This window comes from Mustela nigripes, chromosome 6 (assembly GCF_022355385.1).
Source record: "Mustela nigripes isolate SB6536 chromosome 6, MUSNIG.SB6536, whole genome shotgun sequence".
Taxonomy (NCBI): Eukaryota; Metazoa; Chordata; class Mammalia; order Carnivora; family Mustelidae; genus Mustela; species Mustela nigripes.
Genome location: NC_081562.1, coordinates 118,429,075 through 118,498,275, shown reverse-complemented (window position 1 = coordinate 118,498,275; position 69,201 = coordinate 118,429,075). Strand labels below are relative to the sequence as shown.

The 69,201-nt window shown below is 49.7% G+C and overlaps 1 protein-coding gene and 1 long non-coding RNA gene across 3 annotated transcripts in view; both read left to right on the top strand.

Annotated features, from left to right (window-relative positions):
* The first annotated feature begins 8,934 nt into the window (after nucleotides 1-8,934).
* On the top strand, nucleotides 8,935-47,259 carry JCAD (junctional cadherin 5 associated). 2 transcript variants are annotated; one of them, XM_059404091.1, is made up of 4 exons: nucleotides 8,935-9,019; nucleotides 21,361-21,699; nucleotides 35,896-39,662; nucleotides 44,597-47,259. In XM_059404091.1, exons 2-4 carry the CDS (start codon nucleotides 21,419-21,421, stop codon nucleotides 44,629-44,631), a joined length of 4,083 nt encoding a protein of 1,360 aa, XP_059260074.1. In that variant the 5' UTR covers nucleotides 8,935-9,019; nucleotides 21,361-21,418; the 3' UTR covers nucleotides 44,632-47,259. The 2 variants fall into 2 exon arrangements, with proteins under 2 accessions (XP_059260074.1, XP_059260075.1); XM_059404092.1 differs by lacking the exon at nucleotides 21,361-21,699 and having other exon boundaries at nucleotides 8,958-9,019.
* An 18,807-nt stretch (nucleotides 47,260-66,066) lies between these two features.
* LOC132020055 (uncharacterized) overlaps nucleotides 66,067-69,201 on the top strand; it is a 6,962-nt gene continuing 3,827 nt past the window's right edge. The window contains exons 1-2 of the long non-coding RNA XR_009404908.1: nucleotides 66,067-66,234; nucleotides 68,099-68,192. This is a non-coding gene — a long non-coding RNA (uncharacterized LOC132020055). The remainder of the gene's footprint in view (nucleotides 66,235-68,098; nucleotides 68,193-69,201) is intronic.

Below are 69,201 nucleotides of genomic sequence, written 5' to 3'. Positions count from 1 at the left end.
CTAGCTGAAGCAGTCTCAGCTTGCTACTTCTCCGCCATCTTGACTCCTATCGAGTCCTTTTATTTTTTTATTTGATTTTTTTATGGAGCCCAATATGGGACTTGAACTCATGACCCTGTAATCAAGACTTGAGCTGAGATCAAGAGTTGGACAGTCAACCAACTGAGCCACCCAGGCGCCCCAACAAGAGTCCCCTTATTAAGATGTTCTCTTGGAATCTTGTGATACCTGGGATCCCTGGAAAAATGAAGCTATTTCTAAATATCCTGCTTCATATAGTATCTGGACTAAACTCTTTATTTCAGTACTTTTAAGGAGTTCTAACACTTTGTTTTAACCTGAGAATGCACATGGTCTCTGCGATACAGTTCCCTTGTCTGGAAGGAAGCAAGGAGGGAAAGAAATGCCAATCTTGCTTTCCATCTAAAAGGCTAAGTGGAACAGTCTTTCTTAAAATTTGTTAATCGTCTAGTATCTCTGTAACATTTTTTCCTATAAAAATCAAATGAATATAGAAATAGTTTCCTCCCTTGGTTCTCAACAAATGAAGGCACTGTGCTCATAAGTTATATTTAGTTGCTCGAAACTGAAGATACTAATAGCTCGTGTTTGCAGAGGGCTATGACGTGCCAGGTGCCCTGCATTTCCCTCATTCATTCTCACATGAACCCGATGAAGAGGGCAGCGAAAGAACAGCCTACATTTATGGAATGCTGACTCCGTGCTGAAGACGTCCACAAAATATCTCATTTAATGGATTGTGGTTTGTCATCGCATAAACTGAAGCTCAGAGAACTCAAGACGCCCAATTCTTAAACAGCACCACAGAGCTCCAAACCAAATCTGCCTGACCCCGGAGCCTAAGTATTTCTTCCTTCAGGTTATGTCACCTCCTGACAAGCAGGGGAATTGGGAGGCACGTTACTGTCAACTCACTGAGCTCCCCCAGCGGGGCAGCTGGTTGCCTGGCGGCTGGTTGCCTGGCGGTTAACCAGACCTGCAGAGCCGGATGAGAGGGGGGACCAGGACAACCTGCCGGTAGGGGCAAGTTAATATTAGGATAGGTCACAAGCCGCCCCTCTCAACCTTCGGGGCTCATTAGAATCCTGGAACTTGCTTAAAAGGCAGGTTCCCGGGCCCCACCCCTAGGTTCTTGGCCAATGACAGCACACCACTCATCTTTCTGCAAATGGCCCACAGCTCTGCGGGTTCATACTGCAATAGATTCAGACCGTGATGCTTCTCGTCTTCATGGTTTCTGCTGTGAACGGCAGCTGTCCTCAGCTCTCTTGCCCCGAAGGAACTCCCCATCTAGCGGGATGAAGGAGGCCTTTGGGCACATAGCCATGCAGCAGGAAGGCAGGCGCTTATTTTGAGATATAAGTAGACTAATAAGTGGGAATGTTCAATAAATAGACTTACCTCAGCAGTGAGAGTTGTGTGGGAACTAAAGATGGTTCATGGCACCTGCCTTTATGAAGGAGGGGAGAGGATTTGGTCTTCCTCAAGCGTTGGTGTCTGTGGGGGTTCTTCTTGCTATCTTTATATTGGCATTTCAAATACACCTCAGAGAAAATCTTTTAGCTTTTAAAGATTTTATTTATTTGTTTGTTTATTTATTTAGAGAGCATGAGTGGGGGGAAGGGCAGAGGGAGAGGGAGAGAGAGAGTCTCAAGCAGACTCTGTGCAGAGGCTGACCCTTGGCTAGATCTGATCTCAGGACCCTGAGATCATGACCTGAGCCGAAATCAAGAGTCAGTTGCTTAACTGACTGAGCCACCCAGAATCCCCTGCCTTTTTAACTTTTAAATATATTCCTTTAAACATAGTTATTAAGACCTTAAAATTTTACATCAAATGGCTGAAAATCAGATTTGCCATCCTGCAAATGGTCCCCACATTCCTAACTTTGGTCCCCTTGTTCCTAACTGTCAGGATTTCCCTTCCCCATGTGCTGGTGCCCTGTTCACACTACAGTTCATTAGGAAATCTGGGAAAAGTTAATAATAATAATAATAATGGAACAATTTGTTATGAGGTAGCAGCAAAGAATTTATAACTATGAAACACTTTTTAAAAAAAATTTATTTGAGAATGTGCATGTGTGTGCACATACACAGACGTTCATGTGTGTGTGTGTGTGTGTGTGTGTGTGTGTGCACGTGCACACCAGCAGGGATGAGGGGCAGAAGAAGAGAGACAAGCAGGCTCCCTGATGCGGGCAGGACTCAATCCCAGGACCCCAGGATTATGACCTGAGTCAAAGGCAGATGCTTAACCAACTGAGCCACCCAGGCACCCTAGGAAATATTCTTCTACATTTTAAATTAATCCTTCAACATATAAAATCCACTATTACCTTATATAAAGGTTTGCCTACTGGTGAACAGGTGGCCCTTGACCACGAAGAAGGCAGGTTCTCTGGAAAGGATATTAGATGTGTACATGAGTATCATCTGTTCCAAGAATGCATAATACCGTAGCTCCAGTGTATGCTGTAGAGAGAGGGGGAAGCAGAGCGGGTTTCGTACTCATTCTGTGACTAGTTAGTCATGGTAAACTTCAGGTATTTGGTGGTTTGAGCAAAAGGACTGATGCACATTCCCGGCATCCAGAACTGTAGGGAAGATGGTAAAAATGTTTAGACAAAGAACGAACACATTCACTCGTTTGACAAAACCCAAAAGTACGTGCAGTTCCAGCAGACTTCAGAACTGTGCTTTGTTCAGCCTCCGACGGCAGAAATTCACTTTAGGTTCCCAGGCAGGACGGAGGCTCTAGTGATGGCACTTGTTGGAATGCGGAGTCTTGCTGGGTCTTATCGGCAAAGCCCGGGGACGAATGAACCAAGTTATCAGGGGAGGGTGGGTGACCAAAGAAACACGGCAGCCGCTATCGAACTTACCCACCAGCTTTCTAGCTGAATGAGACACTGGGTTCAGACTTTTATTGTTACTTTTTAACCATTGCTGATGAAAAGCTGACTTTCAGTAATGATTTGTTTTCTTTTCTCTGAATTATGTTTCGTGTCCATTGGTTGCCTTCCTGCAAACTACTAATTCCTCCCTTGTCCTCTCTTTTTTGCATGTTTCATACATATTGCTTTTAGAAAATTTAATTTCTGGTGGATTAAATCAAAGAGACAACTAGCATGCCTTCTGGTTGGTATATCCCACAGTTACTTAAGAGGTCAATAAACAGAGTTTGAGGACAGTAAACTTTTTTAAGGCAGAACATGGAAAAAACAAAAGTAACACTCAAAAAACAGATTCACAACAAGCAAATAAATAATTCAAGGAAACTAGTCATTTTCTTAGAAGTGCTGGCCAGTTTTCCTTTGGTAAACTCTGACCCTCAGCTGAACGTTTTGGCCCCATTTGCATGGTGAGGATTTATTGCTCGGGACTTGTACGGTGTGAGTTTCCTGATCATTTTCCGCTTCAGAGATAGTCACCAGTTCAGTTCAATGGACAGCTGTTTCATCCAGCTGCCAAGGATATGGGGCTAGGTTGGCGCAAACAGAGGGACTGATTTGTACCTGGGTCTTGATTTAACAAAGGTGACTGAGTGACAGCGTGGAGAGGTCGGTGCCACTGAAAGCCAAATGTAAAGTAACTCACAGTTCCCCTAGAAACACAAGGTGTGGCACACCATGCAGGGGCCACAGGCAGGGTGGGGGCCACCAGTGTCCACCAGGAGATAGAAAGGAGCATGGGGAAAGCACAGACCACGGCCTTTATTGGGGTCTCTGTGTAAAAGGCAAGGCAGGGTTAGGGGAAAGCTGAGGATCGTCTGGACTGAAGAATTCTAGTAGGCTTTGGGGTGGTAGGGGCGGTCCCAAGCCAGGGCACATACTGGCTTGGAATGTGACAGTTTGGTACCAAGGTGGTCTAGAGAATGGGCTCTGCATCACTGGGGGGCTGGAAACAGCTGTGGCTGGCAGGTGGGCCCTGCACTGTAATTCCTGGATCCAAACAGACAAATGCAGAACAGAGGAAAACACGTTTGGGGGTGGGGGGTGACCGAGCCTTTCCCCTGGGAACTCAGAATCTAGGAGCTGAAATGCAGGATAGGCCATGATCTATCCTCGCAGCTTGAGCAGAATGCTGTAGGGGTCTCACGGAGGCAAACATGCCAAGTCATAGAACGCTTTCTTGCGTGGGAGATTCCCATTCTCTTCAACGCTCACCTGGCCTCACTTCCTCAAAGTCCTCCCACTCCGGTAATGGATGTTGCCCTTATAGACATGGAAGGATGCAGATCAAGGCCTAGTCAGCCTTCTGGCATAGAAGAAACATTAGATAAAAGGTCGTTCCCACTTGTCTGGCACAATGTGGTGTCATTTCTGTGTGGCTAGCCATCACCATCTTACTAAAAGGCCAATAGGTCATTCTCGCCCCAAACGGAAGCTTTCTTTTCTTCTTGCAATTAATGTTGGTAAACAACTTGTTTTGTTGTTGTTCACATAGTTCCCTTTTTTTAAAATGAGAAGTCAGAAGGGGTTAAAGAAAATGCTAGAGTTCTTTTTGTTGGTTCCTGATGAGCCCGTGTGTGATGAAAAGAGAGGCAGCTCGGGGGTGCCCGTGTCTGGACGACACGGTGCCAGCCACACCATTGTCTTCTTGAGGCCACATGTGTGTCTCCCTTGTACCAGTGGGATCCCAGCCAGCCACTGTCATTCCCGGGAGGATAGCAAAACAGGATTTTCCTAATGAATCTGGCCAAGAATCGCAGCCTACAAGCAGGCGGATGCTTGGAATGTTCTGTCAACCACGAGTAAATAACCACCCTTTGCTAGGGTGGTGACAGGGCTTGGGAGAGAGGCAGAGAGGCTGTTTCCCATCAGTGCGTAGCCTCAGAGAGGAAAAAGCTGACAAAGAGGTAGCAAATAATAAAAAATGATTTTTCCCATGCAATAACTCTGCAGATTCACTTTCCTTAGAATGAAGGTATAGGGTTAAAAAATATTTGTTATTCTTCTCTTAATTCCCAGGATTAGAAGCTTTCTGTCTGGGCTGGTGCCCTGACAGCCCTGACCATTGCTGTCTAAGTCAATGGTTAACAGACACCTCCTGAATTTTATTCCCAAGGACATTGCTCTGGTCTTTCTTGAATGTTTATCATGGGCCAATCATTCTGTTAGGCTTTTGACATGCGATTTCTATTTCTTGTGCTCTATCCCTGCTTCTCAAACTTTCCTGTGTGTAAGAATCATCTGGACACTTACTGGACATTTAAGTAAAGTGTAGATTGCTGGGTCTCAACTGTAGTAATTAGAAATTCTGATTGTGCCCAACATGGATCAGGCCCAGGCACCTGGCTCTCCATCAAACCCCCGGTTAATCCTAAAGGAGGTGGTCCATGGAACGCACTTTGAGAAACCAGAGTTCTAGTTCATGGTTAAAAGTAATTATGCAGACTACTCTCTGAATTAATATATAGCATGGCACTACCTAAAACATTAGGCTTATTGGGACCTGTTCCAGTGTTGGTATAATTATTATTGTCTGACTGTTAAAACAAGCCAACAAGAAGGACTTCAAGGTTTTATCAAGGACATTAATCTTTTAAAAAAATGAGGACTGGTAGTGTTCTTCAGACAAAGAAAAACATCAAAGAATATCTAAGTCAACTAAAGGAAACCTTATAGTAGGTCATCACAAAACAGCCCCAAAGCAAGGAGGGAGGAGGGTTATTTAAGGTCCTTGAAAAGGCAGGGAATTAAAGAAACATCGGTTTTGTCTTTTTTTTTTTTTTTTTTTTCCTTTTTTCTTAAGCGGCCGTTAAGCATTCTTTCTCTGGTCATCGCACATCTGCCCTGATGACTCAATAATCCGAGTTCCTTCCTGAGTCTGTGAAATCCCTTCTCTGGGACTCAGAGGAAGGCGGGGACATTCAGGCACCCAGGGCTGGTCCTGACACACGTTCCTTGGACCAGTGCTGGGTTTCTAAGGGCGTCATGCTCAACGTTGGTTTAAATCATGATTTAGATCACATATCACAGAAGCAGCAGATAGATATTCTCCCCTGTGCTTAAACCTCCCCCAATCAAGTAGGTAGGAGGAAGGGCCTGAAGTTGCAGGAAAGTGGGGTTGGCGGTGAGGAGAGGGACTGTGATTCTTCCCACGGTCAAAATGAAACGGGCGCAGGGGTTTCTGAGTCACAGAGTCCTGACTTACGAAAGAAAAATCCTTTTTTTCCTAAAAATATAACAACCAACAAACGCATAGGTGCACGTATAGATGACATGAGACTACACGCGGCTGTGGAGCTGGTTTCTCATGTGCCATGTCCAGGGTCTCGTAACTGCGTACCGCTCACCAGGGAGGCCAATTGGCCCGGTGGACAGACCTGACCCACTTTTATCCTCCTCTGGGGAAGCACCGCCCTCCCCTGCGCCTCTGTCTTCTTACATTGGGATTCAGACAACCCAACCCTCCGATACTCATGTATCTTTTCAACCTTAACCTTCATTATTCTATTCTCAAATCTTCAGGAAAAAATCTCCCACCTTCCTCCCCAGCTCCTCTACCACGTTCTGTCCTGTTTTCATTTTGCTTGTTCATCTCAAGTGGCCTTAGTCATGGCTGGGAATCAGCAGAGCAGGGCTAGGGCTGTATCAGTGCTGGAAAAAGGGGGAAGCCAAACAGTCTGAACCGAGGTTGTCGTGATAAAGAACCAGGGCTCAGCGACCACAGAAATCTTTAAAATCGCAGAGTCATCTTCAGAACCCACAGCGGTTCAATCTCATTAGCTTCTTCTAATTAAATCTGCCCTTACCAAACTTGCCACTGAAACACAATTTCTCATTAAACTTTATTTGGGTGGGTTTAACTTAGTTTCTAGTATCGCTTCAATTTTTTTTTTTTTTCCTACTGCAACCATACAGCATTTCAGTTACATTGTACAACTTCTGCAAGGCTGACCCAGAAAACCCAACAATATCATATTGTTCTAATCAGTTTGCTGGCTGATAAATGATCTCGCAGGAACATTTGGCTCCATATGGGTCTGCAGAGGGCTGGACACGTACAGGTGTGACACACAAGGAGGAAAAGTTGTTTCACCGAGTTGACAAATTGAGGACAAATGGGAATTGTATGTCATTGAAACACTCTGTCCCTGAAAGACATGTTCATGGCAAGAAGTAATAGCACCACCGCCTAGGACTATGATTTTCCACAAAAGCCTCTGCAATTCATTTTCTCTTTTTCTCATCTTACTCCCGCAGTCTGGAGAGGATACCCTTCGCCTCTGCTTAGACACAATGCAGCTGTCCTTCCAGGCTCTCCACAAAGCCTTCCCCAGTGGCTCCAGCCCACAGAACACTGTTAGTACAAGCACCCATGGTAGGAGCTGTCAGTTTCTGCACGTTCACTCTGTGGCAGTACTTCGGCTTTCCCAGGACGTGAGCACTATATCCTTATCCCCATTTTGTCTGAGAGGAGTTTGAGAAGGACAGAAGTCAAGTAACACGTCTAGAAAGAGACAGAAGCACCCCAAATTGGGATCTGTGCCTTCCTCAAGCACCTGATCATGCTGTCCTGTCTGCCCCATCTCCCCGATGGGATTTACTCAGAAGCCCTGTAGATAATGTCACACACAGCACTGGATCATATTGTTTTTCTTCTCCAGCACTAGTGTTTTTGGCTTTTTTTCTTTGCTCTCTTTGCTTATATGCTCCTTGTGGCTCGTGTTCAGAGCAAAGGTCTTTGGCCAGATTCTGCAACTTCTGTGTGCCTCCCGGAGCCCCAGTGTCCCATGCACCCTTCCCCCTCCCACAATAGGACTGTGGTGAGGATTACCAGAAAATAATGCATATGAAGGGCTCAGAGTGGGGTCATCTGCAGTGAGAGGCCAAACAACTTTATGTATTACTGGTGTTACAATGAGCACAACCCTAACTCTGAGAGGTTTTCTAAAAATTCGTTCTGCAGGGGTTCCTGTCTGCTCTGCCATCCATGTTCAGCCCTGGGGACTCGACTTAGCCGACACCCTCTCCCTCTCCCCAACTCATCAGCAAAATTGAACACTTTATGTCTTTTTTCCACCCTCCAGAGTACACAGCTTTTGCCCTTGAATGGACCTAGCAGCAGTCTAATCACTGCTGCCACGGAAACATAGAGTGGGCTCGGAGGTAACTGGTCACTCCAGCCTGAACTCTCCCACTGACCTCCTCCTACTCTTGCCTTTAGGCAGATCCCACTCCCAGCCTTAGTTTCCTCATCTGTCCCAGGAGAGGATAGACTGACCTCTAAAGTGTCCTGGAGCCCAACAGCTAAGACTCTTAGAGGTCTTTTTTTAAACAAGGAAATCCCAAGCACTAAGCTGTTGTCACCGGCACTGTTTTCTGCTCTTCACGACTTCCGTGATTGTGTTTTTGTGAAACGGTGTGTACGGCTGTTTGTGTGTTTTATGCGAGGGTGTGTGTGTGCGTGTGTGTGTGTCTATGCGAGTTTGTATGTGACTGCATGTGGGTGTGTTGGTGCGCAACTGTGTGATTATACATGAATGTGGGTGCATCTGTATGTGAATATTTTTGGTGTGTGTGTGTGTGTGTGTCTGTGTGTGTGTACATTAGCCCAGGGGCGAAGCCATCTGAACCCAAGTGACAGGAAGAGAGAAAGCTGTCCCGCTCACCTGTGCCTTTGGGACGACCCACCCAGGCAGGGCCCGCACGAGGCGGGGGAGCTAGGCTCCGCACCCAGGTGCCGCCCCCTCCCCCGCCCCCGCCGCGGAGAGAGTCGGAGCCTGGAGACCGCCTAGCGGGCGGGGCGGGGCGGAGGGCGGGGCGGGGCGGAGGGCGGGGCGGGCGGTGGGCGGGCTTCCGGGCGGGGCGAGGCCCAGGGTGGGCGGGGCGAGGCCCAGGGTGGGCGGGGCGAGGCCCAGGGTGGGTGGGGCGGGCGGCGGCGGCTCCGGGCATGCTCGGCGGTGGCGGCAGCGAGCGGGCCGGGTCGCGCTGGTCCCCGGCCGGCCGGAGCAGCGGCGGCGGCGCGGGGCAGCATGAGGGAGCCGCTCGGTAAGTCCCGGCGTCTCTCGCCCCTCCTGACTCCCGCCGTCCATTTGGCCCGCAGCCACGGCGCTACGCGGGCCTCGCCCCCAGCCTCCCGCGCTCTCCCCCAACTTCTCCAGCCCGGACGTTGCTCGGGTCTGAGCCTCCCCCAGCTTTAGGGGATGTCCGCACCCCCGCCCCGGGCGTCCCGCACGGTGCCCTGCCCGGCCGTCGCGAGCCCCCTGCCCGCAGCCTCGGGGTGAGGGAGCGCCCGCTTTGCGGGGAGGGGGCGGCCCCGTCCCTCAGGTGCCAGCCGGGGTGCGGGACTCCAGGGTCCGGCGCCGAGGGCCGCGGCCGGCGTTAGCGCTCGCTTGGCCCCCTGCGCAGGGAGGGCCCGGGACGGCGGGGGTCGCGGGCTTCCCTCTCGGCGTCCTCCCCGCCAGCCCGGCTCCAACCAATCCCCTCTTTCGCTTGCGCGCCCCGACTTCGCGGACATCACCCCAGGAACTGACAGCCACTGTTCAGAGTCCCAGCGGTCCCCGGTTCCCACAGTGGCCACCTCCCCCGCTTCCCCCCTCACCCCGCGCGCCGTCCGGACCAGCCCGCGGGACGTTGAGAGCTCGTCGCCGCGCCCCACGCTCGCTGCTTGGGTCTCTGCCGGGCCTTGCGCGCCCCTCTCTGCGGGGTCAGGACCGGGGATTAGGGCGCTAATCGCCGCCGCTTCCTAGCAAGTGCCTGGGGCGGCCCGGCCCCGGGCAGCTGGTGGTTAAGCCCCCCCCACCCCCCCCCCCCAAAAAAAAAAAAAAAAAAAAGAAGAAGAAGAAGAAAAAGAAAGAAAAGAGAGAGAGAGAAAGGGGTGGGAGAAAGGAAAGAGCCCCGCCTGAGAGTGCTGTAAATCTCCTTAATCAGCTCGTTTATGGGATCTGGAGCCTGCCTGCCTGTCTGCCTGCCGGGCTGCCTGCCGGGCTGCCCGGCTGCCCGCCCAGGTCTCCGCACACCGATTTCCCGAGCACCCTCGTCACCCCCCACCCCCCCAATCGCCATCAGATCACCCTAGAATGCCAGGTTTTGCCTAGATGCCCTAGCCACAGTGGGGTTCAGCACCTACAGCTGAAAGCTCTCCCTCCTTGCTCCCTGTCACTGGAGGTAGTGCCCAGCGCCTCGGATTCTTCTGGGGGTTTGAAAAAGAAGCTGTGATTTCACTACTGGAGAAAAACATTTTAAAAAACGAGAACTCTACGCCAGCGCAGCCTGGTCCTGCCCTGTTCCTTGCTCATCCGTACTCTGTAGGGGCAGAGGGCTTTGGGCAATTAGCTTAGGCAAAACACCTTCCCCTCCACCCCCATCCTCTGCCTCTCCTCCCCCTACCCCCGTGCTCGCTGTCCCTCCCTCAGTCTATTTGCCTGGTCTGTCTTGGGGAGAGGGATGAAGTCGTGTGGACCATACAGCTGCTAGGTTTTCTCTACATCTTCATGTCCTTAGTCTCTTGCTTGTTTTTTCAGGTCTGCAAAGAAATTTGATTTGAGATGAAGGTTGGAAGGTGGGTGTGGGGGTGGGGGGAGCAGAGGATTCCTGGGAGTAGAGGGACATAGGATTCAGACAGCCAGAAATACTTAGACAAAAATGGCAGACTCAGTATTCAAACCTGAGTGCTCACAGGCTAAACTTCAGGAAAACAGTGTCTGATGCCAGGAAGTTTTAGAATTTAAGATGACTGGATTAAGACCATGTAGCAAGGCAAGTATGTATCGTTGTTTTAGAAATCCCATGCAAATTCTAGTTCAGGGGAGTTGTGATGGTTTGCCTGTGAAATTGAAAATTCAGTAAATTCATTTGGTTTCTACTGTTGTGTGGCTTTTTTTACCTTGATATTAAGTGTCTTAATCTTGGCTACCAGCTGACCAGCGGTCCTGAAGGTCCCTAACTATTACTCTGGGCAGACAGCATGTAGCAGTTTCACTTCTCCAAGAGTGGGTGAGCAAATATTTGTTGAACGAGGCCTTAATCTGCTGGGCCTTCCTCCTGGCAAACTTTACTCCTGTGCTACAGAGAATGGAAGGTCAGGCCCTTGGCAGGCCCAAGAGATTTAAGGGGATTGGGTGGATGGAGAAAGTCTGTGCCAGAAAAAAAAGAGAGAATTTTGTCTCTCTACCTCCCTGGACTATAACTTAAAAGTGCCTGAGTGTTCACATGCTCTGGAGGCTTGACAATTTAATCAGAGTTATCTAATGACCCATCTGAGTAGTCATAGATTCTAGAAGCTTATGGCCTATCGATCAATAGCTATAAAATGCAACTAGAGATTGGAGGTACATAAAGAGAATAAATAAGGACCAGTTTTTCAGTTTAAAAACCAAACAAACAAATCTGAAAAGATCCTTGGAGTATAATTTTTTTTAAGTGCAGTTTAAAAATAAACTAGAAATGCTATCAGTAAAGAAAGCCCAGAAGTCTGTGGTTCCGCCAAGTTCTCATTGTCCTGGCTGGAGAGTCCTCTAGTCTAGGAGGACAGTAAACACCAGCCCTGCTGCAGGAGTTTCGAGTTTCTCTTTTAATGAGCTTGGCAGGATTTCACGCTAATTAATCTAGGGAGAGTTTAGAACACAGAGCGTTGGATTTGAAACAATTGTTCTGTTGTGGTTTTGATTTTGATAAGGGAAGACTATCTCCCTGAAATCCTATTTCAGGCCTATGCTGAACCCATTACTGTGCTTTATTTGGTTTTTTAACAGATGTTGTTTTTCACCTTTTGGATGGCAGGGGTTATCTCGCTCATTAAAACCTTGCTATTGTGCTTTGTTTCAAGAGCCTATGGAGTTAAGGAATGCTGAGGGACAATCACTTGCTGGGGCCAGTGCGCAGGGGAGGCGAGGTCGGTCTCCAGTACTTGGATATAGCCTTTAAAATGCTAAAAGTCATTGAAAAACTGTTGGAACCACCCTGATACTAAAATCTCAATTATCTTGATTTAAATTGATGATATCTTGTTTAAAATTTGGATTGTAGGGCGCCTGGGTGGCTCAGTGGGTTAAGCCTCTGCCTTCTGCTCAGGTCATGATCTCAGGGTCCTGGGATCGAGCCCCGCATCAGGCTCTATGCTCAGCAGGGAGGCTGCTCCCCCCGCCACCCCTCTGTCTGCCTCTCTGTCTGCTTATGATCTTGTCTGTCAAATAAAATTTGGATTGTTACCTTTGCTTTCTTTAAATATATTTTTCCAAAAACTTTCTGTAGGTAATATAGTTGGGAACAGTCAGGCCAAGCTGGTAAAGATGAATTATCAGACCCCAAAATATCCTTGTAATTTGCTGCTTCTTGGTGATCTTTCTATAGCTTACCTCTAAGCTTGTTTCTTTTGTACATAAATGAAATAGTTTATTATGAAGAGACACCAAGATATATTTCAAAGGAGAAAAAAAAAGGGGGGAAGAGGCAGAAAGCAACTGTAGGTATATACAAAGAGTAGTAGGAGAAATGGAAACCAGACTGTTGCTTGGCAGAGTGGGGTTACTGGGAACTTTTACTTTTTATTGAAACACTGAATTTTGCATTGTTTACCCCTAGTATAACTTTACATGACTTCTGCAATTAGAAAATAATGTACAAGTTATATGAAATCATTTAAACTTTAACATTATAATAAGACCTTGGTTCTTTTATCCAAAAGATATTTTAAAAGAAAACTAGTGTGTTTTAAGTTAAATAGACCATATCAGGAATCTTAACACATGGAGTTTGATTTACATCATGGTAGTGGGATTACATTCTAATCTAAGTTTTATAGTTATTTTTACAAATAGTCAAAAATTCCAGAAGATTTGAAAAATCTTATCCAATTTCACTCCTTTTCGTAATGACTGCTAATCTTCCAGAAATGTTACTGAGGCACTTAGGGTCTCATAAGAAGAGGGTGAGGTCGCCAAAGCAATAATGGCAGAATTTAGAGGTGAAAAAGATGACAGGAGTGCATGGGTGTATGTGCGCTTCTGGGTGTGTTCACACAAGTCTTGGGAGAAAAGGCAAAAAATCAGAAGAGATAATATTTATGAAAAAAAATAAAGTGCATAACATTTGGTACTTCCCTTCTCTTTCTCTGTGTTTTGGAATCAATGCCTTCATACTGACCCAACCCAGCAAGACTAGCATTCCAGGATCCTTTTGATCTCAGAACCAAGTTTTCCACCTCCCTTTTTTTTTTTTTTTTTTTTGTCACCTTAAAGAAACTTAACTCAGTGATGTTTGCTCTACTAAAATTATCACTTCACAGATTAAATACGCTTTTTTTTGTTTAGGAGACTTTAACAACTTGAGGGCTCTGGCAACAGCTGGCCATCACACTGTTGTGCGATGGTAACAGTGGTGTGTGAGTACTTACTGGCCCAGCACTTCAGCTGGGCCTCTGGAGTTCTCGACTGAATTAAGACTGAGAAGAGAAATGGCAATCCTGTTACTCATAATAAAATACATAGTTCTACGATTCAAAAAAGAAACCCACAGAAAGCATTAATGTCCATGTATCAGTTAGCAATGAGTCCTATTCTGCTTTGGTTTGGGTCTTAGCTATTTACCTCTTGTTTAAAGAAAGTACTTTGTTATATATTAATCATAACATTAGACTGAGAAGTTGTCAGTTGAAGAAGTATTTACAGTGAACTGCCAACAATTTGAGGGACTAATTACATCTTAAATGTGGAATGTCGGTGAATATAACGGAGAAGTTTTAGGTTTTCAAGAAGAGTAACAATGTCTAATCAAGACCCTTAGAATGCTGTTTGTAATCTTGTATTAGATTTTATTAGCAGAACATGTAACTTTTGGCTCACTGGAAACAGGTTAAGAATTTCTGTAGCAGATATGACACATGTACTATATACTAGACACATAGAACCTTACACAATTCAAAGTTCATTTATTCTTCAGTGTTTCTTTTATTTTCATGAAGTCTTCCAATTTTCAAACATACATTTTCTTAATCCTACTTAAGAAACAGTTCTTAATTTTTTTTTAATATTTATTTTTAAAGTAAACCCAACCCCCAGTGTAGGGCTCAAACTCCCAACCCCAAGATCAAGAGTTGCCTGTTCTACTGACTGAGCCAGCCGGGTGCCCCTAAATTTTCTTCTGATGGTGAAATCATATCAGGTTAAAGTACATGAAAATGCCAATTATCTGACCATTTTTTTCCTGCAACATGGCAACTTCATACGGTTCTACCAAATATATTTCATGACAGGACATCATAAAATATAGTGAAGTATAAATAAGGCCATAGAAAAAAAGAAACAACCAGAATGCAGTACCACCTTTGATAATTTGATATGTTTTCTTTGGTGTTTTTTTTCTCCCGTGTGTGTGTGTGAAATTACTATTGTATTTAACATAAGGTTATGTAGCCTGTCTTTACCATTTAATATGGTACTGTGAGCATTTCCCTGTGCCATTGTATATCCAGAAACATAATTTTATACATACATATTACATATCCAAGTCTACCATATGGATGTATTAGGATTTTTAAATCATATCTAAAATGGACATTTATTTGGTCTAATTTTTTATTTATCATAATTAAGACGAGTAAATATGTTTATAGATGACTTTGTGGGTATTTCTGATTATTTCTGTAGGATGGATTCCAAGATAAAAGATTATTAGCCCGCAGAGTCTCAGATTTTTAAAGATTTTACAGCATATCAATCACTTTTAAGAAAGGAAATACCCATTTACAACAGACCCCCCCCAACACAGTCATACACCCACAAATAGGAGAACCCATCATGCCCTCACCTACAACAAATACTGCCTTCTAAAAGCTTCAGTAATATGGGGGCACCTGGGTGGCACAGTGGTTTAAAGCCTCTGCCTTCAGCTCGGGTCATGATCCCAGGAGTCCCACATAGGCTCTCTGCTCAGCAGGGAGCCTGCTTCCTCCTCTTTCTCTCTGCCTGCCTTTCTGCCTACTTGTGATCTCAGTCAAATAAATAAATAAATCTTTAAAAAAAAAAAAGCTTCAGTAATATGATCGGTGAGTAATAGCATTTTGGTTTAATTTACATATCTTTGATTACTAGTGAGAGTAAACATCTGTTTTACATTTTTAATTGGGTATTTTTCTCTTTCCTTTATTAATTTTCAGTTCATGTTTTAGGCAATTTTTAAAAAGGAAGGAAAGGGGCGCCTGGGTGGCTCAGGGGGTTAAGCCGCTGCCTTCGGCTCAGGTCGTGATCTCAGGGTCCTGGGATCGAGTTCCGTGTCGGGCTCTCTGCTCAGCGGGGAGCCTGCTTCCTTCTCTCTCTCTGCCTGCTTCTCTGACTACTTGTGATCTCTCTCTGTCAAATAAATAAATAAAATATTTTAAAAGGAAGGAAAGTTTTGGTTGATCTAATGCGCTTTTTAATAGTTTTATTTCACTGCCTTGGGGAGCCTTATGCCTGTAAATATGAGAATAAAAACTATTTTTATGTTTATAAATGTAAAGGGAGGAGGAAACGGTACACGTTACAAAGTAACATTCATTTGCCCATCTCCACCTCTGATGACGAGCGTGTGCTAATGGACACACCACAACGTAGACCACAGCGTCTGCAGGGGAGGGTGTGGATGGGGCTGGTCTTTCTGATCTCCAGCCCAGAGCCCCGTGCCTCGCGCGGTCAGTGTAAAGCAAGTGTCCTGAGTAACATAAGTTGGAAGACGTGTCCAGTACTGTGCTCTGGGACCTCTGGATGGAGACTTTCTGGCTGCTGTACCCTGCGGCCTCCGCACCCACCCCCGCTGCTACCTCTTCTCCCCGTGTGGCCATCTAGCTTAGCTCTCTTGGTTGGCCTTTCCGGGTGGTGATGGGGCCAAGGTCAGAGGTTCTTTCTTCACATGACCTCCTTAGCTTTGTTCTCTGTCATGGCCACAAGCTGTATCCTTGTTCCTGTGGCCAGCTGACTTAGAAAGGCATGCTGCTTGTCACAGGGGTAAACAGGCTCAGGAGAGGGACAGATGGCTAGAGCTAGAAGGACCCCGAAGAACCTCTAGTTCAACTTTATTTTACTTCTTCTGGGGAAGACGGAAGCCCAAGGAGCTTCCCTCTTTGGGGCAGTGTCTCAGGCTCAGTTCGCTAGAACAGACAGTACCGAGCCACAAGGAGTGGCAGAATCTACCCCCACAGCGAAGGGGCGGGCAACCCTGCGCCTAAACACTCCGGGCTGATATTTAAAGAACGTAGAAATCTTCCACAAAATAAGATTACTGGAAGTGATCTCATTCTCATTTTTTGGATGAGACAAATAATCGGATGAAAATCCACTTGAAAGTGATTTGGGAAAAAGAAAATTTTATGGGACTGGGTTGGTTAAATTAAAATCAAATTACCTGTCATCTCCTCCAACCAACAGCTATTGGTTATTTGTGATTTATTTCTCCTCAATGAAATGACCATTAGCTTAGTCACCAAAGACTAGAATAAATGTACTTGAACTCCTTTTCAATAGATTAAAAAGACTAGAATCCACGTACTTGAACTCCTTTTCCCCATCCCCTGTTACCACCTGTGCACGTTCAGGAAAGAGACTTGTAACTACTTGTCCCCACGTCTGTCCTTGCTCTCACCACTTTCATCCTCCACCTCCCCACCATACTGACGGTCAGGCAGTCTTTCCCGTTTGCCCACTCCTGTGGTTTCCCAGTGCCTGCTCTCACGAGATGCAAATTCTATCCGTGTTATGCGTAGAGTGACTGTTTCTATATCGATCATTTTTCTTTTAGAATTTAATTGTTTGTTGTTGTTGTGTTTTTTTTTTTTTCTTTCTAAAAGTTACTCGCTCCTTTCCCATCCATTTATCACGGATGTAGTTTGTCTGCTTCTCAGAGTCACCCAACAAGTTTTTCGATAGCTCTGTAGGACCCTGAAACCAAAAATGATCTGAGGTTCGCTGAAGGTCATGAAGCGAGGACATGGTCTATTTGTGAATGAATTCTATTACTGAGCATTTAAAATTAATACAAGCCCTGCCATCAAAATACCACAGTCAAGGGGCGCCTGCGTGGCTCAGTGGGTTAAGCCGCTGCCTTCAGCTCAGGTCATGATCTCAGGGTCCTGGGATCGAGCCCCGCATCGGGTTCTGTGCTCAGCAGGGAGCCTGCTTCCCTTCCTCTCTCTCTGCCCGCTTCTCTGCCTACTTGTGATCTCTCTCTCTCTCTGTCAAATAAATAAATAAATAAATAATCTTTAATTAAAAAAAAAAACCACAGTCAAGTGAGGCAACGGGCCCTGTGCATGTGTACACGTATGTGCATACAGGTGTGCATGTATGTACGTACATGTGTGTGCCTGGTGTGCATAAGGAAGGAATCCTGTAGAAGAGCCATCCTAACCCAGTGGAACAAAGGAGTTTTTTTTTTTCTTTTTAAATATAGTTTCCATTTTAATGCCGCCATGACTTCATCTTTTCTTGTTTATTTTTATGCATTATTTAGTAAATTAAGAAACTTCTATTGTTTGATAGGAAGGAACTTTAGATGGGTGAGCCTAAAATAGTAGCAAGTAGCAAGGGCTTTGAAGCTAAACAGACCTTGGTTTGAACCTCAGATTTGTGCTTCCAAGCTCAGGCCTTCAGCCTCAATTTTCTTGTCTGTAAAGTGGAGACATTCATGGCTACCTTTGAAGTTTGCTGAGGGCATATAATGAAATAAAGTTGTTTTTTCTTGGGTTAAATGTTTTCTCTGTATAAATGGTATTTAGATATTCATGGAATGAAAAAGATATTTAAAGTGGGTTCATTCGTCTCTTGTTGTGTTTGGGTCCAGCCCATGCTAGAAGCTCCCCCGTAGCTGAGATTGGTAGCTGAGATTGTATGTGAACACCTGCACTGTTGTAACCACTCTCCCGAGATGTTCCACTGTGAGTATTTGCTACAAGGAAACAGAAGTAATGAAGGAAAAGTTTTCTTAAATGAGCCACCTGGAAAATCATACTTATAGTGTGGGTGTGCCTTGATGTGGAGAATTAGTTTGGCTTAGAAGCGATCTTCCAGAAGCTTCCTTGATCCCTTGAGATCAGGTTAGGGTCCCTTCTGCCTATCTTCCTGCAGTCTGTATAGCAAGACAATAAGATTCTCAAGGACAAAAAATATGTCTTATTCATTATTATCGTTGCAGAGCCTCGTGCATTATAGGTGCTCAGGAAGTGTGTCTTAGTGTTTCAGACTGTATAAGATAACACTGTTCTAAGTGACTTGGAAGGAGGTCGAAGTGTCCATTCACAAGAGACAAGAAATATGGGTGATATAAAGAAGGTATGACCTTGGAAATAAAAAGTTACATCCTAAGTGATACAAGAGGAATTGGGAAATGGTCTGAATTTCAAAGTGAAAATTAATAACGAATGTGAAGTCTTTTCATAAGGCAAGTAGCTCTTCAGAGACAAACTAAGGCCACTGTAGCATGCTAAATCCACCGTCTTGTGTCTGCGTGGTGACTTACACTGTCACAAGATCTTATTCGGTCCTCAGAACAGCCTGGTGGGATGGAAGAGAGTAGCAGTGCCATTCTGCAGGTCAGAATACTGCGGTCTGGTGCGGTTAGCCACTGCCTGCAGGGGTCCCAGCTGGGGCGGGTATAGCATCACACGTGATACTGCACGCTTTAACTGTGCGTCTACATGTCTACATTTCCAAGTTGTTAAATCTTTTGTTACAGTAACTGACATTTATGTCGGGTTTTGCTTTGTGTTTGTCTTTACAGCAATGCCTTGAGTTGGTGGGTGGGCGATCAGACCAAATACTGTTGATTTAGAATGCTGGTGTCTCAGGGTCAGAGAGAAACTCTAAAAGGGACAGCGTTTTGCCCAGCAGTTCACTGGAGGCCCGTCTCCTCAGCACGTCACTGTCTTCTCCTGGTGGCCGCTGGGACCGATGTGTCCGTGATGGGGCTCTTGCTGCCTCTCGAGGCAGCCCGTTAAGTGTTCAGTAGATGAGGATGCTGAAGGGAGTAAGCCAAGTCCAATCGGGATCAGGAAGAACCACGTAGCTGTTCAGAAATCGGCTCCAGGGGAGTGGCGATGCTGAGCAGGGGTGTGGAAATGAGGAGAAACCCCAGCTCGGAGTTGGGATCAGAAGGTGCAGAGAGTCGGCCCAAGGGAGAGAAGTCCTTGTGGACTGGGAACATTCGTTTGGGTCATGGGGCTCGCGGGTCATCCCCTCTCGTCTCGGCCCACCCATGTGGCTCCGGGTGCGCCCACACTGTTGTGCTTTGTACTCCTGCTCCCCATGGGCTGCGGGCCTCTGTGAGACAGAACAAGTTGCACGTTTCCAGCAATCGGTACACTTTTGACCTTAGACCTGTAAGGTCAGGTTATGGCTCTTCGACTTTGAGTATTTTTCGGAAGATGGCTCTGCTGGGTTGTCATGCCCCTCGAGAGCTTGGGAACAGAGCAAGCGTGCTGATGTGGCCAGTCTAGACCGAGTAGACTGACTCCTGCCTCAGGAGGACGATGCACACATGCGTGCTTTGTGCGGCCTTTGCTCCTTACCCCCCAGCAGCGGACCGCGGCCCCGCAGGCTCTGCGGTGGACGCCATCCACTCCTCTGAGCGCGGCGCGGCCACTTGGAGGACAGCACCACTGGCTTTGAAAGAGCCTGACCTAGTATGAGAGAGAGAAGCTGAGTATAGTGAGGCCCAACTTCCCCTGTTAACTCTGGTGCCACCTGGACGTGTGACATTGAGCCAGTCAGTGTGGGGACCCTCCCTGGTGTAGGCCACCAGGATTTTGCTGGCATGTCTTTTCTTTACTTCTGAGATCATCGTTCCCCAAGTCTATAATCCCTCTCATACACCCAAGCACGCAGTTGATAGAGTGAGCTCCTTGTCACTCTCCAAAACCTAGCTGGGATGTCCCTTTCTCGTATCTGTGCGTTCTCGCATCTGAGAGAGCCTACCCTGTGCTGGATGCCGGGGAGGGGGGTAGCCCTGAACCAAACGAGGACCCTGGCCTCACGGCCTGGCCTCGGTGCTCCCCTAGCCCTGTGTTCGTCGTGGGATCACGTTCTCCTGCAGACTCTAGTCCAGTGACGTGCTCGGTTGAATCAGAGAGCAAATGCTCGCCTCTCTGGTCCTTCCATTTCTGTGTGAACGACCCAAGTGCCCCAACTCCTGCGAGGCCTGTAGCAGGAGCGTCAGGAGGGCAGGACTGTGCAGTAACCGCCCGGGCTCATCAGCCTTCCATGAAATGGGGCGACCTAATGGGAAATCGGCCACTTCCAAAGTCCGATGCTCCCCGTGCTGACGGCCGGGGCTTCTGGGCCCCGGTCATCCAGCATGTGATGAGGAGCGAGGACGTGCCTGGTCAGCAGAATGGCGGTGGGCCCCAGTCAGAATGTGCAGCGGCAGGAAGCACATGTGTCTGCCATTCACCTGCACCCAGGCCAGCAGGCGTTTCCTGGCCATTGTTCGCGGGGGCTGCCCCCGCGCGCTTTCCGCCCACCGGCGGCCTGGGGCTGGCGCGGGGCCCGCTCGGGCAGCTCTTCCAGGCCGGGCCTCTGAGTGCTCCCCGCCCGGCCCCGCAGCCCATCCCCAGAGCCACCGGAAGACACAGGAAAGAAGATTCCCTCATGTAAAAATAAACATGGCAGCCCCACCTGTTTTTGCTTGGAGCTCCCAAGTTCCTTGTTCCTTTAGTTCTCAGCAGCGCTGGGGTCTTTGGACGGTGGCCCCAGGGAAGGAGGCGCAGTGGAATTCGTGTACCCTGCGGGGAGCTGGGATGTGGCCACCCCGGGCTCAGAGAGGCGGGAAAGCTGCCCCAAGACTTCTTGGGGGAGAAATGTGATTCTTGCAGATTTCCCGGGTGAAGGGAGACATGTGGGGCCCCGCTGTGGTGCCATCCAGAGGCTTCCCCAGCTGCCCTTCCTGGCTCGGGGCTCACCCCGGGAAGCCAGAGGTAGGGCTCGGGATGGTAGGGCGAAGTGTCAGGGGGTGAAGCCAGCACTGGTCCCCGCTCTTTTTAGAAACTCCCGGTCGAAACTGCAGCTTCCGAACCCGTGTTTATTTTGTCTTGGCTGCTTATGCCCAGTGTTTTCAGAGAACGGGGGCGAGGGAGTGGTGGACACTGTTAATCATCTCGTTGCTTAAACACTGGTCCAGATTCTGCTCCAACAGGCCCCGGCAGCAGGTGGGACCTGCAGGTCTCCGGCCATGTCCGCCCTCTCCGGCTCCGTGGGATAGAGACCGACTTCAGGTGGAGCCTCTGCGCTTCCTGGCCGGGGCGGCCACTGTGCTGTGTGCATAACCGGGCTCTGGTTTTGGTCGGAGTAAAGGGAGCGGGAGGTGTCAGGCGCGTTCCGGGGACCCTCGGCGACTCCTCACAAACACTTTCTCTGTCGTCCCTCCAGTGTGGGTCCTGCCAGCGCGACTGTCCCAGGGGCTGGGCTTTGATGAAGCAGGTGCATTATGTACAGCGTAGAAGACCTCCTGATTTCTCACGGGTACAAGGTGTCACGGAGCATCCCTGCGCCCCCCGGGGATGAGCGCAAGGGCCGCCGGCAAGCCAGGAGCCACACCAGAGCTGGCCAGGACCTGCCCAACGGGTGCGACGCCGGCCGGGCCGCCCTCCCACGCAGCAAGCCGTCCCAGGGGAAGGGCCACACGAGCACCTCAGAGAACAGCCACCGCACTCCCAGAGCCCATGGAGAGCCCCAGAGCGCTTCGGCTCCCAGAGCTTCTGAGCTGGGGTAAGAGTCAGTGCGACCCCACCATGTCCTTTTGTCTCGGGGATCTGGCAGTGGGTGCAGAAGTCAGGTCCCCGAATGCTGTGTGTTTGGCAGGAGCCAGGGAAGGAGAGGGGTGAGAGACAAAACACCTCCTTCCGCTGGGGTACGTGGGCTGTTCCAGCAGCACGGAGCGCGGGGCCTGGCCACAGGCCAGTAAATGAATTCTATGAATTCTATCACATGAGACATACAGCATTCTAATCGCCCCTCCGTTTGCCCTTAGAAGCCCCTCGGATTGCCTTAGCTACGAATTATGTCAAAACTCCATAAAAACTAGTTCCTGTCGGGCGCACATTCCCAATCCATTAGGCTTCCTTATAAATAGGTTTCAATCCTGCGTACGTCGCAGAGATGAAAGAGTTGTGTCTTCCCCTCTGTGTGTGAAGAAGAAAACCTTTCTTCTTGTATATTCATATAATTCCACTGGCTTCTGACCCGTCTTTCCCTCGCGTACACTGGCCCCACTGTGGGTGTCCCGTCTGAACACAGCTGTATCTGTGGGTGTTTCTTACGACCAAAAAGAAGGCGGGTTGGCTGGGGAAGGGGGGCTCAAAGAGAGGGACTCCGGGCAGCTGGCCGCAGAGCCAGCATGGGAGAGGAGCCCTGCGACCCCCACGCACACAGTTTCAACCGAGAGGAAACCCGTGTCATCACTGCATAAAAGTGTGTTTGTCTTCAGTGCTGTTTTGGGACCAGGCTCAGCCTGGGGGAGGAGGGCTCTGTAGGGGCAGAGCGTGTCATGTAATTGTGCATAACCAACGACACAAATGAAAGCAGAGGCTGGTCTTCAAGGGAAACAAATAAACAAAACACCAAGCAAACAAAAAAATGGAGTGAATTCAGTCTCAAGACCATGAACCTGCCTTCCATGGTTCAAAGTCACCTTTTCACAGAAGGGACTGTGAAAATGGGAGGGATTTTATTCTTAAAATATAGAGCATTCCAGGGGTGCCTGGGTGGCTCAGTGGGTTGAGCCTCTGCCTTCGGCTCAGGTCATGATCTCAGGGTCCTGGGATCAAGCCCTGCATTGGGCTCTCTGCTCAGCAGGGACCCTGCTTCCTCCTCTCTCTCTCTCTGCCTGCTTCTCTGAGATCTCTCTCTCTGTGTGTCAAATAAATAAATAAAATCTTAAAAAAAAAAAAATGTAGAGCATCTGGCACCTTGGTTCTCGAGTGAAAGCAAAGGCGATCGGTTGCCCTCCTAGTGCCCAGGCTGGTCCTAGCAGTGATGCTGCCACGTAAGCGCTGTGTCTCCAAATTCGAGGAATTCGGATTCGGATTCGGATTCGGATTCGAATTCAGGAGGAAACCGGGATGGAAAGGGACCTGAAGATGTTTCCTTTAACCTTGCCCTTCAGACTCACACTCGTGTCCACTACTGTCTTGGGCTTCCGTCTCCTTTCAGCCTCATGCCCAGAAAACCCTGCCCGCCCTGGGTTTGGGGAGACGCTGCTTACGGATGAGTTGGCAGAGACAGGGCAGCCTTAGTTACCACTACGCAGACTTGTGCCAGAGTCTGTCCTGCTTTCAGTCTTCTAGCTTTGATGCTGAGTGTGTCTGTACCTTCTACCTGGGATCCCAGGGCACTGATGCTCTCCACCTTGTCTGCCCCTTCCTGTGTGTCTGCCAGAGAGCTTGTTGCAGTCCTGCATACGCACTGTGTGTAATGTGTGCTCAGGGATTCAGTTCTTTCTGCCACCATTGTAACAGCTGTAACAATTCTAGGCGGCGGAATCCCTGCAGAGGGGCCTGGTTGGCTGTGCGGGTCTCCCTCCGACTAGGAGATCAGAGTAGGGGTCAGTAAAATCCCCTCTCGAATTCTGGGTGGGCTGTGTGTCTCCCAGCCTCGTCCACAGCCTCCTCAGGACTTTGTCGTCCCTCTGTGCTGACAGGCTGCTGAGGACTACCAGTGCTCACAGCCCAGCCTCCAGGCCGGCCGGCATAATGGGACCCACAGGTAGCCTTTCCTTCTGTCCTGAGTAAAGTGCTCAGACGGGTAGCTTTTGGTGGCACTGGATGTCTTGACACCCAGTTCTCGACAGATCTGGCCATTTGTGCCCATTTCTGAGGTTGGCTGATTAACTTATGACATGTAGGGTAGCTTTCAGATGGAAGCTTGCCTTATCGGGTAAAAAGAGAATATGTGTACACGTTTGCAAAACTCCATGCCAGTGCCCAGAGCTCAGAGACCAGCTGCAGGGCTTCCTGGGTTGAATTGAAAAGGTGTTTTCTTTCTCTAGTAGCTTAGACAGAGCTGGAAACAGGAGGCAAACAGAAAAGTGACAGAAAGGTAGGCAGGAGAATTCCTTCTCAGGAAACAACAACAAAAAAAATAGTGCCTCAAGAGGAAATAAATAGGTGTTAGCAGTTAAAGCCTGGAAGTTGAAGAAAAAGAAAACCCAACAATACTTTGGCTTCTGTGAATTCTGAATCTGGATGAATGAGTGGTCCTCTGCCAAGTCCCAGCCTTCAGTCTGGACCCGTGCAGCTGAGGTCTTGCTGCGTGCCTGTCCCGCACAGTGATGCTGCGGGGCTGGTCTCCGGGCCTGGAGGGGCCAGTGGGGCCCCCAACCCCAAGCCAGCAGACAAGGAAGCCTCAGGAGGGTCTCCTCTTCTGGCGGTGCCTCTCTCGGGTGAGGTGAGGTTGGCCCTAGAGTGTATCCCCACACCCCAGGCCAGTCCTCCATACCCTAGGGCCTCCCTGGAGAAGAGGGTGGTCAGAGTGGTTGGAAAGGCCTCAGGGGCCAGAAGAGGTGCGTTTGTTTCATTCTGGTAAGATGGCAGGTTAGCAGTGTCCTTATTTTATAGCCAAAGGACATAAAGGCCAGTGCATGTTGGTGACTCCATAAGGGCCACTTAGTGCCACGGTGGTTGATGCCTGGCTCAGTCCCCAGGCTCTGGGCTGCCGGGCAGACTGGAGGCGGCCGCATGGTTAGCAGCATCGGGCCGGGACAGGCGCTGCCCACGTGAGGCCTGGCCCCATCCAGGAGGGGCGCGGGATTCTGTGAGCCCAGGGGTAGGCTGTCCTCACTCGCTTCCTCATCCTCTGCCCTCCCCCCGGCATGCGCGGATGTGTAGTGGCTCTCGGAGCACAGCCGCGTCCCTTTGCTCTCTGGGGGGCTGTCCAAGGAGCACACGCAGTGGCACCCAGAGGAGATGTGCGTGCGCAGGGCTACCACCCTGTGTGCCTGGTAAGGGCGCTGTCGTCGGGTGTCGGGGGCGTGCCGGGAACATCAAGATTGGTGGTGGGCGTGCTGGCACTTTGGTCTTTCTTCAGGAATTAACTTTGTCTTCCAGCAGAGTTCCTTAGGTAAGGGCGGCTTAGATCCAGTTCAATTAAGAAAACAAAACAAAACAAACACAGCCCTCACATCTGGAATCTTGACTCGATTTTCCAACGTGCGGTGTGTGTGTGTTTCCCAGTGCGCCGAAGGGGCTGCTCTCCCGCCTGGCACTGTTCCCAGACCAGGTGATACCGCGCTCCCAGGATGAGAGGGGACTGGCAGCTGTGTTGTGCGGGGAGGGGAGGGACCCGCTGGTTCGCCCAGAAACTCTTGTGCTGGGGGTGGAGATAGGACCGAGTCACTTCTTCCCTGTACACAGGTATCCAGATCAGTGAGAAGACAGCGACCGCTTTCCAAAGCTCCGTTGGGTGTGTTCTGTGCATGTTAGGGCTGGTGCAAGCTTTGAAGTCCCTTCGCTGGTCCCTTTTGTCTGCGACATCATCCCCCAGCTCTGGAGCGGCCCACAGAGCCGCTCCTCCTCCAAGCCCCAGACCCTTGCCCTCTCCTGGGCACACTACTGTGTGCTCCCAGTGCACCAAGCCCTGCCTGGGTGCAGCCAGAGCCCCCCTCCCTAGCTCCCACCGGCAGCCCCTCCTACCGGTTTGAGGACTTCTGCAGCTCCCCTTGGGGTCTTCTGCCAGCGCTGTCTTCTGGTCCCCAGGACTGTCCGCTTCGCAAAAGCTGACACCATTGCGAATTCATCTCTGGTTTTGCTGACTGCTATTAAGGAATTTTGTATTTATTGACACTCAAGAAAAAATTTGAAATAAATCCGATGAAACCTAGTACTCCCGTGCCAAGGTGGTTGTGGAAATGCTGAGCGTTTCGGAACATTGGGATAAGACTGGATGCAAGTAGAGAAGGTTTTTCCTAGCGAGAGGGTCTGGGCGGGGCTGGCTTGGGAAGGTTCCGTTGTGGAAAGAAGGGACACTGACTTTCCAGGCTGAGCGGCCGAGATGGCAGTTTCTGGGGCTTCGTCCCCACCACTACCTCCTGGGGGACAGAAAGGAAGGAAGGGAAAGGAGGGACCAGACGCGGACACGGCACAACTCCCGAGAGGCTGAATAGCCTTGGCGGGGAAAGTTTCCTTCCTTTGTAGATTCTGCGGGGGCAAGACCCCAGCCCACTCCGGTGGTGAGGGACGAGCTGCTGTATCACGGGGAGTCTCGGGAGCGCCCACCGGGAGGAACACGACGAGCAGGGCCTCACTGATGTGGGCATGAGAAACCTGGGACCCGAGGTTGGTAGTCAGTCGACCTTCTTTGGGGTTGTGAGTCGTTCCCCGGGGGGGACTCTTCCCTCTCTGTCCCCCGTTGTCACCGGGCTTGCCTCTCCCCATGCTTCTGCTCCCTCCTCTGCATAGGAGCCGATTCCTGTCACTGGCAGCCCCTACTCGCCAGGAACTTTGACTCACGGTGACTTACTTCTGCTGCTGCTTCCACACGGTGCTTTAGCTCCAGACGCAGCTCATGACTCCTGCCCGGGCCTCTTCAGTTTTTGAGAGAAGGACTCAGTGGTCAGGCTTGGGCTTCGGTTAGCACGTCTCAGCCCCATCCCATCAGCAGGCCGGGGAGCAGGGGCTGGGTAGGGAAGGGAAGGTGGACAGGGAGGAGGGGTGACCGGATGCGGCTATGTGGTCTTTACCCACCCTCCATCAAGGGGCTGTGGGTGAGGGAGAGGGGTGCCCAGCATGAATCCCGAAACGTGCTCTTTTCACACGTCGTTCGTTTAGTAACTCTGCATACTCGGTGTTTCCCCCTTAAGTCAGATACTCCGAGCGCTTCCCTCGAGGCTAACCACTCCTGAGTGGTCTCGCTTAGCAGGCTTAGCAGATGGTGAGACGGAGCCAGCTGCAGGCTTTGCACCAAAGCTGCTCACGTGGTACAGGGAACACCTCGTGGGCCCTTCAGACGCCGCGGCAGGACTGACACGTCCATAGCTGGAAGACCGTGGCTGTCGTAGAACTCCAGATAGCATTCTGTGTACCAAATGAGTTGGTGCTGGATTTTTAGCAGGTCCCCATTTTTGCCGTATAACCGACAACAGGTAACTTCTCAAGTGCATTGTGTGTGGCGCCGGTGTCCTCCCCGCCAGCAGTCTGGAAGGGATGCTTCCGGAAGCTCACGGTTGCATCTGTGTTCAAAGATTATAATGAGAAGTACTGTTTAGTTCATCAGTTTGCACGAAGTTGAGCTACTGGTGCACGTCCTGTGTTGTTCCAAGACTGGCTTGTCAGCACGTGCACGCAGCGAGATTAAGGAGAGAACAGAGGAAGCGGGCACAGGGCAAGAGCGAGCTGTTATCTATACGTGGAGGAAACTGCAGGCTTAAGATGTAAGTAGCCGTTACTGAATAATACTTAGCTACCTTTAAAATATGTAAAAGGCCGTTATCAGGCATTCCCGGTTTCCTTACTATGTTTCCGCTGAAAGACCATAATCAGAGGAAGCTGTAAAATAACTTAACATAGCAGGAGTTTGGATCTGAAAGTCATACTATAGTAGTTTCTTCTCTGTGTGGCCCCAGGAATTCTGGTAAAGCTGTGTGTTAGCTCACCACGAGAATAACTAGCAATTACATCTTGTCATCAGCGACAGGCGTCGCTCAGGAGAGGCGCACCATCTAGACGGGGCTCTGATGTGGTCGGGCCTCATCTGAGGAGGTTTCCATTTGATCAGCCAACATCCGTTCTCGATAGGGCTAATGGGTGTGGTAGACAGTCACTTCTCAGAGGCCTTTCAAGCTTCTCTCAAGACATCGCCTGCTCATAATGGTTTTCCAAAAAGGAAGGCCTCAAGTTTAACATCTGTTTCCATGTATCTCTTTTTCTTCACAAAATTATATTTCCACAGACATTATTTGTCTTTGAGTTGCTTGCTTCATTGCCTAATTATTGGGTGGTGGTATCCTGACCTCTTCACAGAGGAAAGTTCGAATTGTTTGAGCCGAGGAGCTCGTGGACACACACGGAAGATTCTGACCCCCTGTGTTTCCCATTGTCTTTCTGGTAAACCCTTCTCTTGAGGTGCCTTGTTCTGGCTGTTAAGCGCTGCCACCATCCAGACACACCTGCAGCCGGTCCCACCACACACCTTCTCACGTGGCTTTCCTGCTACCAGGGCTTCCCGACAAGAGGCAGGTTAGATCCTTTAAACATGAGACTTCTGGAAAATCAGCCATGAGGATGAGGAGGTGCCCCCAGAGCTCATGGGGAGATTCCAACAGCACAGCCTAGAGCTTCACCGGCCTGGGTAGCCGGGCCCTCGTCAGGAGATTGAGTTCCTTCTTCCACCAGAAAACTGGGTCTGCGAGGGAAGCCAGCAGATACCCAGGTGAGAGGCACTGGGTGGTGAGGAGATGAAACATGGGTCCAAAACAGAGCCTTGAGCGCGTCTGCAGTTCTGGCTCACTTTGTTTCAGAGATGATGATACCTCTGAGCTCTTGAGGAGGGTCAAAGAGCCTGAGACCAGAGTGGAGTGGATGCACTGACGTGTACTTGTACTTGACGGAGGGCAGTGTCCTCGTCTGTCTACGCAGAGAGCGGACTCATTCCTTCGAGCCCCGTCTGGCTCAGGTTGACCTTCCTCAGGGGCTGGCTCGCCCCCTGGGCTCTGCTCTAAGCTTAGCCTCTGAGGCATGGAGAGCACTCCTTGCATGTCCTTGTGCGTGGTGCCAGGATCGTGGGGGAGAAGCCAGAGACTAGGGCTGGTTTTCCTCATTGTTGACAGCGACATTGTGTAGACTACACCGGTGAAGACGTTTTTACGGTAGAGCTATGCCTTTATTACAGAGAAAACATGAAAATTCAGGATCTGCCTCACCTGTTGGTGTTACATGCAAAAAAATGGATCAGAGATTGCTCTTCCTGCTTTGTTTTCATAAATTAAATATTGGTTTGTTCTCCACGATCATTGTGGAAGCGGGTGTAGCTTCTTCCTTAGAGACCAGCCGGCCCCGGAGGGGTGGAGCCTTGTTATGACAGTCGGCTCTATCATCATTTCCTGTTATTGTGAAGGCCCATTGATTAGGACTCAGAAAAGACAATACCGATCTAAAATAATCACCACATAAGACAAACACTCAGTTCTCTCTTTCCTTTGTGCTGCTTACCTCCTTCCTCGGACGACGTGAGGAAAAGAATTTTCAAAATGATCGTCGCTGCGGAGAATTTATTTTAATCGGGTTAATAATAGTAATACTTGTTTAAAAAAAAAAAAAACAAAAACAAAACTGAGGGCTTATTGTGTTAGACGCTTCACCAAACAGTTTAAATGTATTTTCTCATTAAGCCCTCCCAGGAAACTTAGAAAGGAACTGTTCCCATCCCTTGAGTAGAAATGAAGAATCAGAGACACAGCGAAGGGAAGTGATGTCACGGAAGGCACAGGCGGGGAAGTCCTGACCAGGTGCTCGGGCTCCCCTCAGGGCACTGGCACACCCTCCCTGCTGGTACACGGAGAAGCCCAAAGCCAGCCATGCTCCCTGTAGCGGGGTGTGGGTGCCGCGGCCCTGACCCTTCCTGGGGGAGGACCCAGGTTCACTGGGCTCCTTCTGGCCTGACCACAGCCACCAGCTCCTCTCTGCCCTCTGCTCTGTCGTCTTCCCGAAGCTAGGAGATTGATCAGATGTGACGAGTAACCGGTAGTAAGTACAAGTAACAATTCTTATTCAGACTGAATTTTTGCTCGACAGTGATATTGGTCCATAATGTGTCCAGAGCCGCCTTATCTTCTCCGATTTTTAGGCTGCCCTCCATATGTGAGTCTGAATCTTCTCTTGCCCTCATGTTTCCCCGTTTCTTAAATCCCCTCTTTATTGCCCTGGATCGGCGGTTGGTTTCCACAGTATAGCACATTGAGTATACCGAGGCAAGCTGAGAAACGAAACTGCAGGCTTCCAGGCCCAGAGGGCATCGAGGGCAAATTGCACAGCAGTAGATGGCTGACTGGTCACAGAACCATGTCAGACACCTCACACGGGGACTGGTGAGTCTGAATCACTCCGAAGGGATGGCCCGACGCCTCTGCCAGTCTGAACAGAGAGAGTTTTCCCTTCGAGGAGTGGGGGGTTCTTTAAGTGGCCTTTACGCTCAGATTGTGCGTGGGGGTCAGATGGGCCCAGCTGGAATAGGGAGTGGCCTCTGAAGGAATTGCGTTGGCTGAGCGCCACGACTGTCCCCCATGTCCTGTAGGACGTGACCGGTAGGGTGGGAGTGCGGTCGGCAGCACCTGCATCTGCTAGACCGGCAGGCTTGCCAACTGGAAGAGCTCGCGGGACCCAGAGTCCGCGTCCATGGAGCCTGCCGCCCTCACCTGGACCTCCAGCAGGAAGCACAGTTGGCCAGACCCCAGGGGCTGCCCCCCGGGGAACCAGGTTCAGGATCTTGTTCATGCAGGAGTATCAACAGTATCGACACAGAGCTCGGCTCTCGTGTGTCTGGATGGTTAATGGGTACAGCTCCTGAGGACCTGGGTCCACAGAGAAGATGGTCCCGGAGCGTGTGAAACCATGGTTCCAAGTCACGTCCCATACTGCCGTTCCGAGGAGGCTTTTTTTTTTTTTTTAAGGAGGACAATATTTTCTGTTGTGGTTGAAAATGAGTCATGAGTGTACTAATAGAAATGTCTCCTACATTTTTCATCATTAGCTTTTATATATGAAGTGAATGCGCTTGCCTCTTTTCCTTTGGACATGTTGTTTCTCACATGTTCACCTTTCAGATACTTTCCAAAAAGTGTTTATCCGTTGTTTGGCTGAGATCAGGTCTCTTCTCTGTGATAAGGTATAGGGCTGTTAGCAAGTGTAACGTCTGGTCTCACCTCTGTCCTGCTTTCCCAGGGGCTCCATAGAAAGACCCTGCTTGTCTCTTTGAACTTGGCCACACAATTTATTTGAGTTCTCACATTCCACTTTGTTTTTCTTATCTTTTTTCCCACCCTGTATTAATGTGTTCAGCTTGTTTTTGTAAAACGTCCCATTGTTAACTTTTTTAAGATGTAAATTATTAGCTCTCATTTTTTTAAAAAGAAAAATTTGATCTCATCTCATTTTCTCAAAGGTATGAGAAAATCTGTTCTTGGCCCTGAAGTCATGGACTTCAAAGCCCATAGATACCCATGCTTGATAAGTTGTCTGAGGGAGAAACTGACCAGAACTGCCCCTGAGTGGGGTCCACTTGAACCTGTCAGAGTCAGGCTCATCTCGGGTATAGGGCAGATGTTTGTGAAATAGGCTCTTTAGCATTTTCTATTATACATATTATTAATATTTCCCAGAGGACCTGTATTTACCTTAAATTGGGATTTGGGTGTCTTGTACAAATAGAAGAAGTTGAATCAAGAATGCTTAGCCATTTTGATTGGTTAGATAGGGCAGTTTTGACAAAGTTAGGGTGATACAACATCACCTTTTTAGGTGGGGTAGAAAAGGGACTACGTACATCGTGGAGGTAATTATGGTCTGTGTTCTTGCCCTATTTATCTCCTTCTTTATTTGTCTTCTGGTCGTGCTCATGGTATGTCCATAGGCAAATAGCACCTTGGGGTCCCGGCCACCTCTCGGCGCTTTAGCGCCCCACACTTTTACTGAGAAGCCAGATTATCCATTGAGAAAATGAGTGAAAGCCACACAATGCGGTTTTTCATAAAGTCAGGTGCCCTAGGAAAATGGTCACAGGACTGGAAGGAGTAGGCGCGGTGCTTATTAAAGCCGAGTGGTTCCAAACCCTCTCACCAGCTGCTGAAGAATGGGGCAAGAGAGATTCTTCACTCTCTCTAAATTGGGTCCGTGACAATTGTCACTTCTTATTGAGTTTAAGTCTTGCCCTTGGGCTGTGCATAGAGTCTGAGACCCCAGAGTCCGTTCGTCTTCTGCTGTTTCTCAGGACATCCGTGATAGACGGGCTGTCACAGAGGACTTCCTGAGGGAAGGGCCTGTGGCCTCCAGAGCTCATGGTGGCGACTTGCTGCTCCCCCCCACCCCCAGGTCACAGCTATGAAAGGAGGTGCGGAGGCGATGACTTCCACCCTGCCAGGTCCCTGTGGAACCTGCCCCAAGAAGGTCCTGCTAAGCATTCAAATCCTAAGAGCTCGGAACAAGATTTCAGTAGCAACAAAAGCAGACAAAGAAGCCGGCCTTCAGCCAGGCCCAGTGTCAGGACAGCCACCACTCTGTATGAAGAGTCCGTGCAGAAGCACTCGGGCTGCTCCGTGCAAATGCTTTACCTCGAATCGATTTTGCGTATTTTCTACTTCTTCAACCCGTAGCTCAGTTTTGCTTTAAGCGGCTGCTGGAGAAGTTATCTGGAACGGGGGTGGGAGCAGGACTTGAGGCAAAAGAAGTAGTTCTGAAGTACCAATCCTGCTCCCACACTGCTGATGGTGTGCCTGGGGACGGCGCGGGTTCCATCGGGGGTCTTAGGGTTTCCCAACACGTATTAAAGTCACGCGCACACCACACCATGGTCTCTTACGTGTGCAATAGTGTTCCGTCTAAACAAGCAGAGCACGTAACTTAATTTAAAATATTGCTAATTGGGGGTGCCTGGCTGGCTCCCTTGGTGGAACATGCGACTTTTGCTCTCGGGGTCATGAGTTCGAGCCCCATGTGGGGCGTAGAGATTACTTAACAAAATAGAAAATTAAAAAAATTATAAAATATTCCTAAAAAACGCTAACCACCATCTGAAGTTTCAGCAAAATCATCCTTTTGCTGGAGGAGGATCTTGCCTGGAGGTTGGTACCTGCTGAAGTGGGGTGGCTGTGGCCATTTCTTAAAATAAGAGACATCAGTGACGGCCACACCGGTCACCTCTCCCTTTCGTGAACGCTTTCTCTATGAGAGGCGATGCTCTCTGGCAGCATGGGACACCCCGCAGGACTTCTTCCACTCTTGGACTTCCTCTCAAGGCCTGTGCCTCTCAGCTCAGCGTCTATAGGGTTCTAAGTCCTCTGTTGTGCTTGCACCAGACTCCACAGCGTCTTCCCTGGGAGTGGGCCCCACCTCCAGAAACCGCTTTCTTTGTTCGTCCGTAAAAAGCGACGCCTCACCCGTTCATGTGTTCTCACAAGACAGCAGTGATTCAGCCCTATCTCCAGGCTCCTCTCCTACTTCTTGTTCTCTTGCTGTTGTGCCCCGTCTGCACGACTTCTTCCCCCGAAATCTTGAACGCTCAGTTTGTAAACAGGTCTGCAAAGCACAGTAAAGCGAGGTATGCCTGTGTTAACGATGATGATGCTCGTGGATGTGTATTAGTCATTCACCACCCGGGCCCCCTCCGGACAGCAGCCTCTGCCCGCGCGTTGGGAATGGTCCCCCTTCAGCCCGTCCCTGGCAGCTGCTCCCCCACAGCCCCCGCCCAGGCCTTCACCTGCCGTTGCCCAGAACCAGCGGCTCCAGAGCTCCCTGGGGTTCCCACCATCCTCATGCCACTGTCTGTCCGCCGAAAAGTGGGCTGTGTTGTAGGAAGCCTTCGAAACCACAAATGATACCTGAGCATGTGGAGGGGGGACAGCTAAGCTCACTAGAAATCAAAGAAATGCAAATTAAAACCAATCAGAAGTTATTTCCACTTACCGAACAAGGAAACAATTTAATTGTAATGACCAGAGATGAGAAAGGTTCAGCAGGATAAGCTCTCCTGGCACTAGGGAGGGGAGAGTCCATTGGAACCGTGGATGTAAGGGCCGATTTGACGATATAGATGACATAATGCCCCCAGTCTACTAATTCCTTTTCTCAGGATTTATTCCAAGCTGAGATCTGATTAGTGTTTGCAGAACAACAGCATTCCTCAGAGCATTTCAGAATGTCCTCTAGAGAGGCCCAACAGTGGTTAAAGGGATCTGATACAATACTTCATCTGCTAAAATGATGCACTTGAGGAATTTTGCATTACGTTGGAAGAAGTGAAACGGAGTGGCTCCCTGAATGGGCTTTATTGGGGTCACACTTAACTGTCTTTGAAGCTGTCCCTACCCCTTACAAGCTGTGCAACTTGGGAGAGATGTTGAACCTCTCTGTTCAGTTTCCTTACCTGTAAAAGGGAGAGAGAACAGTGGAAATATAGTTCGTTCGGCATCTTTCGCACAGTGCCTGACACAGCATAAGTGCCCGAGTGCATGTTAGTGTTAAGTTACTTACCTTCTGTGACCTTCTGTACCTCCGTTTCCTCCTCTGTCCGGTGAGAAGGACAGCAGTTCCTGTCTCAGGGTGCATTAATGGACAGAAGGCACTTGGCGTGGACTGGGCATATGGTAACAGCCACGTAGGTTGTCCGCGACTGTCTGCACTGTACGTGCAGGGAAGTGTCCGCACAAACAGATCCCTAGCTGGGACCAGGGCTCTTCGAAAATCCACATCCTCACCCACATCAAGACTCGGTATATATCAAAATAACTTGCTGGGTAGAAGGATGACAAGCAATTTTTGCCTTTTGTACTTTCCTCTATTTTTCCAACTTTTTGACAACACATGCATATTGCTTTTATAATTTCAAAAACGAACAGTGGTTTGGGAGTCGGATCATTGTCTGTTAATCAGAGCAGTTGCGCAGGCCACGCAGCCTTCAGGCTGATGGTTTCTCCGCAGTTCGGAGAAGCGAGCCTCGCGGCCCCGGTCACTCGTAGCCGCCGGCGACCGTCTCTGCGCCGGGCCACGGTGCTGTGCAGACCTCTTCAGCTGCGTTAGAGCAGTGATTCCGAACTCCAGTGCGTGCTGGAATCACGTGAGGGGGTGCTGCAATGTCATCCCGCTGGCCAGACGGGGGCCTCCCAAGGAAACTCTGCCATGCGGCCAGGTGACGGGGGGGGGGGGGAGCGGGGGCGAGCTGGTAGCAGGCTGGCACCGGCTGCTGCCATCTCCTACCTGCCCGGGGCTCCTGCCCCACGGACAGAGCCCCCCCTTCTCCTGGTGCAGCTCCCAAGTCGCACGAGCAGTGTTTCCCACACCACCTGGGGGACCAGACCCTGAACAGACCTCCCGAGTGGGAACTTTTTACCCGAGAAACTTGGTAACATATGTGTTTAACAAGACCTCTGGGGGCTTCCTGCCACCAGGGAAGTTACGGGAACTCTGTTGAAGCCGTGGTTCTCTCTCAGACTGCACACGGGGTGTGGGGTGCCTGGAGAGACCCCACTGCCAGGTCTGCCTCCCGCCTCTCGGACTCTGATGTGACGGAGCCGGGCTATGTGTGGGCCTCAGGACTGGGGAAGTCCCTCCGGATTCCAACGTGCAGTCATGGTTCACAGCGACTGCGATGGTTCTCAGAGTGGGGTGCCTGGGACCCCATCGCTTGGCAACGTGTTAGAATTACAGTTCTGCGGAGTCCCACCCAGAACTGCTGAATCAGAAACTGGGAAGGGGACCCGGCAGTCTGGGCCTGAGCCACCCTTTCTCACGATTCCTGCCCACACTGCAGTTAAGAACCACTGCCCTAGGGTAGGGTTCTGAGAAGCAGGTTCCCAGACGGACTCCCAGGAGAGCTCAGTGGTCAGGATGCGTCAGGGAGGGGACCCCTGGTGGCCCGTGAGCACACTTGGAGGAATACCGCTCTCCAGCTGACCCTTGTTCCCTTAGGCACTTAAGAGTTCTAAGAGCCTTGACCTCTCAAGTACCACCAACGTCCTGATGTTCTTGTGGGCAGCCTGTTGCTGCCACTCCTAGGCCCCTGGAGTCAAAACTCACGGCTGCCTTCTGGCCATAATTAGTGGGCCCTGCTCTCCTTAAAGTCCATAAGTACTCTGGTTGGGAAGATATTTTGCAGAAGTACTGCCCGGAGTTTGACTTGGATCACCAGTCACAGAAGCAGAGAAGGACATGTTTCTTGTGTGTGGTTCCTCCCCGGGTGTAACTTCCGTGCCTCTTTGTTTTGTAGGTTTTGTCATCAGCCCGTGCTAAGGGGGTCCTCTCAGCCCCAGCCTGCTCCCCACCACACCTACCGGAGAAGAAGGGGAGAGGAGGGCAGTGGCGTGCTGGGGCCAAGGGACCGAGAAGATCTGGAGGACAGAGGAATGGCCCAGGCGCACAGTCTGCCCGTCCCCATGAGGGAGAGTCCGTGGGAAGTTGGAGGAAGGACAGAGAATGTGACGAAGAAGGCGGTTTGGGAAGAAGAGCTAAGAGTGGCGGGACCTGCCAAGTGGCAGAATATCAGCCTTGAGAGCTGGAATCAGCCAAGGAAATTAGGGCGGCAGATGTCTGATGGTGACGGGGAGAGATTGTTTCAAGATCTGTACCCATTCCTGCAAGGAGAGCGAGCACTGAGTTCCCAGAGCAAAGGGAAATCCCAGTCCCTGCCCAGGGTGCTTTCGCCCGAGAGCCTGAGTTGCATGGACATTCCCATTCCGTTAAACGATGGACATTTTCCAGGTGCTCCTAAAATGCCATTTTATCCCCCAAATTGTGTGCCAAATTTGGAATCCACAAGGAACCCCGAGAAGAGCGCCTCCTCGGCCCCTTTACCCCGGCCTAAGTTCGGGCGACCCCTCAAGCCCCCCTCTTACGACACTCACCAGCACACCCGGGTGGCAGTGGAGCAGAGCGACTCTGCGGACAGTCAGCAGGCAGACCTGTGCATCTCCTACTTGAGCAGGACTCACGAGCCCCGGCTGGAGCCGGGTGCGTCCGACTCTGGCTTGGAGCCGCCCGTGTACGTGCCTCCGCCGTCCTACCGGTCGCCGCCCCAGCACATCTCCAACCCTTACGGGGACGACCCAGCCCCCCGGCCCGTGTGTGGTGGTCCCCGTCAGCAGCTGGCCCCGATGGAGCTGGCCAGCTCTGGTTGTCAGGTTCCTCCCAGTTCCCCGCGAGCCGGGAGCACGTATGGGGTGGGCCCACGCTCGCCCCGCAGCTCCCCTCGGCCGCCCAGGCCCACCACCACTTACGACAGCTCTGTTCTGTATATTCCCTTTGATGATCCGCGGATCCGACACTTTAAACTCTCCCACCCCCAGGGTTTCTGTCAGGAAACAAAGGTTGAGGAGAAGTCCTACAGCTCCAGTCCCAGCGCAGTCCCCACACCTGCGTCCGGACGCAGTCAGCACGACGGTGCCATCCTGAGCTCACAGATGGTGACGGCCCTGCCGGGCAGCGTGAGCGGCTCCATCACCGCCGAGCCCAGTCCCCAGTGGCCATGGGGCCAGCTCCCCAGGGATGTGGAGAACGGCGGCTTTCCTGACCACAGAGACCACGGCGCCACAAGAGGACCGTGGCCTGCTGTGGGCTGCGGCCAGCGTGGACACACAGAAGGCCCAGCCTCCTCCCCAAGCCCACAGGGCGAGAGTACCTGGGAAACTCGAACCAAGCTCAAGAAGTTTGAAACTGGGATTCAGACCAAGAAAAGTTCAAAGAAAAAAATGAACGAGACGATATTTTGTTTGGTTTCCATCCCAGTTAAATCCGAATCACATCTGCCAGATACAGATACGAACAACAATGACTTAAAACAGGGCACCGAGAAAAAGAATGGGCTCGATAAGAACGCGGCTTTGCAAGAACAGAGTCTGCTGAGCCTGTCTTCCACCGACCTGGAGCTACAGGCTCTCACAGGAAGCATGGCTGGGAGAACAGAGTTCCAGAAACAAGATCTGGGGGAACCAGAAGAAGGCAAACAAACAGATGACCTCAGATTCATTCCCCCTGCAAAACACAGAGAGCTCAAGTATTCTGGCTCGTGGCCAGGGCACCAGTACCGAGATCAGCAAACACAAACCACTTTCACCGAGGACTCCAAAAGCCCACGGCACCCCCCTGCCGAGAAGCCTGGAGGGTCCCCCAAAGCCGTACTGACTCCCAGATTTTCAGAACCCATGGCCTCTGATGCTCACGTGCCCGTGGCATTAGCTTCCAGAGACCAGAACCAGGGGCCAAAGGCCCCTGCCCTCAAAGGTCAGATATCCCTGAGCCCCTCCAGCAATAGCGCTTTCTCGAGAACTATGTCCTGCACATACCAAGCACCCGCTCTGAAAGCAGTGCCGGGTCAGGCCGACGTGGACGGCCGCGGCCCCAGCCCCAGGCCCCGGGGCGAGGTGGTGAAGGGGGCGACCACGGGCCCCTGCAACAGCAAGCAGCCGTTCGGGCAGTTTCTCCTGAAGCCGGTGAGCCGGCGCCCCTGGGACTTGATCAGCCAGTTAGAAAGTTTTAACAAGGAGCTTCAGGAGGAGGAAGACAGCGGTCAGAGCAGCAGTGACAGTCGCAGTGAGGACAGTGACACAGAGTGGCCGTGCGAAGTCCACGCTGATGTCCCGGGCAAGACCTGGGGCTTCGGTGAAGACAGCCGGGCCTGGAGAGCTGAGGAGCCCCGAAGGAGGCCGATGCTGGACGAGCCCGGGGCCCGGACGGGGAGAATGAAGAGTAAGTCCGAGAGCTGGAGTGACGAGCAGAAGCCCAGCTGGTCCCCGGCCCCGCCTCTGTCCCCGGGCCCCGCCACAGTGGGCGGCGGCAGGGGTGCAGCCTCGCTGTGGGTGCACAGAAGCCTGGGCGCGGAGGAGGGACACCAGGAGGTTGAGCACAGAGCGAACAAGCTAGCGGACAGTCCGGGTCCGCTGCACGGAGGGACATCTTCTAGGTCAAGTGACCCAAAACCAGTGCCCTCGTCAGATCCGGCTGAACTGCGGCCACCCCAGGGAGGTGAGGAGCTGCCGGCCGTTTCCATCTCGGCGGGGCTGAGCGCAGCAGCCCCTCGGAAGGCGGGAGCCGGAGGGGAGAGGAGCCTGCCGCCGCAGCTCTCTCTTGCCAGCAAACCCCGAGGACTCTCGGCGCCGGACTTGAGGTCTGTGGGGCTGCCGCCCACACGAGAGCAGAGTGCCCAGAAATTAGATGGCTTTTTAGGGGAAGCGAGTGCAATAGAAATCCCCCCGAATGAGTCCCTTCAAGCGAGGGCTGCAAGGATCCTGGGCATTGAGGTGGCCGTGGAGTCCCTGCTGCCAGGCACCAGGAGAACGGGACAGAACCAGTACCCCGAGCCTGACGGGCGTGCCCTCGGGCCGGAGGCCCCCAGGGAGGAGTCTGTGTCCAGCTCAGTCCCGCCGGATGACCCCTCGCTGTCCACTGACGCCTTTTATGGCAGGAGAAAGTGTGGCTGGACCAAAAGCCCTCTCTTTGTCGGGGAGAGGGACAGTGCCCGTTGGGCTCCCCTGGCCTCTGAGTACTCCACCGTGGACAGGACCGTCCCCAGCGAGGCCCCCAGCCCCGAGCCTCAGCCCAGCCCCCAGGAGTCCCAGCCCTTCAATCACAAGGATGTGGGGACAAGACCACCCTTCAGGTCCACGCTGTTCCATTTTGTAGAAAGGACCCCAAGTGTGCCGGGCTCCGAAAAACGGCTCAGAAGCACTTCCAAAGTGATCGAAAGTTTACAAGAGAAACTGGCCTCCCCCGCGAGGAGGGCAGACCCTGACCGCTTGATGAGGATGAAGGAGGTAAACTCCGTGTCCCGGATGAGACTCCTGAGCTCGCGGAGCGCGGACTCCGTGGACGAGGCCGGGGACCTGAAGGCCGAGAGGGGCTCCAGGGTGCCGCCCGGAGGCCCGGTGTCTCTGAAGGCCGGGAACAGCCCCCCTGTGTCCAGTGGCGGCTCCCCGCTGGAAGAAGACGGGCATCCGTCGGCACAGAGGGAGAAGGACGTCCTGCAGGACTTCTGGTGCCCAGGTGAGGGCTCGGGCGAGCCGGCGGGTGTGCAGAAAACCCCGGGTGGGTGGGTGGGTGATGAAAACCCTGAGGCTGTCAGTTATTACTGTACCAAAAGAGTCTTCCTTTTATTTTACAAAGAATTATCCAGAAGCTTTGCTTAAGAATCAAGATCCTGTGTGTATTGTGAGGATTATATCTTTGTGGGAATGACCCATGCGAACAAGTATAGACAGCTACCTATAGAAACACATTTTGGGCTGTTTACTGTGGAGAGGGAAATCAGTAGAGCGTTCCCGCTTTGGTCGGACCTTGACGAACCTTGTAGGAAGGAGGCTGTCCTGTGGGTAGTCTCGCTCTCGCCCCAAACAAGCCTTCACCCAGGCCACCCGCACTCTCTTTATTCACCTGGTTAAGAAAGACGTACGGAGATAACACGTGAACTACGCAGCCCGGGATGCCGGGGCTTACCGCGCACCTTCCAAAACCCTTTGTCCCACGCTTTCATCTGTTTTTGCTACGCTACCTTTTTTGAAACTTGAAGAAGGTTTAGTAGATAAAAGGAGCAGTTTGCACTTTCTCAACACTCCACCCTAGAAGGTTCCCCCGCCAGCTCTGTCCCAGGAGGCCCCCTAAGGTCTGAGTGCTAAAGCCCAGGACAGAGGGTTTTGGCCTTTGGGCCTCTCCCTTCCATCACCTTAACGCCTTCAGGGCTGCTCCAGGTCAAAGCACAGGGCGGGTTCCTGGTGGCAGCAGCAGGGATTCCCCCCAAACGCAGTCTCACCCTCTCAGGCGCTGCCACAAACAGGCATCTCTGTTTCTAGCATTTTCTTCAGGGGCCGGGGAATCAGCAATGATGTATTCTAGAACTAATTCTAGAACTCTAGACGAGCACAGGGACATGTCAAAAGGCCTGATTGTAAACTGCAGACAGGAAGGGGCCTTGACTCATTCATTCAGACCTTTTTTTTTTTTAATAAATTTTTTTATTTATTTGACAGAGATCACAAGTGGGCAGAGAGGCAGGCAGAGAGGGAGAGGGAAGCAGGCTCCCCGCTGAGCAGAGAGCCCGATGCGGGGCTCCATCCCAGGACCCTGAGATCATGACCTGAGCCAAAGGCAGAGGCTTTAACCCACTGAGCCACCCAGGCACCCCTCATTCAGACCTATTTACAGTAAGGGGAGACTGTGCCCTTGTGTGTGTGACCTCGCTGACCCAGGGCCCTGGGCCCCTGTCCTGAGCCAGGCCCTCTGGTCTCTCACTGTGGGGTCAGGCTCCACCCCCACCCCTTCTCTCTTTCTTACTTTGAAATCAGGATTTCAATCCTGAAAACAGGATTCCTCAGCTAGAAATGTCCAGAATTTTTGTTCCACAGAACTTGCCCATGGCACTTTTTACATTTTCCCACAAATACAGTATGATTGTAAGGAACATTAGTGAGTGCTATTCTGTTGCTTCCACAAAATACATGTTGGAAATAACCCATTGGTCGGGGCCCTCTTGGGTCATCCGACTGGACCAGTTTGGTCTTTGCCAAGAAAGACAACAGTAAGGATGTGCAACTCTTGCCCCAGTGATGGAAGAAGGTGTTACGTGGCCCATTTTTTGAGTTGTTGGGATTTATGGGGTTTCTACCTAATTCCTCTCCTGCTCCCTCCTCCCCCACCCAAAATATGCCCACGTGCTCTTAAGCGTGAGTTAAAATGAGTTTCTCTCTCGGTCCTGCCTCATCCTAAGAACTGTAAGGATTTTAAAACGAGACAAATCCTGTTACAATAATAAATGCCAGTTTGTCCAGGTTTCTGTGTCTTGTACACAGCCCACGTATTTCAGGGAGGATTTTATAACACAAAACAGCTAGTTCAGTGAGGCACTCCCTCCCGCCTCAGCTCGATCGTTTGGCACGCGAGTACAGGTAGGACAGCTATCTGAAAACATGTAGATAATGCCAGGTTTATGTTGGCCAGCCCTTAGAAACAGCTCTGCGAGACCTTTCTTTTTTTTAAACAATAGTTACTGAAAATCACTAGAATTTTTTTCCCTCTCCATTTGATGCATTTCTTAGCACATAATAAAATGACCCCAGATCTAAAGTCTCCTGGGTTGCCACACAGCTCACTCTGGCACGATTAAATAATTACATAGCAGGACCCCATGAGGTTTCATCCATGCGCCGGGGCTCAGATGAACCTCCACGGCCCCTCACATGACAGTCACCAGGCGTTCAAACTCATTCTGAGAGGAATGCAGATCATATAATCTAGATGGTCGAACTTGGACACACGTTACCTTTTTCCCTTATTGTGGCTTCGCAAGTTAATATAAAGTCTCATTGCTTTTTTGGCTGATAAACTCTTGGGTTTTGTTTTCCTCTTGGTGTATTTCATCGTTCTGCACACAGGAATCATCATCTCAGTGCCCGTTCCCACCCCCGTTCCCAGTGTCCCAGTGGACAGGAGCCCCTTCACTGCGCCCGGGTTCACGGCCCACTCCGATTCAGAGTTTGTCCTGGAACTTTAAAGATTTTTTTGTATTTATATATTTGACAGACAGAGATCACAAGTAGGCAGAGAGAGAGGAGGAAGCAGGCTCCCTGCTGAGCAGAGAGCCTGATGCGGGGCTCAATCCCAGGACCCTGAGATCATGACCTGAGCTGATGGCAGAGGCTTTAACCCACTCAGCCACCCAGGCACCCCTGTCTTGGAATTTTAAAATAAGTTTATGTCACGGATATCTGTGACGTTCCCCTGCCCAGCGTACACACATGCGCCCTTCTAGAACTTCGTGATCTGTGTGGTGTCATAGTACCCATTGTATCATAAAGTACCTTTATTGCAATTTAAAAGTGGTCCTTTTGGGGCACCTGGGTGGCTCAGTGGGTTAAAGCCTCTGCCTTCTGCTCAGGTCATGATCCCAGGGTCCTGGGATTGAGCCCCGCATCAGGCTTTCTGCTCAGCGAGGATGAGGCTACAGCAGGCTACAAGTGGAAACTACACACCAGGGTTCAAAGACTTAGTCTAAACATTTTGGGGGGATTTCTCAATTTTTATATTGGTTACCTGTTGAAATGATAATAATTTGGGTCTCTTTGGCAAAATAAGATATATTATTGAAGTTAATTTTACCTGTTCCTTTTACTTGCTTTAACACAACTTCTAGAAAAATTTAACATGAGGTTATGGGTTACGGTCCTCCCGGATCCACAGAAGGAGCCTGTTGTCCTACAGAGCTCTTCCCAGCTGCCTGGCTCCAGGCAGCGAGCTTCGGCAGCGGGGCCCTGGGGTGCAGGCCTGTTGTGGTGCCGCCCCATGCCCCATGTATGGACCTAGATGTTCTCTAGATGCTCAACCCCTTCTCTGCCTCTGGCCTCTGAAAATGCGGCCCACCCACGGCGTCCTCCGTTAGGACCGCCCACCCCATTTTCCAGGAGAAAAAGAGGTTTTTGCTCCAAGTGGGTCACCCTCGGAATCCACACCCGGGAGGCTGACGGAGCACAGAGATGCGGGCCTAGCTGTCCGAAGCCTGTGTCGTCACATGCCACGTGGCCAAGTGTCAGAGATGTGAAGGAGCAGACCAGCCTGCACCCCGCCTGCTTGTGGCTGCGCGGGCACTGGTGCAGCACACGGTGTTGGAGGCCGAGCGGGTGCGCTGTCCGCATGGCCTTCGCTGTCACGGTCGCAGAGGGATCGGAGCCCGGTCGTGACGGAGTTGAGATGGTGTGAGGAAGCACAGCAGAGTGTCTTGCTGCTGGAGAAATTGGGAAGGATCTCAATGGCTTTTGTCAGGGCCAGTGGCCCAGACGGATCAGAGCAGAGACCGTTTTGCAGTAGTGTTTGTAACTACCAAGTTCTGCCAGTCCTTCTAGATTCCGTTAGGCGTCTTCTCTTAAACAGTCAGGACACCTGTGATCTGCTCTGGTGGGAAATTCTGCCTGTAGGAGGCCCACAGGTGAGCTCGAGGCTGACCCGGGTCGCAGAGATCTGTGAGTCCAGAGGGGTTCGGATGAGGAGGCCGCAGCCCTCCGACCGCATGACCTTGTGTATGGGGTCCCGTTTTGGAAACCCCGCTCACTTGGGCCCAGTTTGGGATTTTCCAGTGTGGGCTGTGGCATGGGTCAGCGTGGTGGCCCAGGCTCCTACACCTGGGTATGTGGGAAGGCCTGGAAGAGGGTGTTACCAGTCACGAGTCCATCCTAGGCCTGTCTGCTGGCTGGTGGTGGTCGGGGATAGGCGGCTTCTCGCTGTCGGCCAGGCAGTCAGGATTTCAGGGTCCCCAAGCTTGCATTTGATTAAAAAGATGCTTTTTTTAAAAGATTTTATTTACTTATGTGGGAGAGAGAGAGAGAGAGCACAAGCAGTGGGGGGAGGGGTAGATGGAGAGCAAGAAGCAGACCCCCGGCTGAGCGGGGAACCCGATGTGGGTCTCCATCCGCAGCGACCCTGGGATCATGACCTGAGCCGAAGGCAGACAGACGCTTTACCAACTGAGCCACCCTGGCGCCCCCCCCCCCAAGGATGCATTTTTTTAAAGCAAGATTTCATTAGAGTTGTAATTTACAAAAAGAGAGAGAAAGAAAAAGAAAAAACTCCTGAGTGTCAGCCAGACGTAGCCCTGCAGGTTTACCAGTGTCGTGTGTCAAGTTCCCGATGTCCTTCTGTTCCACTGTGGACAATAGGAAAGGACTTTCAAAAATTAAGCAACTCCCATGTTTCCATCTGTGATTAGGTAATGATCACACGTGTCCTTTTAAAATAGTCTTTTAATGATAGTTTCTTAATCCTCAGTGAAATCAATGTTGTTTAAATATCTAAGCATTCACTTTACACTTGTGGATCTTTGTTCCTTCAACATACTTATTTGTGGTCTGAGGATTAAACAGAAAACACACTAATTGAATATACCACTAATATTTTTTTTGCCTTTTTTTTTTTTTTTTTTGCTTTTGCTTTTTCAGATTCCTATGACCCTAGCAGAGTGGAGAGGGTGTGAGGAGATGCCAGTGAAGTCCGAGATTGCTAGAGTTTCCTCACAGGGTGTCGTCTGGCCTGCCGGCCCGTCTCACCCCCGTGTCGGCTGGAGCCCGCTGACCTGTAGTATGCGGTCACAGCCTCTCCCACTGCCACCAAGAAACTCCTCGTCCCTCCAGAGTCACTTTGTGGAAATAAAGCAGTAGTCCGTTGAAACCATCTGTTTTCATAATATGAAGAGTTAATACCTGTATTTAGAAAGGAGCCACACAAACTCTCCGTAATGATGGACTTCGCCAAGCTGGTAAATAGTTTGGTGTTAATCTGGTTCTATGTGAAAATTCAGACGTGAATGATTTTGAAAGGACTGTGAATGTCATAAACCCCCTCTGCATCTCTACGGCCTGTCATCCCTGCTCACGCTAAGGAGTTTGGGACTTGGGCCAGCTGCCTGGCGTTCCAGCACTTTGAGTTGAGGGGAAATGGATGAGTATATACGACCCGTTTCTAATCAGTCTGGCCTTCTGCTGCTGCAAGTAACTCTATTTATAAGTAACTTGCCATTAGAGAATAAAAGCAATATCTTTTTAAGTTCCTAAAAGATTAAAACTTGTACCATAATGTACTCAGAGTATTATTTTATCTGGCGATGAAATACTTTGATCATTCGCAAACACGCCATCGTCTGCTTTGCCCTCAGTATTATCTATTTTTATGTTCTGTATGGATGTTCAGAAATTCTTTATATGAAAAATAATTGCTGGTTTAAAATAGACCATTTTAACAAAGTAACTATATTTCTTTTTACCAAAAAATGCTATTTTTCTATGATGTAAACAATTGTGAGGTGGCAGATTTTTAAGGAAGTATTATTTTATTTAAGAATCTGTGTCCCTTTGTGTGAGAGGAGCCCAGAAGGGGTTCATGTCTGTTTTAAAGCACACATCCCTTACCTCTTCACGGCCCAGCTCCTTTCCTTTTGTCTCAGAAAGAGATGTCCGTATAGACATTTTACAGGGTTAACAAAATGAACTTTTCACAAAGACGCTTTTGCAAATGTAGCTGTAAGGTGATATTTGAAAATAACTTGCTCACAACCAGCCAACACCCTTACAGCTATTTTTGCTGCCATATCCACTAGAATTACCAAAAAACAGCTTCATCTCGGAATGTCTGTGGGGCTCTCCCCTGAGACCAGACTTTCCTCCTCCCCCGCACCCCCTGCCCCGTTACCATATATTGTATTTTTGTCTAGAATGATCCTTAATTATTAGTCTCTGCATATTTTTTAGAAGCGCCAGAGACGTTATATATATGCCATTACAAAATTACTACGAGGCCTGTGTATCCAACTGTGTTTACTGTCGCCGTAGCCTGCACAAACGTGGCATTTTTATGCATTTGCCCCTTCTTTCCAAGTAAGGCGTCTTGTGAGCTCACACTTCCTCAGCGGTTTCTTGTTGCTTTCCTGCCTCTTTCCCTCGCTTTTCTTTCCTTCCGTCTTTCTCTCTCTCTCCCTATTTCTTTCTCTCTCTCTTTTTCTTTGAGAAACCACCTTATCTATTTTTAGACGTTTCAAATTCCTAAAATGTGAACTGTTGGGTGGTCCGCAGTTTGGCCCGCAAAACAACTCTGACTGGCCTGTTTTTATCTGTACCATATGACTTTATTTCATAAGAACTTCATGTCTTTGGACTGTAATAAACCACACAGAATCGAAGTCATACTGAACAGTCATTTCAAATACACTTATCTGCACTCTTGGTTCTTACTCTTACTTCCTTCCAGATTTTGGCTCTGGTGAAAAGCTGGAGTAGGCTCTTGCTTTCCCAGCACATGAGATGGGCCAAGTCTCAGCATTTGGAATGGCGGGAACCTTTTCCTAAGAAACATTTAATGGGGAAGAGGTCAGTCTGTTACAAATCACTCAAGTCATCTGTAGAATCAAACAAGGGTGGCGACCTGGAGGTCTTCGTGGGGGCGTGCCTCCCTCCTTCCGCTGCACATGGGAGAAGGTATTTGTAGACGGACCTACACACGGACACACATGCATGCACTTACACATATCTGTGAACTCTGTCCTGACTTCCTCTAGAATTTGTTGATCGCATCTAAGAAGTTCTTTTAATGAAAGTAACTAAATTTTAGCTTATTCCTTAGGAGAAAGAAAAGGATCCTGAAGAGAAAAAACAGGGTAACCTACATAGATCACAAAGCAAAATAGGATACCCTTTCAGTTTCTATCCTAAATTGTACCATCTTTCTGAAACCATTCTGAATTCAGTTGAAATTATCAATATTTATACTTTGAACCTTAATTTCTAGATTCCAGCCTGTATATACATCATGTGGTGTGTGTGTTGGGGGGGGGATAACTTTGACAATTTGACTTTTAAGCCTGCACACTCTGAGGTAAATAATAATACATTCTCTAATCCAAAATAGCTTTCCCAAGAAGTTTTGAACTTAATGCTAATTATTCTTTTATTATTACTACTTCTCATGCTTATATAATTCTCCATTATTATTTGTGGCTGGAAAAAAAAAAGTTCTCATATTTTGTGTTTGTCATTGTTTTTCTCCTACATATGCTAACTGTTGGTGTTTCCTAATTTGGGGCTCACTATAATTAAATTTCTACCTTTGGCCATTCGGACTCAATGTTACATGAGGAATTGCACATGAAATGTATTTGTACTTTTTGATTTACAAGAGAAGGGAAAACAGGTTGGTAATAGAGCTCTCTAACTGGCTTGCTTTGAAGGAAATTTTGAAATTACCAAAAAACCAAGTATCTTCATTATACCATTTTCAACCTTAGGTCCCTGCGGGCTGCAGGAAGCTGCCCGCGCAAGGGGCACCGCTCCTGCTACATCTGCAGAACGTTTGTCCGTGTCGCTTGTCACATGGAATTCTTTAAAAGTCCCTGAAAACGTATCTGCTCCCTGAGATCCTGGTTTCCTTACTAGAATCATAGGTGAAGGTCTTGATCTGAGTGCAGTTTCTAAGTCAAACCTTTTCTATGTGACTGTTGGTTGAAGTGTGGTGGTTAATGGAAGTTCTAGTGTGTGAACTCAGATGACTCTGGAGCTCGACCCTGACCACGTTTTACAGCAGCAGGATGACAGACCCCGGTGGCGGGTTGGCTTCGGGCTTCTGAGGAGGAAGGGTACAGCCGACCTGCTGCTGACATGACTACTTCCCAGCTCTCAGCAGAAAGGACTGATGGAGAATAGGATGAAGCCCCCATTTCATCTGTGACCCTCGCCACAAAGACTGTGTTTGTGTGTCTTGGCTGTTTTGCTTTGTTTGTTTTGTTTGGTGAAGTAGGACACAATTAAGTGTCAGGTTAGCAGCTCTTGGAAAGTGACCAGTACAGCCGAGCTCCCACTCTCTAAAGAGCTGGGCTCAGAGCAGCCCTCCTGGTTTCCTGAGTTCTCACGACCAGTTACCACCGTGTCCGGGCCACTTTCTACTAGATCTGTCTGTGCTCGAGGGACAGGATGAGTCTCCGGCTGCAGCCTTGCAGGCTTGGGGGATTTTCGCATTGGTTTTTACTTTCGTTTGTAACTGCAGATTCTGTACATCTGTTTGTGGAAGGAGGGTTGCTACTCAGGACAGGATTTAAGAGACAGATTCCAAGTGACCTTTAAGAGTCTGCATGGTGGGAGGTCCTGTTCCAGGAGCGTGGGCTGGCCCACTCTGGGACCCACCAAGCAAAGAAGGAGGGGTGTGGTTTAAAAAAAAAAAAAAAAAAAAGGTTAAAGAGAGAATAGGTCTCCAGCCTTCACACTTTATTTAAAAAAAAAAAAAAATCAGGGAAGGCTACAGTCCCGATTGAGGCCTCTTCAAAAGGTCAATATGGTCTAGCCAGCTGCCCATTGAAACAGTCCTTGGGTTCATCAGCAGTGCGGAGAGGCGGGCAGAGTGCCTGCAGATTCCTGGCTTTGACTTTCGAGAGCCCCTGTCGTAGTTGTGTTTATTACAGAAGACAGGGAGGTCCTTGTTCTGTGGCCTCAGCTCAGTGACTGAAACTTGAACCCAAAGGCAAGTGCAGACTGTCCAACCGTTCATCCCACTGCCTTGATGGGGGCGGGGGGTTGTTGAGGAGGAAGAACACCCCATAAGGTGATCCATCCCCTTCTCCGTGCAGAAGCCCGGCCTTGGGGGGCTGCAGGTCCGCCAGCGGGGCGAGACTTCTCCCCTTCACCCCACCCTGTGGCAAGGCCCACATATGTGACACTCACTGTCACGGAGCAAGAGAGAGACAAAAGCAAGTTCAAGTTGAGAAGCATATGGCAGAAATTAGAAATGAAAACCATATGTCCTAGCCAGGGAGAAAAACGGGAACCTACAGATTATAAAAATCAATGAGTTACTCTCCACTTGGGTCAGCTGAAATTTGAGCCCTCAAGCTCGGCCCTGTCAGGAAAGCTAAACAGAGGCATCTCGAAGAAAAAAAAACAAAACAGAACCAAAAATACCTTCCCAAGTGTGGTGACCACAAAGGCCTGGAACCCCACAGAAGCTCTGTATGTGCCCATCATTTCTTTGGGCACCACGAAGGCAGAAGGAGGCAGGTAGAGAGGATCCCAGGAAGAGACACAATGACGGGTCACACCCAGTCACCAGCTGTGGCTCGCTGCCTCCAGATCAGGCAGCACCAGAGGCCTTAAGATGAGGAGAGGTGGAGATGGGTGAGGAGAAGTCATGATGCCAGCAGAGCCCAGATGAATGTCCCTGGGGAGCTCTTCTTTCTCTGCACAATGGAAAGACTTGCTAGTTCCGGACGGTTGGCCCACTCAGTAGCATAAGTATTCCAAATAAACATTTTACATGAAAGTACCTCTGCCCATTGTCCTTGGCTGTGGGTGCAGGAGCTGCCCCATGAGCCTTCAGGGCTGGGCCCTGCGCCGGTGGCCGCTCTGATGGTTCCCCAACACAGGGATGGGCGGGCCACAGACTTCCAGTGCCTCTTGGTCTCCTGAGCTTTTCCTGGGTGTTTAAGCTCCCCTCGCATCTCCCGCAAAAGACTCACCACAGGGTGGAAAGAGACCTACAGTCAGTCTGGGGACAGGGCTTGAATTTGGGCTCCATTGTTAGCCATGTGGCCCTGCTGTGTCCCTTCCCTGGTCTCTGTTTTCCCCATCTGCCTCTCCGACTCCATGAATATAAGAACCAAACATCTAGAAAAGCCCACACTTTGGATCATCAATGGATGGAGCATGGAGTTAGACCTGTATCTTACAGGGTACGGGGGAAATGCTTGACTGCAAGCTTGCAGGTTTGCAAATCCAGGACTTAGTGCTCTTACGGGGATCCTCGTTTTTAGTATCCTAGTTCTGGAAACAGATGCAAATTCCGTACCCCATCATGCTCTCGATTTGTTTCCAGTAGCCTAGGAAACCTAGAAGCTGTTGTCTGTGAGTTTTAAAAAATGATTTGGTCCTTCTATCCAGCTTCAGCTCTTTCTCCTCCCCACTGGCTTCTGCAGACCTGTTCTCATTCGTTCTTCCGCCCCACGTGTATGGGTCTCCGTGCTCTAGGGTTCCAAGGCCCTCTTAGGAGTCTGAAATTTCAGATCCTGTTAAATGCAGGTTTTAAAGTAAGAGTTGTTCCCAGCTGGTTGGTAATTGAATCCACATAAGAAAATAAAACTGAGAAAGAAGTTCCTTGACCAGATTAATGCTATAAGATGGACCCATCCCGGGCCTGGCTCTGCATTAACTAGCCGGGACTCTGGCTGCCTCCCCTGCTCTCTCTGGAACACTTCGCAAGTGGAAAAGCGGGACTGAACTCAATTAACCGGTCTCTTCCAACTCTAAGATTATATAGTTATTTTTTGGGGCAAAGTTGGAAGTCTGTAGGGTCTCTGCCCCGCCAGAAGAGTCCAAGAGGAAACTGATGTGAAAACTACCTCTGCAGAGGCCCGCGGACCGGGTCCCTGCGGGGGTAGGGAGCCCCGCCACGATTTCGCTCACCAGGGTGGTCCGTTTCCCCTGCCAGTAACTGATCTTACTTCTCTCCCCCTTGCCGTACTTCGGAACCAGCCAAGAGACAGACAATGTTGAATTCTCCCAAGCCTATTTTTCTTATGTTAGAGCAGGGCACAGGGCATTTACGACGCTGGCTGGCCGCCCAAAACATTCATCTCCAGTGTCCGTGGGGAGCGCTTTGCGCACAATCGGCCTGCTCGGGGTCCTTTAAGTGGAGTCTTCAACGCCGATGTCGGGGACGCACCGCTCACTCGGCCTTCCTGCCTCTACCCCACACACAGATCTTCCCCCACTGGTCAGCTTGTGTCCCACCCGCTGGAAATGCTGTCGCTCACCCCAGGGCTTAGCCTTCAGGGGACAGCCGCTCCGTGGGGTACGGGGTGGGGTGGGGGAGGCATTCGCCCTCCCAGGTCCCGTGGGCCTCTGGTTTGGTTTCAGGCGGAGAGTCCAGCTCTGCTCTGAGTGAGAGGACGTTCCAGGTCACACGGAGACTCCATTCGCTTCTCCTTCTGGCAACTTCCCTCCAGCCTGCGCTCCCGCTGCCTTCTCTGAGGCTGTTTTTAACCTCACCTAACCCCACCCGTGTTTCCCCACAGATGACCGCAGGGTCAGCGTGTCGAGAAATGAACTCTGGTGTGCATTTACCTAGAGTTTCTTTGGAGTATTTAAAATAAAATGCTCAACACGGGGATGAGTGCTGAATCGTGGTGGACTCATTGTTGGGTCCCTGTGGTGCGACAGGTATGTGGTATGCACGAATTTAATGCAGGTCACCTTTCGAAAGACACACAGGTACAGAGAAGAGGAGATACAGGCAGCATGTGGCTAGCAGCACAGCAGGGTTCCAACCTGAAGTCCACGCTGTGCAGCTTAGCCCGCTGCCTCCCAGGAGGATGAGACAATGATCCTCCAGCGAGGAAACCCAGAGGTAACAGCTTACAGTCCCAAATGGATTGGTTAAGATCAGATTCAGCGGCTTAACATCAGAAAGTTAGAAACAGCGGTGGCCTACATGAGATGAAAGCTGATTTCTCTCCCATTTCAAAGGGGTCCAGAGGCAGATGGTCCAGGGCTAGCCTGTCGGTAATGAGGGAAGCTGGAAGAAAGGCAGGCAAGGGACAAGCCCCACCCCGCCTTATGCCCTGAAAGGAAACCACCCTTGGTGCGCCTGGGTGGCTCAGTGGGTTAAAGCCTCTGCCTTGGGCTCAGGTCATGATCTCAGGGTCCTGGGATTGAGCCCCACATGGGGCCCTCTGCTCAGCAGGGAGCCTGCTCCCCACCACCTCTGCCTGCCTGTCTGCCTACTTGTGATCTCGTCAGTCAAATAAATAAATAAATAAAATATAATTTTTAAATAATAAATAAATGAATGAATGAATGAATGAATGAATGAATGGAAACGACCCTTAAAAGCATCTTATATCACCTTGGAAGGAGCACTCCACCTTTTTCTTTCCCACGTGATGGGTAGATGACAAAAACCTGATTGGGTGACGGGCTCCGGAGGGTAAATCGGATTAAAACAGCCCGCCGTGGCACCTGGGTGGCTCAGTGGGTTAAGCCTCTGCCTTTGGCTCAGGTCGTGATCTCAGGGTCCTGGGATCGAGCCCAGCATCTGGCTCTCTGCTCAGCAGGGAGCCTGCTTCCTCCTCTCTCTCTCTCTGCCTACTTGTGATCTCTGTCTGTCAAATAAATAAATAAAATCTTAAAAAAAAAAAACAAAACAAAAACAGGGGCGCCTGGGTGGCTCAGTGGGTTAAAGCCTCTGCCTTCGGCTCAGGTCATGGTTCCGGGGTCCTGGGATCGAGCCCCACATCAGGCTCTCTCCTCGGCAGGGAACCTGCCTCCTTCTCTCTCTCTCTCTCTGCCTACCTGTGATCTCTATCTGTCAAAAAAAAAAAAAAAAAATCTTTAAAAAACAAACAAAAAACAAAAAACAAAAAACAAAAAAAAAACAGCCTGCCAACAAGCCCATCAAAACCCCTAGACTTAAAATCTCCATGACAACCCTCTTGGGCCCCCTCCCTCTCCAGGAGCTTTGTACAATCGCTCAATAAACTTTGCTTTGCTGCCCAACACCCTTTGTCTGATCTACGTCTTCATTCCTGAGATTTGGGTAGAAATCTTGTGAGAATTGCCTAAGTTCTCTGGAGATTGGGACTGAGATATCTCAAGATTCGGACTGAGATCTCACGAGATTTCCCTGACATCTCACAATATTTGGGTAAAAGTCTCATGAGAATTGACCTTTGTGAGGGGGAGAAATGGAGGAGTGTAGGTTGTCCAGGAGGCTGGGGAGGAGCTCACTGTGCTCCCCATGGAACACAAGCCCCTGTGAGCCTTCTCTGGCATCCCCGGGGTCCGGGGCGGGTGCTGCTCACCTTGTGGCCCATCCTGGGCTCTGAAACCTGATCCAGTGAATCACTTGCGACTTGAACTGGGGAATTCATGAAGAAAACAGAATCGACCCTAGAGGGTGCCTGCATCCTTTGCACTTGGACAGCTCCAGGGAGCAAAGGAACCCATCATCCGTGAGGCCTGTCAGGATCCCGGAGGGTGTGGGCTTTGCTTCGTGGGAAGAGGTTGTGTCTTCATCCTTGGCTGAACCAGAGCCGTATTGTCCGGTTATGGAGACCCCGACCTTTACGTGACCACATCATCATGATTGTTATTTTAAGAAAGCCATCTAGACATTGACTTGGAGATACAGATATCTAAAGGAAAAACACAAGGTCAGATATATCTATGAGGACTGAACTTGTGGCGCCTCTCATTAGTATGGGCAACGTGGGGCCGCCCGGATGAGAAGGAACCCGGAGTTCTATGTGGATAGAAGAGTGCTGTGCCCACCGAGGGCTTTATTTTCTCCTTTTCCGTACTTCTCTGAAGGGAAAATGGAGTGGTGCCTGGAGCTTGGTTTCTGATTCGAAGGAATGGGAGACAAGGGATGTGAAAGAGCCGTGTTCATGCTGACGTGGTGCTCCGTGCCCAGTGAGCGAGGGTTCGAAGCCTGGACTTGGAAGCTTGGTGTTCAGGGAGGATGTGGTCTGAGTTTCCCACACACGGAGTCACCGGCCCGTCTGCCTAAACAGACCTGTTCCTGCCTTTTGAAGGGCAGCTTGAAGGTGGCTGGAAACCCTCGGGCACTGGAGGAATGCTCTGGAAGGGACACCTGGGTGCCAGTGTGGACAAGCCCAAGGGATTCCAGAGCTGGTGATGAACGTTTCCGAGGCTGGAGATGGCTTCTCTGTGAGCAGCTTTGTGCCAGGGGCCTGGCAGGGGAGTCAGCTAAGAGCTGGGAAGTTGTGAGCTGTGGCCGTGGCCTTTGCTCTGGATGCACAGGCCAGCTTGCTTCAGGGACGGGGCCCTGCTCCCCAGCCAGCCCTCCTGCTGCAGATGTGATAGGAAACTGGCTTCCTGTTGGGTTCTCCAGCCTCGTCTCGGCAGCTTGGTGGGAAGCAGCTCACAGGCAGCGTTCTGGATTCTTGCCCAGGGTGCCCCTCGCTTCCTCGGACGAGGCACCGCAGGTGTCCTCTCCTGGCGTCTGTGAATACAGCCCGCAGAAGCACTTCTTCCAGAGCCACACCCCTGAGAAATCCTCCCCTTTCCTGTGCCCTGCAGAAGAGGCCAGTTTTCATTTGGAACTGAAATCTCAACTCCTGCCATGAGGTTCCAAGGCCACATGGCACAGTAGTCTCCTCGGAGCTCTCCTTCCACGCGGGGACTCCCGTATGAGACTGAGACGGAGCCTGGGTGGCGGCTGCTGCGGCGGCAGGTTCCTTTCTGAAACCTGGGCGGCAAAGCCTGGCTTGAGATGATGTCCCAGGAAAGAGGACAGGTGCACATTCTGCCCCAGCACAGGAGGACGCCGGGCATCTGTCGCAGGTGGCTGGTGCAAGAACAGATGTCTGTTCCCCAGGACCTTGGCCAGAGGGAGGTTTGGATGCTGGGATGCTTCTCTGCTCAGCTTTCACAGGTGAGGACAGCCGGCAAGGGGAGGACGGGGATGTGCTCCCCTGGAATGGAGGAAGGTGTCCGGTTTCAGGTTTCATGTGCAAGTGGATTCCTCTTATGGTTCATTTTCCTGATGGTCTTCATGGTGCCATAGGGAGACCCATTGTCTGGGGTTCCTGGCTGTGCAAGAGCTCTGGTCACCCTTTCCCCCAGGGCACTGGACTAGGAAATCAGAGGGAGGGAGTCAGTGGTGAAACCAGCCGAGTAGGGCTCCGTTTCCCCCTTGCCGAGATGGTCTGGTGACTGTGATAACTGCTTTGGAAATAGAAAGCAGGAGACAGGGCTGGGGTGCTGAAGGGGAGGTGGCAGTGGTGTTTGCTAGTCACAGAGGGGCCAGATGAGACTTCACTAAGAAGGTGATGCTTGAGTCAAGTTCAAAAGAACGTGAGGGATATCACACCTAGAGCCTTCTAAATGGAAGAGAAAGCATATGTAAAGGCCCTGGGGCAGGAGTATACCAGGTATGTCCAGGAGCAGCAAGAAAACCTGTGACCACAGGAGACAGCTTAGGACATGACCTCAGGGAGGTGACAATAGGGTAACAGAAAGCCATTGCAGGGCTGTGACCCCATGGGACCCTGTTTCTCTGGGCCATCCTGGCTACACTGTTGAGAACAGAGGACACAGGTTTGAGGATGGGCAAGGGAGGTCATTGATGAAGCTTTTCCGGGAACTCAGGCAAGAGATGAGCTCCAGTGTGGATCAGACATGGAGCCTTGGAAGGAGGGGTTGGTGCTATTCCAGTACCTACTGGAGATGGAGCTCACAGGATTTGGGTTTGATGTTGTGAGTGGGAGACAGGAGGAACTGAGGTAACTCCCAGCTCTTGTGGGTTGTCCCGAGTGAGGCAAAAGGAGGTTTCTGGGGGAAGGAAGTAGTCTGTGTTCCACCTGCTGAGACGGTGCCTCTCACAGTGAACCTGCTGATGTTTGTGTCCGGGAGAACTCTGAACTTCTCCCCTCAGCAACTTTCACATACAAGTCTCCCCCACCTTTCTCAGAGTTCATGGTAAGACACTTGGCTTTTTGGAAAGATCTATGTTATTACACAGCCTTGGTAGCAAGAATAAACCTGAAGAGGATTTCCCTCTTATGAAAAAAGTCAAAAAGTGGGCATCGCATTCAGCATCTGTTTTGCGGGGAACCACCACAGAGGCAGCGTGCACCCCAACCGGCTCCTTCCAGGGCCCTGGCTCTCCACGTCCAGCCACCAGCACTTTCCGTTGGGTGTGTGAGCATCTGCTGTGCTTTCTCTCCATTCCCTCTGGGCTTCCGTGAGGAAGTTGTGTCCTGAGGCCCAAGAAGAGCCAAAGAGAAGAACTTTTGGTGTCTGAGCGTGCTCACTCATTTTTCTGTAGAAATGAATGGTCGTACCCTTTTCAGTTCACACCATTTCTGCTGTGAAAGGTGTCCTAGGAACACTGTACTTTCAAGTAGCGGGAGAGCCTGGACCCCATCCTGCAGGGTTAGCTTTCGTCTCCATGCTGCACAGAACATTCCATGACGTGCGGATTGTATCACTCAAACGTGGCACCTTGGACCACCTTCTCCCCTTCCCCACCACCATCCCAGAATCGGCCACCACCCATCTGTTCTCAATACTTTTTTGATTCCATGTGGGATGTCCATGAGAGCCTCGGGTGTGTATCTTGCTGTGTCTGAGTGACTTAGCATAATGCTCCCAAGGCCGATGTTTCCATGTCTGGTTATTGTGAATACTGCTGCCATGAACATGGGAGGCATCTCTCTTTTGGAGGGAGTGTTTCTGTGTTCTCTAAAGAAGTACTCAGTAGAGCAGCTACTGGGTCATGTGGAGGTTGTATTCATTTTTTTCCCAGAACCTCCATAGCATTTCTGGCAGTGGCTGTGCCCATTCCCATTCCCACCAACAGTGCACAGGGTCCTCTTGTCTACACACCCTTGACTACACCGGGTGTCTGTCTCTGGGATGACTGCCATTCCCACTGTTGTGAGGCGACAGCTGATTGTGGTTTTGACTTCTGTTTCCCTGACAACGATTCATTATGTTGAACAACTTCCTTGAGGTCTGTTGCCCACCTGGATGCCATCTTTGGAAAGTGTCTCTTCACATATTCTCCCCCGTTTTTCTTCAGTTTGTGTTTGGATTTGAAGGACTGTTTCGTGTACTTTGGATATTAGCCTCTTCTCACACATAGGATTTGCAGATTTTTTTTTTTTCTCATTGGGGAGGTTGTCTTTTAAAGGTTGGACAGCTGCTTTGGTCATGCAGAAACTTCAGCTTGATGTCTTTCCACTTGCTTATTTCTGCTTTTGTTGCCTTTGCTTTTGGCGTCTGATGGAAGACACTCTTCCCCAAAACCAGTATCGAGAAATTTACTACCTGTGTTTTCTTCTTGGAGGTTTAGGGACTCAGTTCATACGTTCAAGTCATTCATCCATTCATGAATTGCGTGTGCGGTGTAAGATGTGACCCCGTCACGTTCTTCTGCATTTAGTGTCCAGTTTTCCCAGGACCATTCCCTGAAGAGACAGACCTTTCCCCATTGTGAGTTTTCTGCTGCTGTGTCATAAGTTAAGACTATACATGTGGGGGTTCGTTTCTGAGCTTGATTTCTTTCTTTCTTCCTCCCTTTCTCTTTCTTTCTTTTCTTTCTTTCTCTCTTCCTTTCTTTCTTGTCTTACAGTTTATTTGTTGGGAAAATAGTTTTTCTGTCGGAATATATGCAGTGTGGGCTTCTTTGGCAACGTCTTCATACTCTTTGTTAGGACTTTTCTCTGACATCTCTGTTTTTGTAAATTAAGTAGCTGGATCTATAGCTTTCAACAGGTTGAGCATTTGGGCAGAACTACGTAAGCAGTATTCTGTTCTTCCATCAGATACCAGATTGTGTCTCAAGTCTTCTTTTGTGATGTTCTCAGTTGTGATGATGGATACCTACATTTCCTTTTCCGTGGTAGGTTCATTAAGTGAATTTAATTTCTCTTAAAAGTGTGGATTCTAAGTCATCCGTATTTTAAAATATGTATTTATATAAAACAGCATGTTTAAAAAATGCACTTATTGGAAACAAACTTTGGAGCAGGACATCCATATTATTAATTCCCATTCAGAGTTAACAATTCTATCAGAGCTGAGTTTAAATATACTTTTAATATACTAATGAATAAACTTTGCCCAAAGTACTGTGATTACCAGTTTCCGAGCTGTCTTTCATGTTCCATTGACATGTGTGTTTGTTTTTATGCCAGTCCCATACTGTTTTGAAGATAACAGCTTTGTAATCTAGCTTGAAATTGGAGTGTGGTGACTCCAGCTCGCTTAATTGCTGGCTTGCCTGTTTTCTTTCTTTCTTATCAGTGATATTATTTATTTATTTTTACTTATTTTACATTTGTATTCTAAATGTTTTTTATTTTTGTGATATTCATTGTAATAGACCATCTTTCTTTTTTTTTTTTTAGTTTTTCACATTTTTTTTTCAAATAAGAAGTAGACTTATAATCTAATAGAAAAATTTTTAATTTAAATTCAGTTAGCCAAGGTATAGTTTTTGATGTAATGGTCAATGATTCATTAGTTGCATATAACACCCAGGGCTCATCACGACATGTCCCCTCCTTAATACCCATCACCCAGTTACCCTACCCTTCAACCTACCTCTCCTCCAGTTTGTTTCCTATGATTAAGAGTCTCTCTGGGGCACCTGGGTGGCTCAGTGGGTTAAGCCGCTGCCTTCGGCTCAGGTCATGATCTCAGGGTCCTGGGATCGAGTCCCGCATCGGGCTCTCTGCTCGGCAGGGAGCCTGCTTCCTCCTCTCTCTCTGCCTGCCTCTCTGCTTACTTGTGATTTCTCTCTGTCAAATAAATAAATAAAATCTTAAAAAAAAAAAAAGAGTCTCTCATGGTTTGTCTCCCTTTCTGATTTCTTCCCATTCAGTTTTCCCTCCCTTCCCCAGTGGTCTTCCACACTATTTCTTGTGTTCCACAGATGAGTGAAACCATATGATCATTGTCTTTCTCTGCTTGACTTATTTCATTTAGCATAATCCCCTCCAGTTCCATCCATGTCAACGCAAATCGTGGGTATTCGACCCTTCTAATGGCTAAGGAATATTCTATGGTATGTATGTGCCACATCTTCTTTATCCATTCGTCTGTTGAAGGACATCTCAGCTCCTTCAACAGTTTGGCTCTTGTGGCCATTGCTGCTATGACTATTGGGGTGCATGTGCCCCTTCTTTTCACTGTTTCTGTATCTTTGGGGGTAAATACCCATTAGTGCAATTGCTGGTCATAGGTAGCTCTATTTTTAACATATTTGAGGAATCTCCACATTGTTTTCCAGAGTGGCTGCACCGGCTTACATTCCCACCAGCAGTATAAGAGGGTTCCCCTTTCTCTGCATCCTTGCCAACACCTTGTTGTTTCCTGTCTTGTGAAGTTTAGTCATTCTAACTGCTGGAAGGTGGGATCTCATTGTGGTTTTGAATTCCCTGATGACAAGTGATGTGAAGCGTTTTATCATGGTCTGTCGGCCATTTGTGTGTCTTCTTTGGAGAGTGTCTCTTCCTGTCTTCTGCCCATCTCTTGAGTGGATTCCTTGTTTCTTGGGTGTTGAGTCTGAGAAGTTCTTTATAGATCTTGGATACCAGACCTTTATCTATAATGCCATCTGCAAATATCTTCTCCCATTCTGTAGGGGTGCATTTTAGCTTTGTTCATTGTTTCCTTTGCTGTGCAGAAGCTTTTTATCTGGATGAAGTCCTGGTAGTTCATTTTTGCTTTTGTTTCCCTGGTCTTTAGAGTCACATCTTGTAAGAAGTTGCAGTGCCCAAGGTCGAAGAGGTTGGTGTCTGTGTTCTCTTCCAAGATTTTGATGTAAGACAGGAATCAATTATCTTTCTTTCCTGATTGTATTTGAGCCCTCTCTCTTTCTTGGTGAGTCTAGCTAAAAGTCTGTCAGTTTTATCTTTCCAAAAAGGCAGCTCATATTTTCATTGATCTTTTGTCTTTTTAGTCTCCATTGGATTTCTACATTCCATTTTGTTATTTCCTTATATCTACTGATTTGGGGCTTTGCTCGTTTCCCCCCACCCCCCCTTCTTTCCCATGTAAAATTAGTTTGGTTGTTGGAGAGCTTTCAGGCGGATTCATGAGGACCTGAATTTCTATGAACTTCCCCCTTAGACCTACTTTTCCTGCATCCCATAACTTTTCATAGGTTTTCTTTTTCATTTGTCTCAAGGTACTTTTAAAATTTCTTTTGATTTCTTCTTTAACCATTGATTGTTTACTAGCATGTTCTTAAATTTCCACATATTTTTGAGTGTCCCATTTTCTTCTTGTGACTGATTTCTACTTTCATACTCTTGTGATTGGACAAGATTTGAACCAGAGCATGAAGAGAGCATTCAGTTTAAAGCTTAGTTTCCTGAGGTGTTTTCTGAGGGCAGACTACGACATTCATGGGGACAGAGGAAGGTTTTGTGAGACTGGTGGGGGTGGTCAACCCGTGTTAGATTACTGACTACTACCAGGCAGGCTGTATACCTCCATTCACACTGTAGCCCGGATGGACTTGTACTTCCTTAGAAACATTTTGTAGGAGGTGCAGGGTAGCCTTCTCTAACAGAAAGGTGCCATGTGGGTTCAAGTGATTCCAATCAGGCTTGATGATGCAAAGTATAGTTTCATGGCAAACATGACAAAAAACCTTTAAATGACAGAAAGTATTTAGTTCAATGTATTCTGTACTATGGCAGTGACAGGGAAAGTGAACGATCGAGTTGGAAAAGGGAATGGGCATTCCAAGAAGTAGGCTAGAGTCGTCAGGTGGTAGGGGGTGTCTGGTGGAGGAAAGGACCAGGAGACTTGTCACGGGTTCCAACGTCAGGGTGTGCGCTCTAGAATATGGAACCTGAATAGATTCCAAAGTAATAGCCTTTTCCCAGGCTCCTGGGCCTTCATCTGCTCGCCAACTCTGAGATTTTTGAAAGCGTCTTCTATTTTTAACAGGTTGAAAGAATTAGCTTTGTTTTTAAAAAAATTCAACAAAGTCACACTTTCCATAATCTCCAAAATGATCTGTAAACACTGAACAAGGCTTGACGGGATGAAGGAAGAATAGGCTTTGTAGTGGGGTTTGCGCCAATGTTTACTCACTGTTGCCCCCGTGTGGCCACTCTCCAGATAGCACGTGGCCCAATGTGTTCCAACTTCCCAGATTCAAGGGAGAATAATACAGAAGAAGGTGGACCCTGAATTCTTTAGCTCCTACAAACCATCGTCTAATTTATGAGCAATTTTCTAAATAGAGTATATCTTAACTAGCTATTAGGGTTAGGGTCAGGGTCAAGTTGCATACATTAACTAGGGACAGCCTTTTGTATGTCTATCTTACCTACCTATTTTTTTAAAATAACATGGGAAAGGATAGAGTCACCAAAGCACTGAGTACATTTCCTGTCCCGGGAAATAGGCAACTAAACATAAGAATTGTTTCATCTTAGCTAAGGACCAGGAGCTGGTCCTGCAGGTCCTTGGCAGGCAGCATCTGTAGCCAGCTGGCCATCCCCCCCCCCACCCCCACCCCCTAGCACCCACACCCAGCCCAGCACATCCTCTGTTCTGCTCAGGGACAGCAAACAGATGGACCAGACACAGGTGTGACTCCCTCCTGTCAGGCACGGCTCGCTTCCGACAGACAGAGAAGTGGGCCAGCTCACAGGCATATAACGTGTTCCTTTGGTTCCTTGCTATCTGCCTCCCCTTTCTGTCAGCCTGGTCCTGAACCTTTAGCTCCTGGGAGAATGTAGGTTTGCAGATTTCTGTCACCTTTCAAGTGTAGATCTGTGTTACCTTTGTTCCCTGTGCTTAGGTCGGAGAGGAAGGCAGGAAAAGTCATCCTACTCTGAAAGAAAAGAAAGAAATATCAAGTGTGCTTTCCCCCCTGGCACCTCAGGCTTGAAAAGCAATGGCCAGCTACGTCCTTGATGTTCTACACAAGCAGCTTTAGGGACTCACAGATGCGTGTGACATGAAACCGTGCTGAAAGAAATCTCATTACCAAACTTTTGCCTTACAGAAAACAGTTTAGGGACACCGCCCCTTGCCCACCCTGTCATTTCTAGTCTGGCCAATTCCCGGTCACACTGACATATGTAGCCACACAAGGGCACAGCTGTGACACCCTCCTGGATAATTCTCAGACCTGTGCCCCTGGTCTGGCCAACCCTGCACACCCCCAGTCCTCTGGAGCATTCCCTGTAGTAACACCGCTGTGATCATCCTCCTGGAGCATTCCAGGGTGCCCTGCCCCCAGGTTTGGCCAAACCTGCACACCCCCAGTCCTCCTGAGTATTCCATGCCTTGGCACTTGTCACACGAGACTGTCCTTTGTTGTCTCTCGGTCTGTCCTTTCTGCTTGGAGTAGATCTCTCTCCCAGATGCCTGGCTGAATGACAGGCAGATGAATGGTTTCGGGATCTTTTGTCCTGGAACAGCAGGCATCCTTCAAAATCCTGATGGGCAGGGGGAGTCTCTGTCCCCCTGTGTGCCACGAGCCTTGGTGGAACCTAGTGTCCAGGACAAGGGATTTGGGAGTCCACCCAGATGAAGTTTGTTCTTGAAGGTGGCTTCCTTCTGAGATCATTCTGGAACCACATTGTGTGGCCAGCCATTCCTGTGGGACAGAAAGCATGCTACTCTATTGTATTCTCCTCACACACTGTGGCTAACAAAGAGGAAACACGCGCTCACACTCACAAGTTCACACTTACCCCCCCCCCCCGCCCCGTTTCTGAGCATCACTACCATGTACATGACAGTGAATTCCCGCTGGGCTGCAGACCGGTAGACGCGCCATTCCAGGCGTCAGTAGAGGAGGATGGAGATGGAGTTCTGGCTAAAAGGATGGAAGTCCTTGCCTCTGGGGGTGAAGAAATTAGATTTTACCCAGAGGCGCTATGGTCTACTCAAAGAAGGGACATGATCCTAGGATCTGTGAGACCAGGGATAGGCACAGACTTTTTCTGGGATGTCTTCTGTGAAGATTTTCTGTTAGGTGCTGCAGTCCATGTGGTGTCTCTGACAATGACCCCGCTCCTGCATTGTGGCTTGACAGCAGCCAGACCATCTAGAACTCATGTTCCAGCCACATTTGATTGAGAGAAGACAGGGGGAGGTCCACTTGGCCCATGGGTGGTAGCTGCTCACACCCCAGATCTGCAACTTGATGAATGATGGTGGAGATGACTCTTCTTTTCCAGGGGCAGAGTGGAAACACACTGGGATCTATCCTGCCTGACCCCGGCCCCTCCACTTGAAAGGATAAAAAGCTGATTGTGAGATTGGCCAACAATTAAGGCCTCAGGAATTCCCCCACATTTCTCTGTAGGCCTTGAGCTTCCTACAAGATGTCTGTGGTTGAATTCCATGTGGGTATTGTTTGGCTGAGTAAGTCTCCATTGCCTGGTGGGTATATCTTGCAGGTTCTATACCACAGATGGTCGTCTTGTTCAGGCCAAGACCATGAGTGCATTTAGGGTTCTCCTGAGCTAGCGGAGGATCTAGCATGTGTGGGCTTCAAGACAAGTCCAATTCAGCCCTCACCAATGTTATGGAGCACCTGGCTTCCTGGGCCCTCTGTGGCACCGGCACAGGACTGACCTAGGCCACTTCTGCAGTTGTGATGGAAAATCCCCTGGCCTGGGTGGACCACCCCATCCTTGGCTCTGCTGGCTGAGACCCAAGGTTCCTCCCACCTCATTGGCTGGGACCAGGTCACGTGCCCATGGATGAGCCAATCCCTGGAGCCATGGAGTTTGGCACAGTTTGTTAGGACCTCTGTTGTAATGACTTTTCTAATGGCCATGGGGGCAAGATCTTCTGGGATGCATTTGTTAATAAAACAAATATTAATTTCTGATAGTAACTGGGTCCAAGGTGCTGACTTAGCACCTAGCACCTCAGTCCCAGCACCTCGGTACTCCTGTACTACTCTGCAGAGACAATGGCTGAGAATGAGCAGAGTGGATAGAAACTGGTCCAGAGTAAACAAGGGAAGGGTGTGTGTATAGGGAGTTGGGGATAATAGTTCTGGCCAAGTACCTCCAATTTACCTATGTTCAAAGAGGTGCGGGGAATCCATGGTGTTTCAACGTCCATAATTTTGCAGATGAAGAAAATGCCTTTGCATATAGTCTGGCAAGACTTATTCCAAGTCTTCTCCAGTTGGTACGGAAGTCGCAGAGAGGAGTGCCCTCCATCTGCTAAGATAGGTGTGAGAGGCTGAATGCTCTCAAAAAGGTGTCTGTCTTTTGCAGGGCTCACTGTGAGCCTGCGCACAGGACTGACAAGGACAATTCATGGTTTTGTTCTGAGGGTGGAGTCTTGGAAGAATGCGGTGCCCCATGTAATCCTGGGAAGGGGACAGATCTACAGCTACTTCGTGGGAGTGGTGGTGATCTGCAGTCTCTGCTTCATGAGATGTCTGTCCTTTATTGAGTTCTGGGTGTGGTTTCTGTGACTTTGTCCTAATGGCTGAGATTTCCAAGGGGTGGGATTTTTTTTGTTGTTTAAGATTTTATTTATTTATTTGACAGACAGAGATCACAAGTAGGCAGAGAGGCAGGCAGAAAGAGAAAGGGAAGCAGGCTCCCTGCTGAGCAGAGAGCCCAATGTGGGGCTCGATCCCAGGACTCTGGGATCATGACCTGAGCTGAAGGCAGAGGCTTTAACCCACTGAGCCACCCAGGTTCCCCCGGGGTGGGATTTTTTGCCATCACTGTAGGAGTTGGTCCACCAGGAGTAGGCAAGTCCCCTTCTGCTGCTGAGAAGTGTGTCCCTGGTGGTTGGAGTGTGAATTACAAGCCTAGAGGTCAATGGTGAGGTGGTTACAGTGGTCAGCAGGCTATTGTTAGTGATGATTTTTATGGGTGAATTCCAGAGGATGAGAGGTTAGATCTTATGGTTGGGGATCCTCATTAGCCCATAAAGGGTGCTTTTTCTGGGGTTCATATTCAATATCTTTTTATTGCTGCTAATAGCCCTCCTTGTACTTGGTATTCCAATGAGCAATGCATTATAACATTGCCTGCATTTTACCTGTGTGTTGATGAGGATTTGAGAAAGGAAAATGTTGTCAGTGCCTCCACAAATTACACGCTGGAACAGCCAAATGATAAAATTTTATTTTTGACACAAAGTAGGAAATATCCTGCTGTGATTCTTAGTTTAAACCTGGGGAGGGGGCCCTCTTTTGGTACTGGTAATGAATACCATAGGCCTTCCTAGGGAATATTATCAGATTCTATTGGAAATTTGGTCTTGTTATTGTGAAATAATCAGGAGTTGGCCAATTATTTCTCTCCTATTTCATTTTCCATGAACATTTACACGATATTTGGTTTCATACCTCTACCATTGTGAAATCATCACAACCTTGGCACCAGCTCGCCCCTCTATGCCAGGGTATGTTTGGGCCAAGAAAAAAGCTGCTTATGGGTGACTGGGAGACTCTATGATCAGAATGATGTCAGTAGGGAGTTACTGGGATCCTAAATTCCAAGCCAGTGCCTAATGCCCAAATAACATTTCAGATTTAGAAACTTCAGATAGAAATTTTGTGTACATGATGACAACTGAAGAAAATGTGTCATCCCGAAACCTAACCTTGACCCCTAACTTTAACACTGAAACCTAACCTGACCTTACCGCCCAAACTGGAACCTTGAATCTCAAACCTGAAACTGAACCCGAAGTCTGGAATCTGAACCTGAGCGCTGGACCCAAGCCCTGAACCACAAACCCAAACCCTAAACCAGAACCCTGAGTCGTGGACCCTGAACCCAAAGCCCAGCATGAACCCAAATTCCAAATTTGACCTTGAACTTTATCCAGAAGCCCTGAGTCTTAAACCCTAAATCATAAACCTAAAGCCCTAAACTCTAACTTCCCTTTCCCTTCACTCTAAATCCTCACCCTGACCCTAAACCCAAAGCCTGATCTAGAACTCTGACTGAAACCTGAACATGAACCCAAATTCAAACACTTCACCACACCTTGTTTATGCTTTCACCACTGATGGATATTTGCAGTTTCTACATTTTAATTCTTGTTTGGGTTGGGGGCTAGGATTAGGGTCTTGGATTGGAGTCAGGGCCTGGCTTGAGAGCAAGTTGGGGTCAGAGTGTGGGTCTGTGTCAGGGCCAGGGTCATGTTCGGTGCCACCGTTTGGGTCAGGGACTGTTGTCATTCCATATTGTTTCCAATTCATTGTTCCTTAACTATTTTTGGAGAAGTCGGGGCATATTGGGCTCCAAGCAGCTTGAATTTCCAGAATGAGCTGGCTTCAGCTGAACCCCAGGACCGAGCAGGTGCTTCCTTTGACCGGGGAGCTCCCCTGGTCCTGCACTGCCGCCCGGCGCCTGCAGAGGGCGCCGGGCCCCACCTCCCGCCCTGAGCCCGGCCTGCGCAGCCGCAGCTGAGACAGCCGCCAGGCCTCCTCGGGACCGCTGTGGAGACTTCTGGAGGATGTGGTGCCACTGCCACGCTAACAGGACAAGCTGGGGAGGACGTGGGGCCGCTTGCACACTGACAGCCGTGCAGCCCCCTCTGGACGGCCACTGGAGAAGGTGAGAAGCCGCCTCAGCGCGGACTGTCGTGGGGGTGCGCGTTCTCAGGCCTCCACGGAGGACGCCTGCGCGGTGTGGACCGTGGGGTTTCCGTGGCTTCATGTGCGGGGACAGGGCCCCCTGCGGTGCTGTGTTCGGGGCTGTGGGGTCCCCCCTTCCTGGGCTCAGATGTTCCCCGTGTCCCATGAGCACGTCTGCGCGCCTGCCGACTCGGCTCCTGGGGCTCCTCAGATGGTCTGCAGGCAGGGAGCGGCCGCCCGCCTCGGGGGGCTCGCGCTCCCCCCGCCTCGGCCCTGCAGGGTCCTCCCCGCGTCCACACCCGCTCCAGGGCTGGCCCGGGGCCTGGGAGTTCAGGAGCAACTCCGCGGACCCTGTAGACGGCTGTGGGGAGAGCGTCCCGACTTCAGGGAGAAGGATTTTGAGGGTATTATTTTATCTATTTTTTTCCTTCTCTTCTTACGCTTTGGTGTTGGATCGAAAAGCATTGCTAAATCCAAGGTTATGGAGATTTATCCCCCCTTTTTTTTCTAGAGCTTATAATTTTGCTTCTTACCTTCAAGCCTTTGACTTATGGTTCATGTGTGTATGCGGTGTGAGGTTAGGGTCCAGTTCCACTCCTCAGTGCATGGACAGCCGGTTGTCTGGCACCCTTTGTTGAAAAGACCATTCTGTCCCCTCAGTGTAAGGTCAGAGGGAGAAGCAGACTCCCCTTGGAGTTGGGAGCCCAATGCAGGACTCGATCCCGGGATTCCAGGATCATGACCTGAGCTGAAGGCAGTTGCTGAACCAACGGAGCCACCCAGGAGCCCTTAAAAGAGATTTTCGTGTATTGATATTTTGTCCTGTAACTTTGCAGAATATTACAAAGGTCGGTGGGTTGTGTGGGGGGGTATAAGTTTCCGGTCAATCATTGGGTCAATCTTGGGTTCCATGTCACGGGATCTTGCTGGCATCTGAGAGTAGCTATTGCTTGAGGGGTTGTTTTGGTGCCCACCAGGTCTTTGATTTGAGTTAACAGATGAGGCGGAAGGAGGGAGGTCATCAGTTAGGAAGTACAGACAAAGGTCACTCGGAGAGCAGGGGAGCTCTGAGCCTCTGCCACACAGCTTGCCTTGCTCATCACTTCCAGCTTGCTTGGTCCTGAGTTCTGTCCTTTTAATGAACGGGTCATCTAGTAAGTAACGTGTTTCCCTGAGTTCCATGAGCCGCTCAATCAGACTATTCTAACCTGAGGAGGAGGTTGTGGGGACCTCCGATCTGTAGCCCATAGCTTGAAAACACGGTGACCTCTCTGCCCAGCCACTGGCTGACCACTAAGTTAACAGCACAGGATCCAGTGACCACATACAACAAAGAACACGGACTGAACAAAGTTAGTTTAGGAAAGTCACTAAGCCAGCAGTAGCAACCGCCACAAGAAGCCATAACAAAGCCTGGCGTGAGGAAGGTCTGATTTCAGGATGCCTCCATGGTAATATTCATCATCACACCCTGGGCTTGTCAGTGGGGCCAAGGCCCCGGGCTGGGGGTCAGGTGGCTTCCTACATGTTCCACCTGTCTCTCTCCCTGGCTCCCAGCCAAGCACAGTCCTGTGCTGCGATGCACAGAAGCAGTTTTAACCAAGGTCGGGAATATGGGATGGGTTTTCCTGCCTCCCCCTGCCACCAACCCTTGCCCAGGGCTGCAAGAGAGGAAAGTTTCCTTCAAGTCCTCTTAAGGTCCCTGGCTGGGTCTGGATTTGACAAAGACAGATGAACGGGAGAAAAACAGGGAAAGTATATTGATTTTCTTCTCTGGTGGGAGCCTCACGTGAACATGGAGACCAGCAGAGGTGACTGGAACAGACAGCTCTTCTATCTTTCAGACAAAGAAGTGATCAGTGTGTGAAGAAGAATTGAGAGACACAGGAGTTTGGACTCGGGCTGGTAAATGACAAAGAAGTAACTGGGAAGATAAAGGTTAGTTTAACCAGGTTTGTTCCTACAGACTTTGTGGCCCTAGATTCCTTGACTCTGGTGATCAGCAGGTCCTCCCTGCGGTCTGGGGAGAGAAAGTGCCACATGGGAGTATTCTGACCTGCTTTAAGGAAGAACGGCTGATGGCTGGTGATCAGAGGGATCTTCCTGCTTCTGCTCTATGCACAATTCTTTCAGTTTCTATATTTAATTTGCGAAGGTGCCATATTTGGGGTACCGTATCCCAACCTTTACTGGCCTGGTGCTGTGCCCTTCTCCTCCTAGTATCCAGGACATTGAATGTGCTGCTGCAGAGACCTCCAGTCCTGGGGCAACCCCTTCTCCAGGGAGGCACCTGCCTCCAGATGGCAATTGCCTACGACTTCCCACACAGGTGCCCTGTTGCTAAGGGTGGCCGCCCTTCCTCCAGGACATTGGGTGAGAGTGTGCAGATCTTACTTTGAGAAACTGACTTCATTTCCTGCAAATGTCTACCCAGTGGTGGGATCATACAGGAGTTCGATTTCTAGTATTTTGGGGACACTCCCTACTTTTCCCACCATGGCTGTGCCAACCAATGTCAATTCTGGATGATTTTACCTATAAACCAGATTTTTCAAGAACCTCTCTGGCAGAGAACATGAGGAGCACATTTTCAAGGCCTCGCACAGTACATTAACCATAGGAACAAACCGGTAACTCAGAAACTATTGACATGAAGAACTGTTTCTCCTTCTTCCGATTCTGGCTAGTGTGCTGGGCTCTGGCTCGATCGTGCCTCAGGCAGCTGGAAGGACCGCCACTGAGATGGCTACTGTTTCCAGAAATTCTTCAGGGTATGGCCAGGTTTCCCCACCTGTGCACAGATCAAGTTGGCAACCTCTGACAGTGGAGCTGTGGGTCCTGCAGGCTTGGTCCCTCCCCATCCCGCGGTGGAGCCATCACACTGCGCGTTTAGGGGGATTAGAGCTGCCCATAGGCAAAACCACCTGAGATTCCCACTGGAATCTGA

Coding starts and splice junctions, on each gene's coding strand:
- JCAD (XM_059404091.1), top strand. CDS start 21,419: ATGTACAGCGTAGAAGACCTCCTGATTTCTCACGGGTACAAGGTGTCA. Junction 21,700..35,895: donor CCCAGAGCTTCTGAGCTGGG/GTAAGAGTCAGT, acceptor TTTGTTTTGTAG/GTTTTGTCATCAGCCCGTGC. Junction 39,663..44,596: donor GCAGGACTTCTGGTGCCCAG/GTGAGGGCTCGG, acceptor TTGCTTTTTCAG/ATTCCTATGACCCTAGCAGA.